Source organism: Maylandia zebra, linkage group LG15, assembly GCF_041146795.1.
Source record: "Maylandia zebra isolate NMK-2024a linkage group LG15, Mzebra_GT3a, whole genome shotgun sequence".
In the NCBI taxonomy this organism is placed as follows: Eukaryota; Metazoa; Chordata; class Actinopteri; order Cichliformes; family Cichlidae; genus Maylandia; species Maylandia zebra.
The window spans coordinates 23054271-23125995 of record NC_135181.1 but is presented as its reverse complement, the minus strand read 5'-3'; the positions used below and the strand labels follow the sequence as shown (position 1 = coordinate 23125995).

The following is a 71725-nucleotide window of genomic DNA, read 5'->3' as shown; positions in this document are numbered from 1 at the left end:
GACCCATTGTTTTTTGTTTAATGACTGTAGATAGTAAATGTGTATATTTTCTCACTGGATTTTTTAACATTTCAGAAGGGGACACAACAAAAGGAATAATTACATCAACAACAACCAAAACTGCAATATCAGCAAATGCCCCTGAATCTAAAAGCGCTACATCAACCACAGAACCAGAGAAACCCTCAAAAACAGGTACAGTGTGAGCATCTAAAAATTAAAACTGTATGTGTTTATTTAATAAAAAAGCTGTTTCTGAGTAAATAATACAGATCAAACCATCACCAAAAACAGGGTTAACATTACTCTGGTAGCACATTGTCTCAATCAGGCAAAATGTTTTTAAAAAAACTAAAAATACATAAATTATTTCCACAATTTACATAGGCTGGAAGTAGCAGTCTTTTTTTTAGCAAGCCCTATCAACACTTATCAAATCTTATGAAATACTGACAGGTAGTGCCACGTGCTGCCATATTGCACAGGTGCAATTAGAGCAATAAGAAAGGGTATCTCTCTCGCTCTCCCATTTAGTGAAAATACACTGGATATAAATCATTTACCATGTTGATAACTGGTTTAATAAATACATAGTATTGTAATTAATAGCTATATTTTGTTAATTTCTGAATAAAATTTTTTTTCCAGTTCAAACCAAACACATGCTGATCATTTTAGCAGGTGGTTTTCTAGTACTCTTCATAATCCTGGCACTCATTGGATGGAAGAGAAATAAAAGTGAGAACACCACATTTATATTTGAGAAACACAAATATTTTTTTTAAATAAAGTTGTTGGACTTAAATTGTTGTTGTTGGAATTCCCTATTTTGTCTCTTTAGGGAACAAAACACAGAAGAGTGATGAAATTGTGAGTTTTAAACTGAATAGTCAAAGATGTTTATACAGCGAGGACTTCTATAGTTAATTTCTCTGTGGCTATAACATCACTTTATTTTAAGTATCAGTGGTTTAAATGAAAAATATCTAACAACCTCTATTTGTTCAGGAACTGAGCATGAATTACTGCGGTATACCACAAACCAGTCAGAAGGGGGTGAGATCACACACCAGTGCAAATTACACCTGTTTCATATTTTACTTATGATATATTTATCCTCTAACACACACACACACACACACACACACACACACACTATACACTGAACCAATTATTAAAAGTAATGGTACTCATTACATTTCCATTTTCCTTAGTGTCAGGGGTAGATGGTTGGGTGTCCAGATACAAAGAATAATAATAATGGACTGGATTTATATAGCGCTTTTCAAGGCACCCAAAGTGCTTTACAATGCCACTATTCATTCACACACTGGTGGAGGCAAGCTACAGCTGTAGCCACAGCAGCACTGGGGCAGATTGACACCAGAGGGGCCGATGGCACCAGCACCAGAGGTGCCTCTGGTGTTGGCCCCAGAGGCACCATTGGCCCCTCTGGCCAACACCAGTAGGCGGTAGGGTAAAGTGTCTTGCTCAAGGACACAACGACCAGGATAGAGAGCCCGGGGATCAAACCAGCGACCTTCCGGTTACAGATGCACTTCCCAACCCCCTGAGCCACGGTCGCCCCTTACAAATTCCTTATAAATGTTTATAAGGAATTTGAAATCTATATAAAACTGACATCAAAAGACATTTTTTTCTCAGATTATATTTGACTGAACTATACTCAAATATATTTAAAAAAAAAAAAAAGTTTCCTGTTGCCTAAATGCAACTTCACAAAAAATGCAAATGATTAAAAAAATGTGTCACCTTTTTTGAATGGTGTTGGAGTAAAAGTACAAAATAGTTTGAAAATGGTAAAAAAGTATATACTATAAATGTACCTCTAGAAATTAAGTAATGAGGTGTATTTGAGTATTTATGTTCATTTTCTATATTTTTCTGACTTTACTGCGTAGGCTGATCCTGCTTACTATCATACCATTGGTAACAGAAACAAGACCTACAAAGCCCCAGTAAGCTGTCTCACTGGTTATACTTAATGTTAGTTTTGTTGCATGAAGACAAATTTCAACAATTAGAATTTGCTGTGTATAATTGTGTTGAATGAAAAAAAACTTACATTATGCGTTAGGATTTGAGTGTGTGTGTGTGTGTGTGTGTGTGTGTGTGTGTGTGTGTGTGTGTGTGTGTGTGTGTGTGTGTGTGTGTGTGTGTGTAAAACCCCTACAGCAGATTAAATCAAAGCATCAAGGGTGCAATGAACAAAAATAACACATCTCACACATGTTTGAAATTCATGAAGAACAAAAAAAGTATAAAAAGCAATGACTTCACCAGTCTGGTCTATTCAACTATTAAACTAGACTAGTTTATTGTCTCAAAAAAAAAATCAAAATTTTTTAAGTATGTCCCTCTAAAATAAATAATAGATAATATCTATCTGCAATCATTACTTTTGAGATTTAAATGTCTGTAAATTCAATCTAGAAATCTTTCTGAATCTGCACACTAGGAAATACTAAAAGAAGGCACAGGTTAATCACAAGAAATTTGATATCAAAAATATTAACATATCACCTCTGGTTATTTTTAATGTCTAGGCTAATCCTGCAGTTGATGTTTCCTATTCCTCCATCAAAAAGTCCAGGAATAAAACCCAGGTAAGTACCAGTATTGATCAAGAACAAATCACAGCAGCAAAAATTTTGTATAGATATTTTTTTTTATTTCTGATGACTGAAAAATTATGCAGTTTTTTTATGTGTGTATTTATTATGTATTTATGTGTGTGTGTGTGTGTGTGTGTGTGTGTGTGTGTGTGTGTGTGTGTGTGTGTGTGTGTGTGTGTGTGTGTGTGCTGCTTTCCTATATTTTACAGGTTCAGAGTAATGACCATAAAGATGATGCACTGACTTTCTCCACCTTTGGCAAAGCCTCCAATAATGATAACAGGATCTACATGAACATGAAAAGCATACAAAAATCCAGGGGCAGTTATTTTTAATGATCAGAATATGCTTTATATTATTTGATATTACTGTGATGATCATTTAGGAACCTACATAAATCCTTTTTTTCCCTAAATGATTCATAAAGACAAATTTCAAAAATCAAAACAAAAAACAACAACTTATAATTGTAACATTTTTTCTTTTTCAGACATCTTATGTTTAATAAAAAAAATGAGATATTTTCTGTCAATTTACTTTGCGTGATCTGAATTCCAAACTTTGCTAACAGCCAAAACATTTTACACTTTTAATTTTTTTGCTATATTTTGAATAAATACTTATATTAATCAGTGGCAGGGCGTGGCCTGCAGTGCCGCTGCAAGAGAGGTGGTCACACCTGAGCGTCATCCACAATCACGCCTCGCTGCCTTAAAGTCTGTGCTGTCTCTGCTGTTGTGTTATGTGTCGGGCTGTGTGCTGGAAAGCTAAACCCAGCTGCATGTGTACAGCAACGTGTGTGAAATTGATCAACAAAGAGAAACTGTAAAACATGTTCATGCAAACATCGTCGGGTCTGCCGTGATATCTTTACAATAGGACTTCTGCTCCTGAACCTCTGCGCACAGCTTCTGCAGACTGGGGCTGTACAATGTCACTTTCATCTTTACGCAGGACTGTAAGCTGTTGTTTGTAAGGCATGAGCGGTTTTTGTTTTTATCATTGTTCATGGTGGGGAATAGCTGCTCAAACACGTATGTGGATCCGAAGATCGACAATCCACAAATTAGGCATACTGTTAGGCAGCTCTCGTCAGAAGTAAATAAATCTGCACAGGCATCATTACATCTTCTATTTTCTTCAGATATTTTCCTTTTCTTTACATTTCTCCATACTTGGCCTACCTGGGGTTGAAAGTCTCAATAAATGCACGGCGGGTTTCGGCTGGTATACCGGCTTCCACGAGTGTGACTCTTACTTTGAGCAACGAAAAATAATAAAATATAATTTTATTTTTATATTTCAAGATCATGATAATCCTTCAATTTAGAACTACAAGTTAAAAAAGAACTAACACAAATAAAATACAATTCAGCTAAATACTTTTACAATTTATTCTCCCTAACCACAGGGCCACAGCATAAAGACTAAAGAGCCGCAGGTTGCCCACCCCTGGGCTAGGCAATGGTACTATCATGGCCTCTGTATGCCACGGCCCAAGCGATATATTCAGAGAACCCTTATTTTTTTGTGAAATACTTCCACCCTATTGAAGCAGGAAGTAAAACGGTGGGGCTCACTAGAAGTGAGAGAGCACATGGTACAGCAGGATGCTTATAATACATGATGGAAGAACAGCAGCACAAACTTCTCAGTCTGAGAGTTGTTTAGTTAACTGGATAAACTGGTTTAGATACAAAGAGGGAGGGCAGCATAGGCTCCCTGTGCCACGACTGAAAGAGCTGAACCCCAAGATGGACCTAGAAAGCAGATAAAGACCGAGATGCAGTTGATGTGCACAGCGTTTATTTACAATACCAAGGTAAACAGTGGAAGATTGCAACATGCGACTATTTACAACAGTGAGAGACTGTGGAGATATTTACAAGAATGTGACAGGAAGTGCAACAGTGAACAAAACTAGAGAATAAACAAATACATGGGAATCAATGGCTGAGAACGATTGAGGCACTATTTACATACACTATTACAAGGAACATGAAGTGCTATATACACACGCTGTGACTATAACCCTGAATAGGAAACAAGACACTAAATCTACATCAGGGCTGGGAATGGAGGCTGTGGGCTAGAGACAGAGTTAGAACCTGAGGGGACAGAGGTAATGAGCTGGTGTACAGGGTCATTGATGGCAGGTAGGGATGGGTATTGTTTAGGTTTTATCCGATACCAGTACCAAACCGGTACTTTTGAAACGGTGCCGGTGCTTAAACGGTGCTCGAACTGGTGTTTTAAAGAATGGAGAACACAAACTTTGTCCAAAAACCTCTCATAGTTAGCTGTTTTTTTTTTGTAAAAAGATAACAATATTAGCCTTGCAGTTATAGGGCATATATTGTATCACTCTTGGCTGGAAGCAGTGCTTAAACACTGGAAAAAACACCAACTTTGTCCAAAAACCTCTCATGTTTAGCTGTTTCCCACTTTTTCTTTGGTCATTTTAGCCTTTTTGGCCAGGGTGAAGGGAGTATCTGCCATCAAACAAGAAGACAGCCGCATGTAACTATGACTGTGTTTGCTAGTTCACCTTACCTTATTAATGTAATAACGTGGTTAGCCTACTCAACGTAAATTACACACGAACAACATTAAGCTACTCACCAGAGAAGAACGGCTGCTGCTGCTGCATCATCATCCGTCATCAATTCTGCTACACTGGCAGGGCTAGGGGCCAGGACTCTCGTCTTCGGGTTCTTGGGGGATGTTGCTAACACCGGGTCGATAACAGGCACCACACCCGCAGTAGATGTGCCGGTGTGAGGTCTCGCAGCAAGCTATCAAATATGGTGCATTTCTCGGCTTTTAAAAAAACGCCATGTGTCGCCAGGTGTTTCACCAGATTCGAGATGTTACCTCCTTTGCACAGTATCACCTTAAAGCACTTGTTGCAGGCTGCTGAGTTTGCATCTTTTGCTGTGAAGTACAGCCAGACTTTTGACCACTTCGCCTTGGGGATTTTTTTATCTGTAGGTCTGCTCTAAAAGAACGTACGTACCTGGGCCCGCCTACTATCCTTGCAAAGGTAAAATGATTGGCTAGAATCCAAAGTGTGTGACAACTCGGTCTGGTTACTACCGTTAATGCCATAATGGCACCGGATACCGGTACCCATCCCTAATGGCAGGTGGAGGTTTGTGAGAGGAGGAAGGCTAAGCTGGGTCTGGGTGAGTGAAGAAAAGGTGCAAGAAAAGGTTTTAACACAGTATTGCTTTCAGGAAATTTCTAGCTGAATATCATTGATATTATGCATGAACCTCTTCTTTTCTTTCTTCCTATTCTTTTAACATGGCAAATTTAGTGTATTTTTCAGACCCGTAACCTATCAAAAACCTATAAAGGTATTACATTTCTCTCTCTCTCTCTCTCTCTCTCTCTCTCTCTCTCTCTCTCTCTCTCTCCTTATTTATTTATTTTTTCTCAGCAGTTCCATCTCAGCCATCCAGTTCCAGCTTCTCTGTTAGAGCTGGAGATGGAGTTACTTTGCCTGAGATAGATAAGAATTCAATTACCAACGTAAATTTGGTACGGTTCAGAAAGAAGCTGGATCTAAATCAGACACACTGAGTGTTACAGCACACTGTTCTCTGGTTATAAAGGTCACATCAGAGGATCATGGTCCTTACACCATGATTCAGATCAGGACAATTAGTTACAGACTCTCAGGTGGATGTTCTTAACATTGAGTTCATGGTCTGTCTGTATCATGGTGTTCCAGTCAAAGAAACATATTTACACAGAGATCAGTAATGTGTTTTGATATTACTGATGGTATTTATCTTTAAATAGGGTGAGTTTAATGCATATTTCAAGCAAACAAAAACTTTCAAATACAAATTTAAAAGACATATATGGCTGAAATTTATTTTCTCAAGCTGTCCTATTATCATTTTACTATCTCTTTAAAATAGCGATTAAAATTTGGTGTGTATATTTGTGATATCTAATGTCTCGTCACTCGTATATTTTTTCTTTATGTGTGTATTTGTTGAGCTTCTATCATCTGACATATTTCAAGTAGACATAACAAATGTGAAGAAGTGACCTGGTCTGTGTGGGTAACTGCACTTGACTGGTTTCGATCCTATTTAACTGATAGAAGTTTTTCGGTCAGGTCCGGTAGCTCTTTATCCACATCCACGCACCTTACATGTGGGGTCCCCCCCAAGGATCTATCTGTGGCCCAGTACTCTTTTCACTTTGCATGCTCCCATTAGGCTTTATTTTCAGGAAACATGAAATCTCATTTCATTGTTATGCCAATGTCTATCAAACCTACTTTCCTCTTAAAAAGAATTCTAAAGACTCTCTAAAAATGTTCTGCTAGACTGCCTTGTTGATATTAAATCGTCGTTTGCATTACATTTTTTGAATGTAAACGATCAAAAAACTGAGATTGTACTATTTGGACCTTCTGACCCTTGTTTTTCTCTTAACGGTGACCTAGGCTCTGGAAAAGTCCAGAACTCCCATTTCAAAAAAATCTGATTGTGTCCTTCATCTTTTTTCATTTAAGACACAAAGAAACTCTGTTGTAAAAGCCAGCTTCTTCCAGTTCAGGGCTCTTGCAAAAACTAAGAACATTTTTATCATTTGCTAACTTCGAGAAAGTGATACGTGCATTTATTTAATCCAGGGTTGAGTACTGTAATAGTCTTCATTTTGGTATCAGCCAGGCTCTGATCTCTCATCTTCAGTTTGTTCAGATGCTGCAGCCCAACTCTTAACAGGCAGTCGTAAGCATGACCATATTTAGAATTTATGGTTCAGGGGTGACAGAAGCGGTCTGCTGGTAATCTAATGATGGCAAATGTACCTACAGAGAGTTCTGCTGCCAGTGGAGGCAGTCTGCCAGGGATACCAATGGTCTGTGGGGTACTCTTGTTTGTGCTGTTGTTGATCCATCACCCTATTGTTGAAGAAGAGTGAAGCTATAACACACAAAGAGCTGAAGTGAAAACCAGTGTTCAAAATAATGAAAAGTGTGCTCTGCCACCACTGTCTGCATTTTTCATGCTCCATGCTTTCTTTTTTGGGCCTTTCTGATTCTTAGCTAATTCTGCTATTGGATTGTGCAAATTCTAAGACATAACAACCACAACTGAATTGACTAATGAAAAAAAAAAGAGTGATAAAAAAAAATTTCATATAGGGCAATGCTTGTGTGACCAAGTGGTCGGCGGAGTTATAAAAGAAATAGTAATAACATGACAACGCCACCAAGAGGAATTTCACCTCCAGGAAATATATATATTTAAGAAAAATAAATAAAAGAGGCCGCACATATTCAAGGATGCACACCGAGGCAGGTTGGCTCCAATATTAATACAGTTTTATTTATAGTTAAAATAAAGAATAAAATTAATACATTAATGTAGCATCGTAGTTGACAGTGTCCTAAAAGTGCAATAAAACAATCATGGAACTTGGACTAACCAGCAGCCGTGGACCCAAAACAAAATCACACAAAAAGAAAATCACTACAGCTGGCACCCAGTGTTGTACAAAAGGAAGTGTGAAAATGACCCACCACCTGAGGTCCCTGGACCACTGGCACGTCCTCTGTTCACTGAAATAAAACACAGAACAACACGTTAAAAGAATAAAAGGACGCTGAGCATCAGGCTCGCTACATATCATCTTTAATAGCTTTAATAAAAGAAATCACACACACACACACACACACACACACACACACACACACACACACACACACACACACACACACACACACGCCTTACATCCCACGAGTCAAACCACAGCTTGGGTTGGTGGTAACTGTCCAGGCCTCCGCTTCCGCCGTTTTTTTCGGCAAGATTATCCACACCACCGCCGCGCTATGAAATCTGGGATATGTTGGGCCATGAAGGCTACACCGACCCATCCTTAAAATTCAGAGAAATTAAGGACGCATTTGGGGGCCACATTTCAAGCAGCCTTTGAATTGGGACAGCCTTCGTCGTGTCGCTGTGACGTAATCGGCCTTAAAATGCGGCCTTCAAGGCCGCAGACCCTGAATTGGGATACAGCCTAAATCCGGTCATTGGTACTTTCTGGCTTGTGTAGTTACTAGGTAACAAAACCTCAACACTGCCCCTAGCGTCCTGGAGCACTTCCGTTGTGTTTTGGAATTTGCAAGTGTTTTGGAGTTTGCATGTGTTTTGGAGTTTAAAAAAAGTTTAAAGTTCCCAACACGACACTTGGGCAGAGGATCGCTCTAGCCCGATCACGGAGGCGTGGGGACAAGCAGCAATCCAGAATAAAATAGAATAAAACCAGGTGGACCAAAGAAAGGTAAGCCCACTTAATAAAAACAGTTCCAGGAAAATAAAAGATGACACCAGACAAGACAAGACAGCAGCTGCACTGAGGAGGAGCCCTCAAACAGCGACTAGGCAGGCGTCTCGATTCTCCAATTAAGGTTGGGCGATTTGCCACGGAGAGGTGAAGGCAGCAATCAAACCCCCTGGACTGGAGGCGCTATACTGCACTGGTGGAGATAACTCTAGCACCTCTCTCCGCAACGCTGGAGTAAAACAGAAGCTGCCGCGCTGTAGCTGTCACATGATCTGCTCAATTATGATGCCAGGTCTCTCTTGGAAATGAGATTTTTAATCTCAATGAGATTTTTTACCTGGATAAATAAAGGATTAATAATTGCTGATCAATCCGTAGCGGTGTGCCAGCATTACTGCTGCTTTTCGCGAAAGGCATGGGAGGAATAAACCAGGAGAAGACCGGCTTCACTTTATACGGACTGATGCCCCCCTGCAATCAATATGCAGGTGGGTTCCCAATTAACCTAGTTGCGAATGCAGGAGAGAGCGAGGGCGGGAGAGCGAGCGAGGGAGAGAGAGAAAAAGAAATGCGAGTAGCCCATCCGGCTACACTTGTGTCTAATGCACATGGGTTTCCATATAGTAAGAAGTGGCATGAATCAAACCCGACATCAGGCAGAAACGTACAAAGTTCTGCTGCTCTTGTCATTACGTTCTTATGAAAGATCGCTTACTCAGTTCTCGGGAAAATTACATCACGTCTCACACAATTAAAATAGCTTATCTATGTTTTTCTCTGATGATGAAGCACATCCTGGAAACATCAAACAAAAATATTGCCCCCAAAAAACATCATCTAAACAACAGAGGACACCCCCCCCCCCCCCCCCCACCACCACCAAGAAGTTGATTTAATACAGTTTTAAACAATAGCCATAGAGACCATGGGTTACATTTCAAAGCAGGAACACAATCTTTATAACGGCATAAAACCGTCGTTTATGTATCTGCAGCTGGTAAGTGAAGATGAGGTAATCAGGATAATATATTATGGCATTAGTACTCAGGATAAGCGTGGGTGGAGACAAAAACACACAACAACATTTAACATGACGGCAAATGTCGGTCAAGATTCGATATTATTCAAATGACGCAGATACTACGCACAAGCCTTATAACGGATGTGAACAGATAATTTGCGCCTTATAAGTTTCACCACAATAGACAAGAGAAAGAGTAGGCAATCAGAATCAGAATCAGAATCAGAATACTTTATTAATCCCGAAGGAAATTAGGGTTACAGGAGGCAGCACACTAATGGCGCATGCGCACTTACAAAGGAACCTTCTGACCAACTTTACACAAACATCACATTGGGGAGACATGTCAGAAAGGTAGGCTGATAGGAAAAAAACAACGAAAATACATAACATGAGGTAAGAGGAGGAGAAAAAAAACTCCACTCAGACTGAGCTCCTAGTGGGAGAACAGTTTGATAACAGAAAAAACACCTCAGCACAAAATGACTATCAATACACCATAGAAACACAAGACAAGCAACAGGGGTGGGTAAAGGGTAAGAGAGAGCCGGTGTAGACAGCGCATCCGGTCCTGCAGCATGTCTGCGCTGGTCCAGTCGACTGCCATCTTCCCCGGTAGGGCACAAGCATGGAAGGCGTTTGGAAAGGGAGGGGGGATCAGTGTGTGCATATCAGTGTATGTGTGTGTGTGTGTGTGTGTGTGTGTGTGTCCAGAGTTCAGCTGAGACAGTGTCCTTCGCTCCGCCAGGCTAAGTAAACAGTCTTCCAGCCAACCCAGGTGGCCTTGCATGGAATGGGGGGAACAGTCTAAACACAGTCGTTTTTAGGGTGTTTTGTTCAGCTCCAGCCTTGAGACCGCAGCTGGTGCCGAAGGGGTCTCCGCATGAAGTGATGATGGTTTTTACTTTAGTGCGAACAACTCTTATGAATTTCAAAGCTGTTCTAACAGTCCAACACTGGTCTCTCAATCTCCTGTTGGAGAGCCGCGAGCTGATGTTATCCAAACTTACGTTCTGTGATGTTTTCATTCTTTTTGCTCAAAGAGCAGGTTCTGAGAACTCACGACCGCAGTGCACTTCCCCAAGATGTGATCGAATTTGCGTTCAAAGGTGTTATTCGAGCTAGCCCCTCCAGATGTAATCCAGTTTTTCACTCAGAGGTCTTGTTCTGAGTATTCACGGCAGCCGTGCGTTCTCCAAGAACTTCTGTGCGACCGCCTTCGTCAAGAGCAAGAGCAGTGTGTGTGTGTGTGTGTGTGTGCAACATTGGCATTTGTTTACTCAGATCCAAGGCAGGCCAAACCTCTGTGTTACAACCTTCAGAAATTCCTGCTGTATCGATACAAAAGACACACATTCACAATATATGGGTACACAAGTCTGTTTTATTTCAAAGTGTTTCAAACTTTACAGCATTGGCAGACCCAGTGTCCATCATCCCTGCATTTGGCACAGGTGAATTTGTGACATGTTGCACAGGTAAACATGCCACTTCTAAGCACTGAAGTCGAGAATATCTCTCGCTTTGCAGTATCTTTTGCAAGTTGAGGAAGTTCACACCGGACTTTATTCACGTGCCCAGTAATGTTGTTTTGCGCTGAAGTAGTCTGTGCGACAGTGACAGTGAAGTAAAGAAATTGTCCGTTGTGACGTTTCTCCCATCATCCAAAAACGGCTCCATCAGTTTCATGACCACGTTCTCTGCCAGCCTCTCTCCCTTCTGACGACTGGCATCCTTTCCCAAGTAAGGATATGCGTTGCAGACATATTTGGTCTCCAAATCCGTGGCCATCCAGAACTTGATTCCAAATCTCTCTGGCTTGGTTGCGATATACTGTGTGAATGGACAAGGAACCTTGGTAGGGAACATCTGTTTATCTATGGTCATATGTTCTCCTGGAGTGAAACTCTTAGCACAGTTCTTGTTGAAGCATGTCCAGATGTCGGAGATCGCCGCAAATTTGTCTGTTTTCAGCTGTTTCAGAACATTTTGCTCTACATATTTGAGTTGTTTGCCATGCTTGGTAAGTCATTTTTTCAAAGATTGTTTCAATTATTATTATTAGCTTTTACTTCTGTGGCTCTTTGGAGTTTAGACAAAGCTATGTGAAAGGCATTAGCCATATTGCTCGCTGATAGCATAATATTCTGTTTTAGCTAGGTGGAAGGTATTGTTTGCGGGCAAATACTACAGTCCTGAAAAAAAGCTTACATGTGAATTTTCAGTCAAATTTTTGGTCAACTTAAATACACCTAAAACAATGTCTAGAATGTGAAATGTTGGTATAATGGTGCTACTTGAAGCCTGAAAACGATCTCCCATAAAAAAAATGAGCAAACAGCAGTAGCAGATGTCCTGACTGGGTTCTACGTTAGCATCTAGATCCCTCCAGAGTTTTGTGCACACGGTTTAGGTAAAAATGAAAAAGGTTGAGGTTTTAAATTTAGTTCAGTATTACCTGTTGTCTGTGTCCTTGTCTTTTGGGAAAATACTTTACACAAGTAATGGCTCAAAAATTATTCCTTTTTTTTTAACTATGATTATTTGTGATTATTTGTGCAATTAATTAGTGTCAACTAATTTTTAATCAATTTTTAATCAATCTCCACCAGTGTTGGTCAAGTTACTTGAAAAAAGTAATCAGTAACTAATTACTGATTACTTCCCCAAAAAAGTAATCCCGTTACTTTACTGATTACTTATTTTCAAAAGTAATTAATTACTTAGTTACTTAGTTACTTTTTAAAAACACGATTTACAACCTGATAGAGGTGATAAAGAGATAGATCTTTCAGCCCAATTCTACTTTTTCTGCATAATCCATCATACAAAATGTAATCAAATGGAAAAGTATCTTTTTTTAACTTGTTTTATCAGTTTTAATCTTTTAACTTTATGCATCAAGTAAAAATTAAACTATAGGCAACATTCTCTGACTTGAATAAATTAGTTTAACATTTAAACCTATTTTCTACACATTCCAGCACATAAAATAAAATATTTTTTGTGTTTACACTCAGTCTTTCAAGTAGATGCAAGTAAAACACAGCAGAAAATAAATAAAGTCAAAGACTCAGCGGTCCTGTTGCTCTATTTTCACCTGTAAAGCAGGACTGCGGTAGGCGGAGGTTTACCCTGGTGCAGGTGTGCCGTGGTCAATGGAAGAATCCGCGAGTTTCTCTGTGAATTTCCCATTACGTCATAGCGCACTCGGTGCTTGCTTGGAAGTTTAGGGGTTTTTTTCGCTGTAAAAAGAAGTTTTCTTCCCACACACGATGGACGCTAATGTTTTTGTCACTTTTTATGGAATCAAACTCAAAGTAAGGTCAGTACTTCCACGCTTTAAACGCTGCACGCTCATACTCTCTCCCGCACTCGATATGTGATCCATTGTTGATCTGCACACAGCTGTTGTCACTAACGGCGCACTCGCTTACGTCACTGTCGTGAGACATTCTCGCAAAAAATCACAGTTTTAGTAACGCAGTAACGCAGCGTTCCTACGGGAAAGTAACGGTAATCTAATTACCGTTTTTGCAATAGTAATCCCTTACTTTACTCGTTACTTGAAAAAAGTAATCAGATTACAGTAACGCGTTACTCTCTGATCTCCACACAGAATATGCTGTGAATATGAAGATGGAATATGGGGGACAGCAGAAGTGCGTTGAAGTTCCACAAAGTGATGAATGAAGGACATGCATATTGTATTGAAGAAATAAGTGATGAGAATGCTGTTATTTGCATTTACCAGCTCATCTATGTCAAACAAAATTCTAATGAAAGTGAGAACATGTACACTGTTACATCTTTCAGAAAATGTTTTGAAATTGTGGTGCACAGTTCAGAATAAATGTTTTTCAAAAACCATTGCATCTCTTTAATAACTGTTTATTTCCAAAGGAATTTCTAGAAGTTCAGAACAGTAAAATTTCCACTTTTTAGAATTAATTAGAAGATAACTCTTATGTAGTTAAACTAAAATACTCTTTGAGAGTTAATATATAAACTCTTACCACCTAGTTAGCATTAGTAAATGTTAAATTATCAACTCCAGATAGATTTGGTGTTTAACACTAAATCAGAGTTAACGTACCAACTCTCCAAAAAGAGTTAAATTAACACTCTCTGATGTGGACCCATATAGACACTTTAATAGTGTTGAAATCTAATCTGACAGTGTTAATTTGGACATGCTGGATTTGCTGTGCAGTGACAAACCTTAGCAGACTCTGTGGGTCCAGCTTGCACAGTGAAGCACGAGCGATTTGCTACTGCACTGGGCATTCCAATGTCCTCCTCATCCACACAGTGCCATCTTTTGCCGTGTGGCTCAAACAGGGCTTTCCAGTACCACGGTGCCTCTTCCGTGGAATCATGTTGGGTTCTTGTTCCGTCTCCTTTTCAGATTCTTCTGAGGAGGTATCAGTGGCCTGCTGGACAAATGAAATGTCAAGAACCGAAGTTCAACACACAAGCTGGACCCAGGAGCAGAACACACACACAGCGGTACGAGAGAAAAAATAAACTTTATTATAACTGAGAGTGTCCCGGGAGAGTAGAAGGGAGAAAACGCACGGAACCAGAGAAACCGAGGGACCGGGAGAAGAATCGCGCAGGAAACGCCGAGAGCGGGACCGTGGGAGGGATGATAGCGGGGCCAAGGGAACCGGAGGGAGGGGTGAGGGTCCGTGGGGAGAAGCTCCAGAAAGGGCGAGGCAGCTGGGGTTGATCGTGATCCAAATTCTGGACAGGCAGGTGGACAGGCTGGTGACTCAAAACACGCCGAGCAGTGATCGCTGAAGGACGATTACGGACTGGCGTGGAGCAGCAGGCTGGGCAGGATTAAATGGTCCACCTGGCGATCGCCTGGGATGGGATGCAGGTGTGGAGTCAGCGGCCACGCCCACGGGAGTGGGCATCCCATCAGCACCTCAGACGCCAGGCCGCGGACCATGACAGTACCCCCCCCTCAAGAGTCGCCCCCAGGCGACAGGCCGGGACCCCGCCTGCGGAGAGAAGCATGGAAAGCAGAGATGAGGCGAGGGTCCAGAACGAAGGAGCGCGGGACCCAGAGGCGGTCCTCGGGGCCGTACCCCTCCCAATCCACGAGATACTGCCAGCCGCGCCCGCGCCGGCGCGCATCCAGGATACGCCGGACCGCATAGGCCGGATGGCCGCCGACGAGCCGGGCGGGAGGAGGGGGCGCGGAAGGAGGGCACAGGGGGCTGAGGCGGACTGGTTTAAGCTGAGACACATGGAACGTGGGGTGCACACGCCGGGAGGCTGGAAGCCGAAGCCTGACCGCCACCGGGTTGATGACTCGGCCCACCTCGTATGGCCCGATGAAACGGGGAGCCAGTTTGCGGGACGTGCCCCGGAGTGGGATGTTCCCAGCAGCCAACCAAACCTTCTGTCCCGGCTGGTAGTCAGGGGCTGGGGCGCGGCGACGATCGGCGTAGTGCGCATGTCGTTCCTTCGCACGCAGGAGGGCGCTGCGAACGCTGCGCCATACACGTTGGCAGCGCCGAAGGTGGTGTGGAGCCGACGGGACGGAGAGAGTCAAGTCCTCTTCAGGGAAGAGCGGAGGCTGATATCCGAGAGACGCCTCGAAAGGTGATAGACCGGTGGAGGACGAGGTTAGAGTGTTGTGGGCGTACTCCACCCAGGGCAGGTAGGTAACCCAAGAGGAGGGGTTTTGACTGGCCACGCACCATAGCATAGTCTCCAGTTCTTGATTGAGACGTTCAGTCTGTCCGTTGGATTGCGGGTGGAAGCCGGAGCTTAGGTTAACCTTGGCGCCGAGAGCGGAACAGAAGGTCTTCCACACCTGTGAGGTGAACTGGGGACCTCGATCGGAGACAATTTCCAAGGGGATTCCGTGGAGCCTGAACACATTAGCAACCAACGACTGGGCAGTCTCAGCGGCTGAGGGCAGCTTGGCTAGCGGGATGAAGTGAGCGGCCTTGGAAAACCGATCTACAACGGTGAGAATGACACGCTTTCCGGACGAGGCAGGGAGACCGGTAACAAAGTCGAGGGAGATGTGAGACCAGGGCCGGTGGGGTGTAGTGAGCGGGTGGAGCTGGCCTGCGGGGCGCTGGGTGGATGACTTATTACGGGCGCAGACGGCACAGGCAGACACATAGTCCCTCACGTCCCTTATTAGCGTTTTCCACCAAAAATGTTTCTTGAGGAGGTGCGTCGTTCTGTTCACGCCTGGGTGGCACGTGAATCGTGCTGTGTGGATCCAGTGGATGACAGCTCCACGGGCGGCAGCAGGAACGAAGCGCCGTCCGGGTGGTCCGGTCCCTGGATCGGGGTCTCCCGGGAGAGCTCGGCGAATGGTCTCCTCTATTTCCCAGGTGAGGGCGCCCACCACGCAGGTGGCGGGTAGGATGGTGGCGGGGGGAGTCGCTTCGCTGTCGGAGGAGTACTGACGGGAGAGCGCATCGGGCTTGGTGTTCCGCGATCCTGGACGATAGGAGAGCGTGAAGTTGAAGCGGGCGAAGAATAGGGACCAGCGAGCTTGGCGTGGATTCAACCTCTTGGCGGTTCTCAGGTACAGGAGGTTCTTATGGTCTGTCCAGATGAGGAAGGGCTGAGCGGCCCCCTCCAGCCAGTGGCGCCATTCCTCTAAAGCGAGTTTAACGGCTAGCAGTTCCCTGTCGCCGATGTCATAATTCTTCTCTGCGGGGGTGAGTCGGCGTGAGAAGAAGGCGCATGGCCGGAGCTTATTCAGAGGCCCAGACCGCTGGGAGAGAACCGCTCCCACTCCCGCATCAGACGCGTCAACTTCTACAACAAACTGCTTAGCAGCGTCTGGGTGGGTTAGGATGGGTGTGGAAGTGAATAACCGTTTTAACTTAGCGAAGGCTGCGTGGGCTTCAGGGGACCAGGTGAAGGGCACTTTGGGTGAGGTGAGCTGGGTGAGCGGTGCTGCCACCTGGCTGTAGTTCCGGATGAAGCGGCGGTAAAAGTTCGCAAACCCCAGGAAGCTCTGAAGCTTCTTCCGTGACTCCGGAACCGGCCATTCCAACACTGCCTTGACTTTCACCGGGTCGGTCTTCACCTGCCCACCTGCTAGAATGTAGCCCAAGAAGATGGATGAAACGTGGAACTCACATTTTTCCGCCTTGACGTACAACCTGTTTTCGAGCAGCCGTTGTAGTACGCTTCTCACATGGATGTGATGTTCTTCGGGTGTTTTGGAAAAGATCAGAATGTCATCTAGGTATACGAAAACAAACACATTTAGGAAGTCCCGTAACACGTCGTTGACTAGAGCTTGAAAAACCGCCGGGGTGTTGGTTAGTCCAAACGGCATCACCAGATATTCGAAATGCCCCAGTGGGGTGTTGAAGGCGGTCTTCCACTCATCACCCTCACGTATTCGAACCAGGTGATAGGCGTTCCGCAGATCCAGCTTGGTGAAGACTGTGGCTTCCTGGAGTGAGTCAAAAATAGAATTAATTAGTGGGAGGGGATATTTATTCTTGATGGTGATGTCATTAAGACCCCGGTAATCGATGCAGGGGCGAAGCGTCCCGTCCTTCTTTCCCACAAAGAAAAAACCCGCAGCGACAGGGGAGGACGACGGCCTGATTCGTCCTGCCGCTAGCGACTCTTGGATGTAATTCTCCATGGTTTCTCTTTCGGGGCGAGACAGGTTATACAGTCTGCTAGAGGGCAGCGAAGCTCCCGGGAGTAAATCAATGGCACAGTCATAAGGACGGTGAGGAGGTAGTGAGAGCGCCTCGTCCTTACTGAACACCTGCCGAAGATCGTGATATTCGGGGGGCACGGAAGAGAGGTCCGGTGCGGGTGGCGGGGTTGAATTTCGTTTCGTTGAGGCGGAGGGAACGGCCGACCCCAAACAGTTCGCCAGACAGAACACACTCCAGCTCGCGATCCTCTTTCCGGCCCAATCGATGCGAGGGTTATGTTTCTGTAGCCAGGGGTAACCTAAGATAAGCGGGGTGTCAGGAGCGGGAAAAGTGAAAAAGGAAAGCTGCTGCTGGTGATTCCCTGATGTGACTAACTGTACGGGTGCAGTTTGGTGGGTGATATAAGCAAACACTTGATTATTCAACGTGGACGCAGGGATGGGCGGCTCGAGTGGCGTGAGGGACACAGCTAATTTCTTAGCCAGTCTCTCATCCATAAGATTCTGTTCCGCCCCGGAGTCTACCAGCGCGGAGCATGTAAAGGTCTGGTTATTAGTTACGAGGGTAACGGACAGTAATAATCGGGGTCTAGTAGTGCTTAACGTGCTGCCCACCCGTATCCCCGGACTTACCGGTGGGCCGGGTCGTTTGGGCGGACCGGGCAGACAGCGATGCGGTGACCGGGCCTCCCACAGTACAGGCATTCTCCAGCCCGAAATCGGCGTTCCCTCTCCTCCGGAGAAAGCCGAGAGCGTCCGATCTGCATGGGTTCGGGCGGGGGAGGCGACGGAGAGCGCGCACACGCAGCCGTGGGCGTGGGCGGAGAAACACTGATCCCGGGGCGCAATATGGAGCCCATAGGTTTAAGCCGCCGCTCGGCATCCCTCTCCCGCAGGCGTCTATCGATCCTACGGGCGAGGGAAGCCAATTCTTCGAAGGATTTAGTCTCTTCGTGAAAAGCTAGTTGGTCCTTCATCTGGTCGGTTAGTGACCGTAAAAAAAACCCACGGAGAGCTGAATCGGGCCAACCCACGGCGACCGCTCTGGTACGAAACTCGACTAGGTACTCCGCGATACTGCGCCGCCCCTGACGGAGCCCCAGCAACTTCTGTGTGGCGTCATCTTCCGAGACCGGAGGGGAGAACGTAGCCCGGAACTCCTCCAGGAAATCATCGTAATCGCAATCACGAATGGAGTGAGATGTTAAATAGGCCTCAGCCCACGTTAAAGCACGTCCCCGTAATAAACCTACAAAATAGGAGATTTTAGCTGCATCCGTGGGGAAGGCGTGTGGCGTGCGGCTGAAGAACAGGGAGCATTGAAAAAGGAACCCCCCACACAGGTCTAACTCCCCGTGGAAGGGCTCCAAAGGCGGAGGCGAAACGCCGTGGGGCACGGGATCGGGCGGCTTGGTTCGCAGCTGTTCCCGAGTGTCACTGAGCTCTTGGTAGCGGTCCTGGAGCGATTGAAGCTGCTGGTCGTGGCGACCGAGAATAGCGCCCTGCTTATTAATGGCGGCACGGAGTGGATCTGCTGGGTCCATACTGGCCAGTCCGTACTGTCAAGAACCGAAGTTCAACACACAAGCTGGACCCAGGAGCAGAACACACACACAGCGGTACGAGAGAAAAAATAAACTTTATTATAACTGAGAGTGTCCCGGGAGAGTAGAAGGGAGAAAACGCACGGAACCAGAGAAACCGAGGGACCGGGAGAAGAATCGCGCAGGAAACGCCGAGAGCGGGACCGTGGGAGGGATGATAGCGGGGCCAAGGGAACCGGAGGGAGGGGTGAGGGTCCGTGGGGAGAAGCTCCAGAAAGGGCGAGGCGGCTGGGGTTGATCGTGATCCAAATTCTGGACAGGCAGGTGGACAGGCTGGTGACTCAAAACACGCCGAGCAGTGATCGCTGAAGGACGATTACGGACTGGCGTGGAGCAGCAGGCTGGGCAGGATTAAATGGTCCACCTGGCGATCGCCTGGGATGGGATGCAGGTGTGGAGTCAGCGGCCACGCCCACGGGAGTGGGCATCCCATCAGCACCTCAGACGCCAGGCCGCGGACCATGACATGAAACCTCTCCTCCATCAAAATCTGCTTTGTCCATTTCCTGAAGCCAGGCCAAAGCCTGTTGCACAGAGAGGTTCTTCCTGCGTGGCAGTGATACGGAGGCCATCCTGATGTGCGTTCTCAGAAATGTGAACAAGAAATGATTCTTCCACCTGGTCGGTCTGCTTTTATGCACAGTACTGTGCTGTAGTCAAGCAATGCCTCTTCCTCACATACACAGTGACAATGGAACAATGGAAGATCTGTGCTGAGAGTCAAGGAAGGTGTGAATGTGTGTCTTTTATATTTGCAGGTCAGTCAATGTGTGGGATATTTTGTATAGATACGGCAGGCATTTCTGAAAGTTGTAACACAGAGGTTTGGCCTGACTTGGATCTGAGCAACTGAGTGAGCAAATGCAAATGTGCCAGGCCTCAAGGATAATGGGTGGTTTGCACAACAAAAGCTGGAGGAGAAACGAGCTGACGACCTGTGAAAATCTCAGCAGGGGTGATTAACACCTCGGGACTTGCACCAGAAAATAAAAAAGCCAGTAATTCTAGGAGGTGTTGGGTTGAGGGAAGTTACGCAAATTTGCACAGGTTTAGTAAATCTAGTGCTAGAGGCCGTTGGGCCTGTCAATCAGATCATGAGAGAGAGTCTGTAGGATAGCATGCGTGTGGTTGGCTGAGAGTGTTTGGGGGGTGGGTGTTAGAGAGTGTGCCTTTGGTCTATGCAGGGAAAAGGATCATGAAAAGGTGAAGAGAGAGTGACTTGTTTGTTTTGTTTTGATTCTGGAGAGAGCGTTTTCCCTGTTGTTTTGGCATTGGCTACGGTCCGCAGTTGACTGTGTTACTGTTCTTAATAAACAGCCAGTAAACGGAATACCTAATACCATCTTCTGTTGGAGGGACACTACAATATTAGTTAAAATAAAGCTGGTAACATCAGTAAAATCCATTAGTGTGAAAAACATATAGGCATAGTATATGTGGGTACAGTATATGCTAAAAATAGCTTTATTCAGCGTGTTGCAAGGTAGTCTGTGGACAACATGATGGCATCACAGTGTATAATTTAGACAGGGATGCTAAGAGGCCTTGGTGTACCTGCAAAGTTTGTCTCTCAGCTCCCAGTTGTGCACCAGAGTTAGTGGACAAAGAAACAAACACACATCACAGATGCTGTGAATTATAGGAAGGTGTATTATACTGACCGACTGGCCTCAAATGTCCATGAATGAGTCATGTGGCTTTTGTTAGAGACTAAAACTACAGGCCTGCTGCTCTTCTACCTACATTCTCACCATCCTCTGAATCGACCTTAGTTAATCTAACCAGTGCACACAAAAACACACCCAAACTTACTCTTGGAACTGATAATATCAGTTTTCAATAATTAGAAATAGTCATTTCTAATTATTGTCTTGACGCAGCTGTTTACTGTTATGCTATTTAAAACAAAACAAAACATACTATTCCAAGTTTCCAAAGAGGGGGATTGTGTTTGTCATGGTCCCTGCCACACAGCCAGTTCATGACAGTGTTTGAGTTTCTCATGCAAGTTAAAACTAACATCAGTGTGTTCACACCTCATGATTATTTTGTCCATTTGTGGGTAACACCTCCAGAGCTCTGCTGTTGTTTTGACCAAATTCATAACGAAAGACCTCCCACGCAAAAATTATTTGAGGATAACCGGTGTCATATGACTAAAAATTGTTCTTTCCCAGCTGCTAAACAAGTAAAATGTTTACAACCTGGACATAAAGATGGGCTCAACTGTTCAATTTCCACCTGTTTATGTCTACTGTTAACATGAATTCTGCTGTCTAATAAACACAGAATAAATAATATACGTTTTATTTAAAAGCACATTTCACACTGCATTATATAACGTACGTGGATTAGTGGGCTTTAGGATAAATTGCACGAGGCTATCATTTAACTGTGTATGTTTCTGCTGCACAAAGAATAACCAAAACATTTCTAATATCATACATCCATTTTTAGGGTCTGGAGATAAGAAAATTATACAAATAATAATCATGACCAGAAGACAAAAATAGCTGGAGTGTTTATGGTAATAATGACCTCATTATTGGTCACAGTTGCTTTTAAAGATGGCTGTGGACAGGAAGTGTACTCTGGCTTCAGTAGAGACAAAACTACAGCATCTGCACATTTACACATTTACACAAATAGAATAACAACACACATTAGTTAGCTCTGATAGTGTCACTTTGGTTAAAAAAAAAAGGGATAAACATCACTCTTTTTTTTCTTTACATATGCCTAATGGTCTAATATGATCCGCCCACACACAAAAAACCCCAGTGAAGTCATGCTTTGGTGGAACATACTTATGTCTACATTTATATCTATGACACTCGAGTATGTGCCATTTCAGAGTCAAGAGTGAGAGAACGGGAGACAAGAAAAGACAGAATAAAGCACAATGGCTGGATTAAAACTGGCTAACATTTATGTGTTTGTGATACTAATGCTGCCATTAGCAGGTAAGGAAACATTTAACATATCTTTAAAAAAAAATATGAGTCTGTATTTTTTTTTAGTTCAAATTTTGCAGTAGTGACAAGATTTCTATGTACCACTATCCTAGTGATGCCACTTTTTTCAAAAAACAGATCTTCAACAGACTTAATCAGACAGACTGTTTTTTAGTCAAAAAGAATCTCACAGCTGAGTGTTTTGGTCTTTGCGCCTCAGTCAATTCAGATCAGAAGAAGCAGTTATGCATCTGTCTGTATTAACAGCGGGTATGTCCTTCGAAACTGTTTGCACATTGAATGGTCTGAAACGTTACAGTAATAAGACAGCATCACGATAAGGAAATTTAAAGCTAAGTCTACAGCAGGGGTGTCAAACATAAGAACTGACCCACCACAGACTGTCCCACTGTATGGCTTTGGAAAATGTAAAGGAAGGCATACAGAAGGCATTTTGGACTTTTAACTGTATTTTCGTAAGTTCTGCGTCTTTTCATACTGATAAAGACCTTTCCCCATTGCCATTTATACTACACTGAATAAATAAGACATAGTTGAACAATGAAATGACAGAAAGTTTCCATTTTTCACAATCTACTATAGAAATTTCTGTGAAGTCTGACGATGAGCTAACAAAACTTTTTCCTTTAATTTTATATTATTTCTTAAACCTTAAGCTCAAAGAGTCATGCTGACAGCCCTCTTTCATTTACAATAGCAGCATTACTTTATCATGTGGAAAAACAGGTGTATTGTTATATATATTAAATATATATCAGTGTTTAAATGTGTTAAACTTCTTTACACTTACACAAAGGCTACAGTGGTCCTTTGTTTATCGTGGGAGTTATGTTCTAAAAATAACCCGCGATAGGGGAAATCCACAAAGTAGCCAACTTTTACTTTTACAGTTATTATAGATGTTTTAAGGCTGTAAAACCCCTAACTACACACTTCATACACTTTTCTCAGACAGGCATGAACATTTTCACGTTTCTCTCTTGTTTAAACACTCTCAAAGTTCAAACCTTCGTAGAAAAATACATCCAGTATTATAGAATGAAACCAAAGATCAAAGCCTGTTTTCAGGTCCAGAACATGGGAATAGAGCAGCTGCGAGAGAATTCAACATTAATGAATCAATGGTACAGAAATAGACGAAGCAAGAAGAACGAGTTGAGTAAAGTTTGACTTATATCACTGCTTATGTCACGCCTTATAACCCGATGTGTCTTATGGTCTGAAAAATACGGTAACTTTTAGCTTCCTTTAGCATGTCCAGAAGTCCAACTTATTGTGTGATGGTTAGCATCTTCCTCTGCCTTTTGGGTGCTACCGCAGGTGTCTTTGACAGTGCAAAACATTTTGTCGACATTGTTGTGTTTGTTGGGGAGGAAACTTACAAACATACAGTACAGCACTTCAGTCTCACTGCCAGCGATCAAAGATTTATGTAAATTTGACAAGCTGAATGCATTCTGTGCTGGACAGGAGACACGGCATGGAGGATGCTCTACAGATAATGGTCTACAGCCGATCAGGACGCAGAACACAATGCGATGTAAAAAAAAAAAAAAAGCATGCAAAATTGCACCAAAAAAATCCACGAAATAGCGAGGCCGCAAAAGGTGAAGTGAGGGACCACTGTAATTTCACTGGTCTGGTCCACTTAAGATCAAAGTGGGCTGTATGTGGTCCACCATTTCAAATGAGTTTGACATCGTTGGTCTCCAGAGTAAAAGTACAGAAACTTTTACAGGTAGTGATGTGAGACAGGAATCGAATACCAGGTTTTATATGCCAGAACTTCTAATCTAATGAAGAATGAAGACAAAAGTTTTACGTTTGTATGTTTTTTATTTGTTTGTTTTGCTTTGCTTTTCTCTTTTCCTCAGCAGCAGGAACTCACCCCTACCTGTCTGTTAGGATTGGAAATGAAATCACGTTGGCTTGTCAAAACAGAGAAGACTTTAATAAAAGCTGTAACAGTACTACCTGGCTATTTGGTGCTTCCCGAAGTTTCATAACAGTGCCACTGTTTGAACATGGGAAGATTCACAATGACGCCAGATCTAAGTCAGGCAGACTGAGTGTCACAGAAAACTGTTCTCTGGTTATAAAGAACATCACATCACTGGATGACGGTCGTTATAACTGCAGACAGTTCATATCAGGAAAACAAGTTTCAAACTTTATGGTTTTTCTGTCTGTTTTTAACAGTGAGTATTTCTATCATAATATTTTTGCCTTAAACTGTTTCAAACATTACAATAATTATAATTAGAGGAAGGTCATTAACTCTAAAGTGACTGATAAAGTCTACTTTTGGCTTCTCTCGTATTCACAAAAGGTCACCGCAGGAGACAATTCGTATTTGATTTGGCAGATTTAAAGCCAGATGATCTCGAACTACCAATCTTTCACTTATTAAGCAGATGTGCAAATCCAACCTTTATTTAATTATGTGTGATTTACACACAAACATATAAAGATTTATAGATTCTAATAGCTTCATAAACAGGAAGCAAAAACTCAGAGGAGAATCTAATTCATTGTTCTAAATTATGCTTTACCTATAGTGCTGTATGTTTTTGTCATGATAACTTTCTTCTTCTGTCTTCTTCAAACTTATTAAATAATCATTTTAATTAAAGTACCCAGAATGAACTTTGTTTTTCTTTCTTTTTTATCAGCAGCAGGAATCCCACCATCCATTTTCACCAACAACGTGAGACATGAAGGTGAAGTGCCTTTGTTTTGTGCAAGTAGTGCAGCATTACTATTGCTTATCTATGAGCAGAAATTCAGAGCTGTAGGAAGGGCCTTGAAATTGAGGGTGATAAAGTGAGTGTGTGTGTGTATGTGTGTGTCAGTCACAAACACAGGTGAGCAAATTATGAAACCATAAAAGAAGAAAAAACATTTAAAAGTATACCAGTCTTCCAACTACAAGGTTTCTCAAGACACAACAGTGAAAATATAGAATAAATCTATTTGTGCATAGCTGACAAGAAAACTTTAAAGTTTATATAGTTAAGTTTAAATAAGTTTATATAGTTCACTAAATTGAAAATTAAAAAACTGAAACTAAATGTAAAAAACATTAAAGGGAACTAACTAAAAATGTTTTAAAAAGTGTGCAAAATGTCTTGCAGGACATTTAGCTGGGAATATGTATTGGCTGATAGGTCATTTTGAAAAAAACAAAAAACAACCCCCCCCCCCCCCCCCAAATCAAAACAGCTAAATCACATATTTTAGAGAAAAAATAAGAATAGTAGTTTTATGTAAAGAGTTTAAATACCTTTATAAATTTTGCATTTGGCAGGGGGTCCTTGATGTCTGCCTTTTGCATTTCCCATTTCCTATAAATATCACTTGCACTGTCAAAATGCAGCAGACTTTAATGCTAAATGTAACAGTAAAACCTGGACCTTTGTTGGTTGAGTAAGTAATACATCAGCGACACTGTCACTGGATCAAATCACTGGATGACAGTGATTACCGCTGCAGGGAGTTTTTATCAGGAAAACAAGTTTCAGACTCTGGGGCTCTCCTGTCTGTTTCTAACAGTTAGTGTTTCTATAGTGATGTGTGAACCTTCAAACATTACAGTAATTATGATTAGAGTGAGGAAGTTAAGTGTAAAGCCACTGATAAAGGTTACTTTTGACACTCCTTGTGTCACTACAGGGGTCACCACAGCTGGTAGCTCAACATATTTGATTTGGCAGATTTTAATACCAGATTCCACCCTGATGCAACCCCCTCTGATCTCCAACCAAAGATCTTTCCCTTTTTATGCAAATGTCTAAACCACACTGATACAATTATGTTGTTATTACTCACAAGAATAGACTTTTTTTTTTTAAATAAAGAGCCTTAAAACAGGAGACAGAAAATGAGATTGAAGAATATTTGTTTAAATTTTCAGTTTTGGACCCTGATGCTTGACCTATGATACTGTATGTGTTTATCGTTATGCATACAATGTCTTTTTTTTTCAAGCATGAACATTTCCAAATTTGAATCTAAACTTCTGCTCACTTTTGTGAGCAAAATGTGAACAGTTGATACATACATAAATATTAGGGGTGCAACGATATTCGTATCGATATTGAACCGTTCGATACAGTGCTTTCGGTTCGGTACGCATATGTATCGAACAATACAACATTTGTAATTTATTTTATCAATTTTCCTTCTGACGATGCTGTCTGTGTTGAGCGCTCAGTGAATCTGCGTTCGACTACTCCGCCTAGGCTGCACTGTCCAGCGCAGATCCACTGAGCGCTCAACACAGACAGCATCGTCAGAAGGAAGAGGGCAGGGCACCTCCCCCACCCTCATTCAGATCTGGCGTTTGGAATTATTTTGGTTTTCATGTGACGTATGACCCTGAAGGTAAGCAAGTCATGGACTAAAGTAAAACAGTATGTTGGATGTGCCACGCAATGCTCAATTACATGGGTGGGAGCTAGTGTGTTAGCGCAGTTAGCTCGTTAACGTGTTGGCCGTCTAGCCCCATGCACGGAGCTATCGGCGGTAGCTCGTTAACGGAGATTTGCCGTGTTGTGGCGTTAAGGTCATTTCAACGAGATTAACCTGAAAGCACTAGTGGGAACACAACGAATATGACTGCACATTTACGCCGACATCATCCTAGTGCAAAGACAAGTGGAAGCAGACAAAAAAAAGCAAGCATGCTACTAACTTTAGCCGAGTCATTTAGACAGCTGTTAGCACATGATTCTCCTTATGCTGCTGAGAATATAGCCCAGAAGAAGCGGATAGTATAGCTTTTATTTTGGAAAGAGCCATTTCTCTGTAATAAACTCTCTTTTCCAAAGATGAGTGATTCCTCAATCAGATACAGGGCTTGCAATATCGCTAGCCCGACGTCCCGGAGCTAGCGATTTTTTCAGTCGGGCTACCAAAATCTATCTCTTCCCTGCCCGTCGGGCTATTGTAGGAAAAATATATGTCAATGCTTTTGCATTCTTTCAGAAATGTAGCTGGGTAATTATGTCATTGGCATCGGTGAGCCACTGTCAATATGTGACATATTGAAGTCGCGTTTGAATTTGCGCTTGTTTTTTTGCTTTCACTTTGCAATCGTGCGAACTGTGTATAGAGAGCGACAGCACTGATCTGTGAGTGATGATAATTTGTGCACCAATTCCTCTGACATCGTCTTATTAATCGTTAGCTTACTATGCAAACATGACGCAGCAAGCTTAAACATGTGAGAGGTTGATCGCGCAGAGAATCGCTGAACTTATGTGAGTGCGTGTGTAAAAGCATTTCAGTTCTGCTGAGCCAAATAAGACAGGTCAGGGTGAAGAAGTGATAGCCAAAGAAAAGCTTACCACAAAACGGAGAAGTTATGACAAATCAGACTATAAGGCAAAAAGAAAGTGCAGCTTTATGGTTTCATGGACAAAAGAATTTCTGTGGCTGCAATATGATGAGCTAAATAACCAGGGCTGCACATAAGTGGTCCGCAGGTGCGCATTCGCTGTCAAAATAAAAAACACGCACAAGGGTTAGGGTTAAATTTAAAAACTGTACTTTTGAGTTAAAATATATATTTATAATTTTAATAAATGACAAATTAGAAATGCATGAACATTTTTTGTATCGAAAAAAATATCGAACCGTGACACCAAAGTATCGAACCGAACCGAACCGTGAATTTTGTGTATCGTTGCACCCCTAATAAATATGTATGTATCAAATATATTTATACATAAATATGTATAAAGTTATGGTGCAGAGATATATGTGTGAGTACACACACACACACACACACACACACACACACAAACAGTTTTGTCTGGTTTAATCATATCTGCATATTCCTAGATTGTAAAACTAAATATCAGATATTTTATTTTTCTGGTATTCTTGACATCTTTAGAAAAGGACTCAGCAAGCACAAGAACAACAGCATCATCAACAACTACAGCAAAACCCAAATCAGAAGGATCTATATCAAGCGCAACAACTACTCAAGCACCCACAACAGCAGTTGTAACAACATCACCCTCAACAACAGTCATCAACAGTAAAACAACTATAACAACAACCAAAACTAAATCACCCATGACAACAACCTTTACTAAATCAGTTACAACAACAACCACAGTTGTTGAATCCCTGATGACAAAAAATACAACTACATCGATTGTAATAAGAACCAAAGCTATATCCCTGGGGACAATAAGAATAACTACATCAAATACAACAGTGACCACAATTAAATCACCTACGAAAACAACCACATTTAATTCAACTACAACAATAACCTCAACTAAATCACACACGACAAGAAACACGACAGAATCAACTACAGCAACAACTACAATTAAATCGGCTCGAGCAGCTCAAGAATGCCCAAATGCAGGTCAGTACAGTTTTTCAAATCCTGCCAACATACTGAGCTCTGGTTCATAATAATGTCATGTTTCATTGTTTCACTTATGAACTTTACAGTTCAGTCCAACATCATTCTGATCGTTGTAGCCGGTGGGTTTGCAGTACTGTTTATAATGATTGCTATCGTCATATGGAAAATAAGTAAACGTAAGAATGGTATATTTACAATTTATAAACAAAAATGTTTTTACAAGTCAGTCAGTATTGAACTGAAATGTGTCCTTTTCTATGTTTTTAGTGAAAAAATCACCGACAAGTGGCAACATTGTGAGTTTTCAAATTAAATAATCAGGGTTTTAAAGAATAATGACAACTTTTGTGAATTCTTTTATTTTCTCTATCCATCATTTTCAGTAATAAACTTAAACTAAACTATGTTTGTCCAGGAAATGAGCACAGACAACTGCCATGTACCAGGAACCAGTCAAGAAAGGGTGAGATTATGCACCAGTGCAAATTCACGCTTGTTTCATATTTACAAGTACAAGACTGAGTACAAGTATTTTTTACTCGGGTGACAGAGCACATGTATTTTTTTCTCTAAGTGTGTTTAAGTGTTTATTTGTTACGTTTCTTACTCTTATCTCACAGGCTCACAGTAAACGTCAGGAAGGTGATGTGGCGACCAACAGGAGAGTCAGAGTTTCCTACGCCTCTTCTGCAGCTTCCAGTGATAGCAGCAGCATCTACGCCACCATGAAAAGAATCTAATGGTCCAGAATTCGAATGAGAAAACTAGCAAATGAAACTTTTCATTTGTTTAACTACATTAAGAGAGATTTTCTGCATATCTGCTATGTTTTTTACATCAGCAGTCTCCAACCTTTTTTGCGCCATGGACCGGTTTATGCCCGACAATATTTTCACGGACCAGCCTTTAAGGTGTCGCGGATAAATACAACAAAATAAAACTAGTACCGGTACCGAAAAAAAGAAAATGTATTCATAAACTATACATTTCACACCTGAGCCTCAACTCTCGCGGCTCGGTACCAAACGACTCACGGACCGGTACCGGTCCGAGGCCCGTGGGTTGGGGACTGCTGTTTTACATAACAGTTATATATTCCAGATATTTTAACCCCTGTTTTTTCAGTGTTTTTTTCCTATCTTACATTACATAAATACCATACATACATATCGTTTGATAATCAGTCTTTAGCTTTTCATATTCACATCTTAACATTTGCACTGACCTTTTTCATATTTAAGCATTCATAATTATTTGTTATAGTTACAAGTATTAGTAGTATTACTTAGTAAAATTTAATTTTCAGTAGTATATATTATTCAATATTTAGTAATATTCAATATCATGCCTGAAATTCATTATATAACCTTCATAATTTATTTTTGTCTAGTTTTATCTAATTAACAATCTAAAAGTACATTTTCATTTACATTAAAATGTGCTTAATTCTTTTTTTAAACATCAACCAAAATGTTTTTTTAATTTATTTTATATTTTTCAGATTTACGAATAGATTAAATACAGTAATAGTAATAGCTGTAATACTGTGACATCAAGAGTTATGACCAGCATAATCTTAATGAAGTATACATTTGTAAAATTTCTTTCTTATATTGCAGTATATTGTATTTTTTAATAGTAGTAGTATGCAGTTATATACAATCAATATGCAAATGCTTTCAGGTGCATCTTTTTATTTTTAAGATTAATTCACATAGTTGCCATTTAATCTCACTTTGTCGCAGGTTTATGCTGTGACTTTCGTACATGAAGTCACAATCTCTCATGTATCAGAAATATTAATCAATAATGTTTTGTGTTGTTGGTTATGATGTTCTTTCTGAGTTTAATAAAGCATTTTAATGTTCAGCATTTTTTTTTCAAATAAACACAGATATTGAAAACAATGATTTTCACATACAAGGTCTTGAATAATCAGGCCCAATCTAAACACCTCATCTTATAACCCAGTAGACCGCTTCACTCTAAAACTGCAGGCTTCTTGTGGGTCTTAGAGTATTTAAAATTAGAATGGGTGGCAAAGCCTTCATCTTTCAGGCTCCTCTTCTGTGGAACTAGCTTTCAATTTGATTTTGGAGGCAAACACTATCTCTGCTTTTAAGATTAGGCTTACAACTTTCCTTTTTGACAAAGCATGTAGTTAGGGCTGGATCTGTTAGGTGTGGCTGTGTGCAGGCAGGAATAGGACCCAAGGTGCAGACTCCGGAGACAGACGTGAACTCAAAAAAGGCTTTAATTTAATACTCAAAATATAACAAAACTAAAAAAACTCAAAACAAACTTAAACTAGAGAAATGACAGAACACACAGCTAAGAAAACGGTAGATCACGACACGGACACAGAGAAACACAGGGCTTAAATACACAGAGGGAGCAATCAGGGAATGGGTAACAGGAGGGAAACACAGCTGGGGCAAATCAGAACTGACGAGACCAAAGAAGCATAAACTGAACACACTGAGAAAAGACAGAGACCTTCAAAGTAAAACAGGAAACACATAACACAGACTGAACAAAGACACAGACTCACATGCAGGCACTACAAAGGGAACAGAGACGTGGGAACAGGGCAGACAAACACTGACTGAACACGGGGATATAGGAACTTAAGATACACATAGACGCGAACTAGACAAGGGGATGCAGGTGATAGGGGAGACAGAGCAACTAAAGACGACAGAGACATAAGCCATAAGACGGAACTCAAAGAAACCAAAAACTAGGAAGTATAAATAATATCAAAAACTCAAAAACCCTGGGTCGACGACCCAGGCATCCTAACAGGATCAGGTGACCCTGAATCCTCCCTTTGTTATGTTGGAATAGGTGTAGGCTGCTGCACTGAATATTTCTTCTTCAGTCACCTTTTCCACTCATTATGTGTTGATACACCTCTCTGTATTTAATTATTGGTTATTATTAATCTCTGGCTCTCTTCTTCCCGTGAGCCCAACCAGTCACAGCAGAGCCTGGTTCTTCTGGAGGCTTCTTCCTGTGTCTACAGAGAATACATGTCATATTTTTTGTAATAATGTGGAAGAGGGAATAACAAGCATATATATTTCATTATAAAATCTTTAACAGTATATGCTCCGCTAGATTTAATCAGTACATTTTATAAAGAGACCGTATAGATCTGACTGATCTGATGCTGAAATAGTAATCATTACAATATGCAAAATAAGTTCAGAACCAAACTGTAAACACAAAATCAAGATAGAACACACGTTGTTCTGGGTGAACAATGTTAACAATTCAATACTCAATTCAGTTTCACACAGCTGCATTTATATGTTGCCAACTCCTTTTATATATTATGTAACAAAGTTTGGATATAACACAGTTTAGATTTGCAGAAGTGTAAATCTATGCTGACACATAGTAAAGCATGCACATATGAAGTAAAACCTCAGCAATCAAACGATGAACTATAGGCAGCAGTTGGCAGAGGTAGGAAGAAAAAAAAGAAGTTCTTTTAACAAGAAGTAATCTTCAGCAGAACCAGGCTCAGGGAGGGGCCGCTATGTGCCATGAAGGGAAAATGTAAGGAGAGCCAGGAGAAATACACAATCACCATTGGAAGAGAAAATAGGAAAACTCAGTGTGAAGTGTGAATTAATGTTTATACTGCATCAATGCAAAGGACAGAATTTGAATGAGATGAATGGAATAAACTGTGAAAGAGATCAGTTTAGTTTGTATTAGTAGTGAAAATCCCATCTTATCTTTTCATAAACACTTTTTCTGAACCTCAGTGGAAAATGTCAAGGAAAGGTGTGACTCTGACAAAAGTTAGAATGGATTGGTTCAGTGTAACTGAAGATGTTGGTGTGTCAGTTGACTGTCTACACTTGGGTTAAGCCTAAATGCATAGTATTGTATTTACAACAAACGGAGGTTTCTATCTTCTGAATCATCTGTAGATTGTGGGTATGCTGAATGCACTAGTCAGATGCATGTCTGAATTACCCTGATTAAATGAATACAACACTGGAGATTAAAAATATCCTTACAAAGCTCCTCGTGGTGCCGCAGGTTTCTTTCGGAGTCTCAAACTGATTTTTCTTGCTTAAAGAAGAATCAAGGAAACACCACCCCTTCTACCTATTTCATTAGCAGCTTCTTTTATATAAATGATTTCTTGTTTAGAATTAATTACATCAGCCCACTGTGTCTCACAAGGGGACAGCACACAGTTTAACATTTGAAGGGTTAGGGATCAGGCTATCAGATGGTGATAGAAGCAGTTCATCATCTGAAACCCCAGATGGCAGAGCAATTCGGAAGTGCTGCAGAAGGAAGGTGAAGAAGATGAAGACTTCCATCCTGGCCAGCCTTGCTCCGGGACAAACCCTGCGACCTGAAATACAAAACAAAAAAATATACTAGATTATATCTGTGAGTAGACTGGGTCTTGACAAGAAGTTGATTACAAACCTGCAGAAAAAAACCATAAAGGCATCACGCTGGATAAACTTTTCATCTTTGTCCAGGAAGTGTTCCGGATAAAAAGTGTACGGTTTCTCCCATTTACTCTCATCAGACAGAACAGAAAACAGGAAAGGATACACAGCTGTCCCCTGTTGAATACACAAACCTTTATTTCTTGCATTTTTTAATATATATTCACAGAATATTACACAAAACTCATATATTGTTTTTACATGCGACTTAAAAGTAAAATTGCATCTGGGACAAACAAGTTTTGGATGAAAACATTTTTAGAACTTAAAAATGCAAATAACTGATTGATGAAGACTGAAGAGTGTATAAAACGTTGATTTTCATAATAATTTGGATAATCACATACTAACTGATCAGAGGAAGAATCCTTCACTCTGCTTTGTTCCACATCTGTGACGATGTTTTAGTAATCAAATCTCTGATCATTTGTTAAGCTGTAATATACAATAAACACATCATTTGTGTTCTGATATATTTTACCTTCTTAATGAAGTGACCCCTAAAGAGGTCCTGAACTGATGGAACTTCTTTAAGATTCTTCAAGACATTTAAAACCTTTAAAATTCAGAAAAAGGTGTTAAAAATCACTTCTTTGAGAAATTTTATTTTTTGACTAAATTTCTCGAAATTTAAAGGAGTGAAGTTGTTTTCTCTCCACAGCCATTAATCAGCTTTTACCTTTGAAGGGTTTAAAAGCTTCCAAAAGGTAATGACACTCCTCGATGATTTTGTCCTTCAGCTTCATCATCGTAAACTGCCTCATCTTTTTTCCATGATTCACCATTAGCCCATACAATACCTGATTTGATCAAAACAAATTTCAATGACATACACATGGCAATATATATTTTCAAATTATGATGCACAACAGGAAATGTATTTGCCATAATCTTGTCTTTTTAATTACTCACCCTGTCCTCGAAATAGCTCATCCATAATTGGTATTGGATCCCTTTCTCCAAATGCTTCAGCATAGTCAACAAGTGCCTCCTTTACTGTGTTGTATCCTAACAGGAACACTACTTTTTTGGTTCCCAGATAGATGGTGAAAATTGATCCATATTTTTTGGATAACTACAAACAAAAAAACACCTTAACCCATCCATGCTTATCATACATTACAGTATGACCCTGTAACATTCACTAACGTCACATATATTCTCTTCAGGTCCAGCTGCAGCAGGTTCCCAATTAAAGGAAGTGGTGTGGGTCCAGGAGGCTCTTTTCCATCCTTTTGGGTGTGAAAAATGTTGGAGGAATGTAAATAGAACAGTAGAAAGACTGTCAGAGCTGCAAGTAAAACAACTGAATAAATGGACTCGAGGAAAACATGTAATATCTCCATGGCTTAAACACAGATGAGTTTGAACTGAAAGACACGATGACTGGGGGTTATGATGAACACAATAGGAATGAGACACGGTTCAGAAAACCTAACTCATATTACTGTACTTTGGTCTGTGCTAACTGATTAGGAAACAGGGGATGATTGACACATTCACTTAGTGTTCTACATCTTAGACTGTTGTTTATTGTCATTGTATCAGTTTAGCCCAAGATGTCCATTAATGTGTCACTGTCTTTTAGTTAATTTGTATCTGTTAGTTCTTTAAACACAAACGGGCATGTCTTTAAAAAAATAACTAGTTGTTCTTTAAGAGGGACAGATGGTTCAAATGTCAGCGTGACATTTCAGGCAGGTGACATTGACACCTAAGTTTGTGAATGTGTTTACTTGAAAACAAGGCAACATAGGAGCTTCAAGTTGATACGATAGGTGTAGCTACTAAAGATTTCAGGTGAGTGTAAATGTCAGTGACTTTGACATAAAGTTCAGAGGTCAAGTTTTCTGAAAAAATCATGAAAGCCATAACTCAAGAAGATTTTGAACTCAATACCGTAGCCGTATGTACAATAAATCTTGGATGAGTTTTCTGAAAATTTTGTAGATGTCAAAAAATTACTTTTCAACAAAATGCAATAGGATTTTGAAATTTAGATCATAGGATCAGCTCCTAAGATTCGTGGACGAGTTTGAATCTCAGTGACCTCGACTTCAAGGTTGAAAAGAAAAGTCAGAGTTTTTCTTAAAATCTTTTGAATGCAACAACTCAAGAATGAGGTGACGTAGGATTATAAAATTGATACCAGAGGTGTGCCTACTAAGAGGTTGAGGGGTAACATTGGTGGCTGCCAGTAGTTTTCAGATCATCGTTGTTGAAAAATTTTCACTGAAAATTATTTTACTGCATTTGAGTCTTGTTTCATCTCATCGCAAACCAGGCATAAAATGAAAAATTTCTAAAACTCTGAAAACATTTAAGTACATTTTTAAAAGTAGCAATTTAGTAGCTTTGTAAATGCACTAGAGTAGATTTCACAGGTATTTTCTTCATGCTACATGTCTATCCGCACGTTATTCTCAGCAGCTCTGTGTTTTATTGACTTTATTGGCAGCTCTCTGTCCATCTGAGGTGCATGAACTGTAACAACCCTTACTGTGTTACAGCACCACTAGGAGGGGTTGCCCTACTATTGTAATCGTTGGGAGAGTCCTCCTAGTGTGTGTGAGTATAGTGTGGCAACCATTACATGCTGCTAGTGTGTCTGTTCTGAGAGAGACCTTGCCATTGTAACAGGCTGGTGCCAGCGACTACCTATCCCCTCACATGTATGTACGGACGGAGTAGAGCCGTGGAGACCTGGCTTGTATGGTCTTATGTTGCTAATGTCAAATAAAGGTCTGTTGATCAACTTAACTGACTGGCTTCGAGTTATCCAGCTAACCGCCACACCACATTCCCACTGGACCAGTTAGCTGCTCTTTCCTCGCCAGATTGCTGTTACAGAACAGTCTGGAGAGCAAGATGAGCAATATCTTTTTAGTCATCTCAAAGGGCACAAAATCGGATCTTATAGCTTTTAGAAGTTTTTCACACTCATGTTATCTGTGTAACCCCAGTCACGAGTCTAGACAGCTTGGCACAGTGTGTAATGATTTTTATTAGCAACAAGAGCATTTTTTGACTTGCATTGTTGTCACGACCACAGCTGCCGAACTTCCTAGCTGACATCAGTACCTCACTCCGGGTCCCAGCGTCACTGTAAAAGGGGTGAGATGTGATTACACAATAACATACAGTTGTCCACCAGCCTCTCTGGCACTGCCCCTTGAGCCTGCTGCACCACCCCTCCCCTGCAGCGAAGTCAAAGACCACACCTCTGCCACAGTCTGATTTACAGTTTTTTCTGATTGCTTAAGCACATTTTTTGTAACTATTGGCTAATTTTGCAAAACTCTTCACACAAATAAGAAAACCTGTCACCCAATCATCAAAACATTGTAGTTCTCTTGCAAAAGCGAACACAGCTAGACTAACTCTTCACACCTTCGTAAAAGTGATGTTTCCGTATCAAACAGTACACACAAGCCATCATCTACTAAGCACACAATGCGCCAACTGCACACTGATGGTATGAATACAAAACACATCTGGCTTTTGCTTTCTCTGTGCACAAGGTAGGCTATGTCAGTTTGAGCTCATACTTCTGTCATAGATCCATAAGCATAGAGGGATCCAAACTTCAAGTACTGGTGTTTATTCAAACACATCAAAACAAACACAAGTGGTTATTTCCAAGTATAGGATTATTTGCAATCGCCATAATGACTATATGGGTTACTTGGTCTGCAGTGAACATGCTTCCTCTGCCCCAGCATCTGGTCATCTAGCAATTCTGTAAAGTAACAATTTCCGTATTTTTACATCAATGGTATTGGTGTGTTTCTCATTGGCATATGGCAGTGCTACAAATCTTTGTGCGAAGTGACTGTACTAACCGATTCTCATTTCAAGATGTCCCTATGGTACTTGCTACAGTGTAGCGGCTCGAGTTAGGCTGGACCCGTTGGCCAGCTACCCTCAGGGTCACTCCACGGTTGATTACATGGTCCACTATTGTAGCTCTGATGTCATCAGTAATTCTATTTCTTACTCTTCCTACCCTTCCTCTCCCCCCTCCTCATTTTCCTCTCCCCCCTCCTCATCTTCCTCTTGCTCCTCCTTGTCCTTGTCGTCCTCTTCATCCTACTTCTTCACCTCCACGTCCTCTTCCTCGGCCTCCTCTTCTTCTCACTCTTTCTGCTCCCTCCATTGTACTCCGCACACACAGCTTACCTGTATTACAGTTTTTTTCAGTCGCTAACAAGCGTTTGTCCAAACAGTTGTCACATTTGCAAAACTCTAAACACAATTAGCACAGCATCGGTCTGTTGTGGCCATACCATTCACACATTTCATGTCGTGTTCACCCAATATGCAGTCAGTGAACACATTTCCACAATGCTTACATTTTCTTAACAGACAAGCTATACCTCCCAACAAAATTATGGACTGTTTTTGTAGTATGTACGAATGTTAACACACAACATCCCACAATAGCAAAAACAATATTCTAAACCTTAGATACAGTATAAAAACCTCTGCTTCTGCAATGATATCAGTACAAAAACAATATCAATATCAAAAATATATCTCAGCTGATAATAAACAAACAATTGAATAATTGACACACAGCTGATTTATGTTGGGTAAATTGGGCCAACCACAGCTTCTTCCATTCTGGCTTAGACTCAGTGGGGTTTATAAGGCAAGACCTTGAGGAGTGATGTTTTTGGAAACAAAAAAAAGACAAACACTGTAATGTCTGGTCGAGGAAGAGTAAGAGCAAGGGGCCCAGGGAGAAGAGAAGGCCCAAGGAGAGGGCAAGGTAGAGGTGTGAGAATGCGTGGTGGTGGCATTCCAAGGGCTGCAAGAACAGTAGTCAGTGATGAAATTCGTGCCACTATCATTGACCATGTAATCAACCATGGTCTTTCACTAAGAGAGGCTGGTGAAAGAGTGCAGCCCAATTTGAGGCGGTCAACAGTTGCCTCCATTATACGCATCTTTCAACAAACCAACAGGTAAGTATTGCATTTTACATGGATTGTTTCTATTCTCACTTGACATGTCAATATGGTCATACAGTAATGCATATGTTGAATTTTTTGTCTTTCTAAAGAATGCAACGTCTTCCACCCTCTGGGGGAAGAGGAAAGCTCCTCAGTAATGATCAGGAGCTTGCCATTGTAGAAATGGTTACTGCAAATAATGCAATAAAACTGCGTGAAATTCAAACTAGAATTGTGGCGGACCATGAGATATTTGACAATATCGATAGAATCAGCCTCACAACCATTACGCGGACATTGTCCAAACACAGAGTGCGGATGAAGCAGCTCTACACTGTTCCCTTTGAGAGGAACAGTGAGAGGGTCAAGGAGCTACGACGACAATATGTCCAGGTATAGTGTATATTCAATCCAATGTCCAGTTCTATAAGCTTTGCACTTTGCAAGTAGGTAACCTACACAATACTAGGTTACAGTACAGTATGGTATACAGTACTAACATGACTTACATAAACTTTGTTTCAGAGAGTTATGGAATTGGAGGCCAACCAGGCCCCTCATGAATTCATATACATCGATGAGGCAGGATTCAATCTGGCCAAAAGGCGTCGACGTGGACGAAATGTAATTGGAAAAAGGGCCACAGTTGATGTGCCAGGACAGAGAGGGGCAAACATTACCATGTGTGCAGCAATTGCAAATGCAGGATTACTCCTTCACAGATGTCAGGTTGGACCCTATAATACAGAGCGCTTGCTTGCCTTTCTCAATGATCTCCACCAGTGCCTGGTTCCAGAGCAAGGTCAGGAGGGTGAAAACACGAGGACCTTTGTAATTACCTGGGACAATGTGGCTTTCCATCACTCGCAAGCAATAACAACATGGTTTGAAGTCCACCCAAGACTGGTAAGTCTCTTCCTTCCACCCTATTCACCTTTCCTCAACTCCATAGAGGAGTTTTTTTCTGCATGGAGGTGGAAGGTTTATGACCATCAGCCACATGACCAGATGTCCCTCCTTGAAGCCATGGATGCTGGCTCCAGGGACATCACAGTTGACGATTGCCAAGGGTGGATCCGACATACCAGGCAGTTTTATCCCAGGTGCATCGACTTGGATAACATCAGATGTGATGTTGATGAAAACATGTGGCCTAACCCTGAAGATCGCAGAGATTAGATGCAAAGTTTTTGCCTTTTTTTTTTAGCCCCCCTCCCCCCCTTTTTATCTTGGCTTTTTGCTGTTGTTTTTTTGTTCAGAATGCTCTTGTGTGTTTCATGGATATTTTGTTCACTGTAAGCAATACTGTAAAACTTTCTCTGTCCTATCATACCGTGTTTCTACTGTACCTCCTGTAGTAAACAGTAAAGAAACAAAAACTTGTTTGCTTTTTACTGGAATGCTTTTTAATGTGAACATTACTGTACATGTGGACATACAGTTACCAACCAAGACATTTCTGGTGTCAAAATGGTGGATTGCATGTTTCGCATGCAAATACCTGTAAAACTGAAACATAAAAGTCTATGCAGTTTTTGTAATGTCAATAATAGCCAGTATTTTGAAACAAGGTGTACTTTGATTGACTGCATGTACCTTGTGAGGTGAAAACAAGTGTTATTCTTTGACAGACTAATTTCATTTTGAGTCAGATTTATAGTGTTTTTGTACAGTTAGTGTGTGCAGAGAAAGATGTGTTCTATTTTGAAATGAAGAGTTAGTATATATTTAACAAAATGTATTTTTGAGAAGAAAATTATCCATTTGGCCAATTGTGTTTTGTAGGTGTGAGCCTGTGTTAAGAGTTTAGAAAAAGTATCTGAAGTATGGGTAGGCGCTTGTTAGCGATTGAAAAAAACTGTATAGTGCTTAGGCAGATTGCAAAGTGAACGAATTATCTAAAAAAGTTTTCACATGTGAAAGTGTGCCAGACAGTTGGCAAATTAGTGTTAATGATAGCCATACATGTGTATACTTTTGCTAGGAGTGTGTTGGAAATTTGGTAATTGAGTGTTGTGCAGTGAATTGTGCCTACAGTTTTGCAAAGTGTGTGTTACAAAATTGCAAACTGAGTGCAAAGCAGTTTTTGTGCTTTTAGTTTTGCAAACTCAGTGAGTGGTTTTGCTATAAGTCTGAATAGTTTTAGAGATTGTGCTACAGGAATCACAGTTAGGGTTTAAGCATTCAGAAAAAACTGTAAAGCTGTCTGATGCAGAAGACAACCACTCCCATTTAAAATTAAGATTTCATTAGAATCTACACTAAAATAGACAATTTATCACTAAATTAAAGCCTCATTATTTGCCGAGATGGATCTATAAGAATCTACAATACTAATTAAATGGCCCTTGAAAAGTTGGAGCTTGAGGGCAAGAAATTCAAATTCCTCTCAAACAGACACTGATGATTGAAAAGTACTGTGGAATCTGTTTTTAACATAAATTGCAACACCACCACCTTACTTTGGGCATTCACAACGATAAAGGTTGTAATGCTTTGCTGCAATATCTTCGTCAGTAATTGATTTATTAGCCCAGGTGTCAGATAACAAAAGAATATCAGTATCCAATGCTTTCTCCCAATTTTTTAAAATTATTTTTAGGAAGAAGACTTCTAACATTTAAATGAATAATATCTAGCTTTAAAATCAAAGGGAGTACTCAAACATTTGCAATCTGGATCAGGGTTAGGTTGTACATTTCCAGATAAAATAAGCACAAGAACAATGAAGCATTTTGTCTTAACAGAATTTTGAAGCATTACAGATTGATTTTTTTCTAGCCCCCGAGCTCTTTGGGAGGTGAGAGTACAGGGAAATAAACCAGTCATACAGAACAAATAAATCAATTACAGTTTTTTCTGAATGCTTAAACCCTAACTGTGATTCCTGTAGCACAATCTCTAAAACTATTCAGACTTATAGCAAAACCACTCACTGAGTTTGCAAAACTAAAAGCACAAAAACTGCTTTGCACTCAGTTTGCAATTTTGTAACACACACTTTGCAAAACTGTAGGCACAATTCACTGCACAACACTCAATTACCAAATTTCCAACACACTCCTAGCAAAAGTATACACATGTATGGCTATCATTAACACTAATTTGCCAACTGTCTGGCACACTTTCACATGGGAAAACTTTTTTAGATAATTAGTTCACTTTGCAATCAGCCTAAGCACTATAATACAGGTAAGCTGTGTGTGCGGAGTACAATGGAGGGAGCAGAAAGAGTGAGAAGTAGAGGAGGCCGAGGAAGAGGACGTGGAGGTGAAGAAGTAGGATGAAGAGGACAACAAGGACAAGGAGGAGCAAGAGGAAGACGAGGAGGGGGGAGAGGAAGATGAGGAGGGGGGAGAGGAAGGGTAGGAAGAGTAAGAAATAGAATTGCTGATGACATCAGAGCTACAATAGTGGACCATGTAATCAACCGTGGAATGACCCTGAGGGTAGCTGGCCAACGGGTCCAGCCTAACTCGAGCCGCTACACTGTAGCAAGTACCATAGGGACATCTTGAAATGAGAATCGGTTAGTACAGTCACTTTGCACAAAGATTTGTAGCACTGCCATATGCCAATGAGAAACACACCAATACCATTGATGTAAAAATACTGAAATTGTTACTTTACAGAATTGCTAGATGACCAGATGCTGGGGGCAGAGGAAGCATGTTCACTGCAGACCAAGTAACCCATATAGTCATTATGGCGACTGCAAATAATCCTATACTTGGAAATAAACACTTGTGTTTGTTTTGATGTGTGTGAATAAACACCAGTACTTGAAGTTTGGATTCCTCTATGCTTATGGATCTATGACAGAAGTAGCTCAAACTGACATAGCCTACCTTGTGCACAGAGGAAGCAAAAGCCAGATGTGTTTTGTATTCATACCATCAGTGTGCAGTTGGCGCATTGTGTGCTTAGTAGATGATGGCTTGTGTGTACTGTTTGATACGGAAACACCATTTTTACGAAGGTGTGAAGAGTTAATCTAGCTGTGTTTGCTTTTGCAAGAGAACTACAATGTTTTGATGATTGGGTGACAGGTTTTCTTATTTGTGTGAAGAGTTTTGCAAAATTAGCCAATAGTTACAAAAAATGTGCTTAAGCAATCAGAAAAAACTGTAATAACTATAGCGCCATATCTAAATTAGCTTAGTTTAGTAGTGAACAACTACAATATTTTTTTACAATCCTTTTTTTTTCTTTTCCAACATTAGTCAAGATTCAGAAAACAACACAACACAATAACTGCTGCTATTAAAGTGGTGAATGATATTATGCTGTCCTCGCCCTGAGTCTCTTAGTTTCACCAGCTAGACAGCGAGATAATGATGCTCCAATAACCAGACTTATTTTCCTTTTTGCGCTGACTTATTGAAGAATGGCCTCTGACCATTGCCTTCTCTATGACCATCGTAAAACTGAAAGTACAAAATACTGTATTAGCTAACTAACATTGTAAACTAGCTTGTTACACTCTTACTGCAAGCTAACAAGATAAAACTTTCAAATGTACAAATTATCGTACCATTTTTACACAAAACAAAAGATAATAATTATTTTATCGACTGTATAGGAATTTCTTTCACTTATCTATTACAGTTTTTGCCCGTTGCTTGAACATTATAAACCCATGCTTAGACTAAAGTAACACAACGTGAAGCTGTTGTTACCATACCTCAAACACATGTACCCCTACCTTAAACAAAAGCGCTGCTTTGCACCCCAGTACCAATTATGCAACACACCTACTCCCTCATGCAACACACATGGTCCTGCATGCTACACTCTATTTCATACATAAGACACTTCGCTCACAAAATGAAATCTCAGGGTGCCATTCGGAAAACACATGTATCCAAAATACAAAACACATCGGGTAATTGCAACCACTCAAATACACACCTGAAGGCACCTACTTGCAAAACCGAACACCAATTAGCCAACTACAAAAAGCCCTCAGCGTAGCCATTCCAAGAACTTTGCAAGCATGGATGGAGGGAGAGCAAGAGGATATTTACCCCGGTGCCTAGCGGGAGAGGACATTGCTTGCGATGTTGATGAGGTCCTGTGGCCAGACCCCAACAGACGGCGGGATCCATGAGCCCACTTATGCACAATTGTCATGGTTTTTTGTGTTTACAGTATAGTGTTTTTTCTATTGCAGTACTATTGTGTTGTTGTTGTTTTATTTGCTGTACCTGTATTCATGGTACTGCAATGTACAGTATTGAGTAGGTCTATTTGCGTTTATGGTTGTTTGGAAATGTGTCTCCTGTAAATGTGCCTTCTGAATACAGTTTTTGCTCGTTGCTTGAACACTATAAACCCATGCTTATACTAAAGTAACACAACTTGAAGCTTTTGTTACCATACCTCAAACACATGTACCCCTACCTTAAACAAAAGTGCTGCTTTGCACTCTGGTTGCAATTATGCAACACACTTACTCCTTTATGCAACACACATGGTCCTGCATGCTACACTCTATTTCATACATAAGACACTTCGTTCAAAAATGAAATTTCAGGGTGCCATTTGGAAAACACATGTATCCAAAATACAAAACACATCGGGTAATTGCAACCACTCAAATATACACCTGAAGGCACTTACTTGCAAAACTGAACACCAATTAGCCAACCACAAAAAGCCCTCAGTTTAGCCATTTCAAGAACTTTGCAAGCATGGATGGAGGGAGAGCAAGAGGAAGAGGAGGAGGAGGTCAAAGAGGCCATGCACGGACCCATATTTCTGATGATATAAGAGCAACTTTGGTGGACCATGTCATCAACCACGGCCTGACTATGAGGGAAGCTGGGCAGAGAGTCCACCCACATCTAAGCCGTTTCACAGTGGCATCTGTAATAAGAAAATTCCAACTAGAAAACAGGTCTGTCTTCATCTCACTGCCTTCTACTCTACTCAGATGGTTTTTATAGTACTGTTCTACAGTTACCATATCAAGTGTACAGGGTATTGCAGGGTGCTAAGGCTCCTTTTGCAGCCAAAGTGGTAGTTTCTGTGAAACATACCATGATTACTTATATTGAAGTACAGTGTTGTACAGTGGATGACACAGTACATACAGTAAAGTACTGTAAGAAAAATAAGCAAACCAATGACAATATGTGGTTGTATTTCTCTAGAATGACTCGAAGACCTTCTGGGGGAGGACGCCAACGCCTGTTCACACAACGGCAGGAACTTGCCGTTGTGGACCTAGTGAGGGCAGACAATGCTATCCGTCTCCACCAGCTACGAAAGCAAATACTTGCAGACAGGCAAGTGTTCAACAACATAAACCATGTGAGCATCACCACCATCAGACGCATCTTGGGAAAACACAGCATCACCATGAAGCAACTCTACAGAGTACCATTTGAGAGGAACAGTGACAGGGTCAAAGGACTTCGAGCTGAATATGTACCATATCAGTACCACATGAATACATTCTGAGAGCTACACAGGTACCCGTGTGATGGGGTGAGGGTTCTGTATGTGTAGCACTGTAGTGCAGTAATATGTTCTCTCTCTTTTTTTTTTTTTTTTTTTTTTTTACAGAGAATCTTGGCCATGGATGGAGTTGCACAGCCTCATGAATTCATTTTCATTGATGAAGCTGGATTCGACCTGAGCAAAACAAGACGACGGGGTCGTAATGTAATTGGCCAAAGGGCAATTGTGCACGTTCCAGGGCAGCGCGGGGGAAATATCACATTGTGTGCCGCCATAAGCCTTCGACGGCTTCTGCATCATCATGCAAAACTAGGTCCATACAATAGCCAACATATACTCACATTTCTAGATCTCCATGATATAGTTGTACAGAATAGACCAGATCAGCCCAGGTTTGTGGTGATATGGGATCATGTCAGTTTCCATCGGGCTGCTCTGGTCCAGGCCTGGTTCTCCAACCACAGTCAACTTGAAGTGGTATGCTTGCCCCCTTACTCACCATTTTTAAACCCTATAGAGGAATTTTTTTCGGCTTGGAGATGGCGTGTATATGACCGCCAACTACATGCCCGCATGCCTCTTCTGCAGGCAATGGAACAGGCCTGCGGCGACATTCAGGTGACAGCAATCCATGGATGGTTTTGACATGGAAGAGGATATTTTCCCCGGTGCCTAGCGGGAGAAGACATTGCTTGCGATGTCGATGAGGTCCTGTGGCCAGACCCCAACAGACGGCGGGATCCATGAGCCCACGTATGCACAATTGTCATGATTTTTTGTTTACAGTATAGTGTTTTTTCTATTACTGTATTATGGGTTGTTTTTTTTGTTTGTTTTTTTTGCTTTATCTGAATTCATGGTACTGCAATGTACAATACTGAGTAGGCCTATTTGCTTTTTTGGTTGTTTGCAAATGTGTCTCCTGAAAATATGCCTTCTGAATGAACAATGGAAATCAAAGACTGCAGTGCTTTATATAAAGTAGACTAGTGTGTTCCCCCTGCTCTGTAGGTGTTTGCATATGATGCAAGTATGTGTCATTTTGTCAACAGAGTTACATTTTGACAAAGGAATGTTAGGTTTTGATAGCAGAGTTTAGGTTTTGAGAGTAGAGTTTCAATTTGGTGCAGATGTGAATGGTATATTTCCCAGTGTTGTGTCATGTTTACTTGTGTTTAGGGTTTTGGCACAATGAGCAAAGTTTTGCAAAATGTGTTCAGGCAACGGGCAAAAACTGTAAACAATGGGAATCAAGGACTGCAGTGTTTTATGTACAGCAGACTAGTGTGTTCCCCCTGATCTGTGAGTGTTTGCATATGATGCAAGTATGTGTCATTTTGTCAACAGAGTTACATTTTGACAAAGGAATGTTAGGTTTTGACAGCAGAGTTTAGGTTTTGGGAGTAGAGTTCCAATTTGGCACAGATGTGAATGGTATATTTCCCAGTGTTGTGTCATGTGTACTTGTGTGTACAGTTTTGGCACAGCGAGCGGGGTTTTGCAAAATGTGTTCAAGCAGTGGGCAAAAACTGTAATAGAAAATTAAAGCTGGGCTGAAAATTTGTTCAGCTTCACCCTTTATGAATATTGGAAGATGTGTCAAGGTAAATGATTCTGATTCTTTCCAATATTCATCTTCATCTGGAAGCAGTTTTCTGTCATAAGAAGCATGTCCATTTTCTTTGATTTCCATATGAGTTATATACAATATAGAAAGCATTTTCAGTTTGTGTTTTGTAATTTCATCAGGGAACCACGTTTTTTTCTCTCTTGACATCTGTCCTGCATGATCCAGAGGAGTGGGAGAAACCACACAGCTTTTACCCTGCTCACTTCCTGGACAAAGAGAATTAATTTGTCAAGTGAGATGCATTCATTCCCTTTTCTGCAGGTTTGTGAGCTCAACTATCACTGTTTAGGTTACATTGATGAAAGTAGTTCTCTCTTGCAGGTCGCAGGATTTGTCTTGGAGAGAGTCTGGCCAGGATGGAGCTCTTCCTCTTCTTCACCACCCTCCATTTCCATTTCACTCCTGCACCTGGAGTTTCAGAGAATGAATTAGATCTGACTCCAGCTGTGGGTTTTACTCTCAGCCCTTCACCTCACAAACTGTGTGCTGTTTCCAGAATGTGAGGAACAGATATTCTCTAAAAACATATCTTGCTCTGGTTAAAAGATTCACCTCAGTTGTGTCATGATCCTGGGCCATGTTGGCCCAGCAGTCTTAGTATTCATGTCTTTTTGTATTTTGTTCCTTAATTGATTTCCCCTTGTGACTTTTATCCCCTGTGTGCCCCTCTATGTATCTGTGAGCCCTCGTCTCCCCTCATGTTTTATTCCATGTTTTCCCCAGCCTGTTATGTCTGTGTTCTCCCCGTGCTCTCTCTCCTCCTGTCTGAACCTCTGTGTACTTCCTGTTTTACTTTGACAGTCTCCTGTCAGTGTTGCATTTACTCCTGCCGTGTCTTGTTATGATTATCAGTGTCACCGGTGTTCCCCGTGTGTTCCCACTTCCCTCGTTAACCCTCTGTGTATTTATGTCTGCGTCTCCCTCAGTTTGGTGTCGTGTTCTCCCTCATGCTGTGTGCGATTCTCCCCGTGGCTCCTGGTATGCATTATAATTAGCTTTTCCCAGTTTAGTTTTGTATTGCTTGTGTTCTATTTTCCAGCAATAAAGCTGTGCTTTTGAGTTCAAGTTCTGTCCCCGTGAGTTTGCGTTTGGGTCCAATCCCCGCCTGCCACACAGCCGAAACATGACAAGTTGTTTCCAAAATGATCTGACTCCAGTTGTGGGCATTACTCTCAGCCCTTCTATTCACAAATTATTTGCTGTTTCCCAAATGTGAGGAAGAGATGCTCTTTAAAAGCTGTTGTTGCCCTGTGAAAATAAATCAGCCCAGTTTTTTTTCAGAATATTGCCTTCTGTCATTTTGTGTCCTTTATTTCAGAGTCACTGATTTACAAAATGTTTAGTTAATTTGCTCCTTTTTGTTTCAAGGTAATTTTATTAGCCCAGTCTCATGTAGGTAAAGATGTCACATTTGCCTGTTTGCTTTAGAACAGTCTCTGAATAGCTGTCTGTAAAGTTTTGACTGACAATAAAGGCAGAATGTTTTGATCACTTAAAAATGCTACATCAGCACATGTATCATTTTCTCACTTGCTCTTAAAGATAATAATAATAATAATAATAATAAATGTTATTTATAAAGCACCTTTCAAGACACCAGAGGACACTATACAATAGATAAAAACACATAATAGAACAATGGCAAAAGCACAAGATAAAATTAACAAACAGTGGGTTGACAGTGAATATGCAGATTTGAACAGATGGGTTTTGAGTTTTTAACTGGGGGAGAAAACCAATGTTTCTTATATCTGGGGGTAGAGAGTTCCACAGCCTGGGAGAAATGTTCCCTCTAATTTTTCATGTGTCTGAAGCGAACACACAAACTCCCTGAGCGGTCCCTTGGACCACTGTGAGCAACAGCAGACATGTGCACTGTGGTCACACCAGCATCGAATCCATCCAAGTTACATGGTTTATTAATCAAATTACAGCATTTACGTTTATGTTAGACTACTTTTAATTAAGTGCTTTAGTCTATTTACAATGAAAATTTTAAAAAAATCTTCATATATATATATATATATATATATATATATATATATATATATTTAAATATATAACATCTTACGGTTGCAGCTGAGCTTGTGGTTGTACATAGAAATGTCCTTCTAGTTGCTTCAGATCCAAGTACAATTTTAATATTTGCATATTTGCACAGTCCAAAGTACCAGTTTGTTCACAGTAATGGTTTACTAGGTCGTTCATTTGGAACCTTTCTACTAAATCATCCCACCCCCTAGTACTTATTGTCTAGATTGGGCACCAAAGAAAAAATCTAGTTTAGTACCAAATGCAGAGTCAGAGAGTGTCCCTGTAAAAAGAACTCTCAGTGGATATTTGGTTTGAAAACCATGGGGATATTAGATGTTTTTCTCCATTGCTTCAGTTACACATTCTTGTTGGGGGCTTTCACAGTTTTCCTGTTCATGTATTTATTCTCCCCTTCCAGTTTCAGTACCAAAAAACATGGTAAGGAGCCTCCAGGACCCAGACCACTCCCCTTGCTTGGGAACCTGCTGCAGCTGGATCTGAAAAAACCCTACAACACATTACTGGAGGTGAGGTAGTTTTTGTATTATTTTTCTTTCAGGGTGTTTTGTAGATTCAGCTCACCAGGTAACACATTTGCCTTTGTTTTTCTGTCCCTAGTTATCTAAGAAATATGGATCAGTCTTTACTCTCTATCTGGGACCCAAAAAAGTGGTGGTCCTGGCAGGATACAAGACAGTGAAGGAGGCACTTGTCGACTATGATGACGTGTTTGGAGACAGAAATCCACTGGAGATCATGCGTGAACTCACTCAATCACATGGTATGGAAAATGACTATTATGTAGGGTTGCTATTTTTTTTAACTATGAAATAAGAGACACTCTGTTATGTCAGAAACACAATGCACAACCCTCTGGACATAGTGTAAATATGCAGTGTATGTGACATTACAAGTAATGGTCAATATATGTGACATTTAAGGTAGACTAAAAGGACGAATCAGTTGGCAACCCTAATATTATGCTACAATAAATGTATTTTTTCACACAGTTACACTTTGAGGTTAATCTATCTTAGGTAAACTATTTTGTAAAAATTTCATTTCAGGGGTTTTGTGGTCCAACGGCGATTCATGGAAAGAAATGAGGCGCTTTGCACTGACTAACCTGAGAGACTTTGGGATGGGCAAGAGAGCATGTGAGGACAAAATAATTGAAGAATGTCAATACCTCATCGAAGTTTTTAAGAAATTTCAAGGTAAAACTAATCACATTGTGTTGAGTTTAGTAAATAGTAAATAAACTGACATTTTTTCTAAAGTTCATGTGCTATTTTATTTCTGTTGTAACAGGAGAAGCTTTTGATACAACCCAACCAGTTAACTGTGCAGTCTCTAATATTATCTGCTCCATCGTCTATGGCAGCAGATTTGAATATAATGATCCAGAGTTTATACTTCTGGTAAAGAGAACATCCAGAATTGTTAGACTTGGTGGAAGTCCCTCAATACAGGTATTAATTGCTACTTTTTGAAGTATATTCACTGACAGTATTATTTATTTTGCTTTGCATAAAGCATTACTTTGTCAACTTTGACAGATCTTTGACATGTTTCCATCGCTCTTCAAGTGGACTGGGGACAGAAATGAAATACACAAAATATATTCTGCTAATAAGAAACAAAACCGAGCCATCTTCAGTCGCTTAAAAGAGAGTCTGAATCCCCAGATGTGCAGAGGCTTTGTGGATGCCTTTCTCGTCCGCAAACAAAATCTGGAGGTTGGACTGTCTATCATCTTTCAAGTTGGTGTTCTCGGATGTTTAACTGAAGCTCAGGGTGAAATTGTGCATGTTCCTGCCCAAAACTGTAGCTGTGTGTTCATAGAACTTTGAAATGTATCTGAAACCTCTGTTGATTTGCAACTCAACTAAACTTTAGGATTAGAATGATTTGAGTGACTTTTCTGTTAAATGTCTATGTGCAGGAATCTGGGATTACCAACAGTCACTTCCATAATGAAAACCTTATGATAACAGTCATGAATCTGTTTGCTGCCGGCACTGAGACAACATCAACTACACTGAGATGGGGACTTCTGCTTATGGCCAAATATCCAGAGATACAGGGTGAGAAGCCTAAGTAAAAAAAGACAAGATCAAGTGAACCACAAAGCTTTTATGTATTTATTTAGTATAAGTGAAGTGTTTTAGTCAGGTAATGGGGATGTGTCCACTGCACTCTTTTATGCTTCAGATGAGGTCCAGGAAGAGCTGAGGAGGGTCATAGGAGATCGACAGGTGCAGGTTGCCGATAGGAAAAACCTTCCCTTCACTGACGCCGTCATCCATGAGACACAGAGACTGAGCAGCATCATCCCCACTGCACTTCCTCACAAAACCACCCGAGACATCACTTTTCAGGGTCACTTTATTGAGAAGGTAACACTAACACACTTACTATGGAAAACCGAAGATATACCAAAGAAATATCTTGATGGAAAAAATAAATGCAATATGAACAATGTCCTTTCAAGTTGGGGCCATGATACATGACGACAGGCAGGTCAGCCTAAATGCAGACAAAGGCATAGGCATTGCTTCTACTGATTTACCTGTCAGCAGGAAACTGAAGCTTACAGGGAGGTTGGCAGGAAAACTGCTGCCAGCAAAAGAAAGCTTTAAAATCATACAGGCAAGAATTACACAAGTTATCGTAAAAAAACAACTAAAAAACAACAAAAGCACCTTGCAAAACTTTGTAAAATGTGAAACTGGAGAATAGATTATGTGCCTTTTAGTGTGCTGTTCTGTTTTTCGTGATAATATTGTACAGATTCACAATGCTCTTTTTCTTTTAGATATTTTTTTCTGGCAATTTTGCCTTTATTGGATTATGTAGCAGTTAACGTAGACAGGAAACTGGGAAGAAAGAGGGGAAAGACACACAGCAAAGGGCTGCAGGTCAGACTCACACCTGAGCCTTCTTTCTCCAGCCGTGTAGCTGCCTGCTCACCCACTGAGCTAAAGTGGCACGCCAACAATCCTCCTTTTAAAACAGCATGTAAAAAAGAAGCTAAAGTGAGTGCAGAACCAATTAATAATTATAAAGAGCAGAAAAAAGCAAAATGCATATGATGGATTCTAGTTTGAACACTCTGGAGACAAAGTAAGAGAGGCAAAGTTGAGATTGTTTGGACATATGCAGAGTGGGGGAATTAAGGATTTTGGACAATGGTGAAGACAGAGCAGCCAGGCAGGAGGAAAAGATGAAGACCACAGAGAAGATGTATTTAAATAGTGAAGAAGGAGGACATGCAGAAGGTTAATGTGAAAGAACAGGGCGCTAAAGGGAATAGCTGAAAGGGAAAAAAAAGAGGAAGTTGCCTGCTGTTCACAATAATATTAGAAAAAAAGTGCAAGAACGACATGCAGGCCATCAAACGCATTAAGTAAATAAATGCTGATTAATTTGACAAAAGACACCATTATAAAGGATTACATCAGAGGGAAGGCTCAGGCTGAGCAGTTTAGAGACAAATTCAAAGAGCCAAGATTGAGATTATTTATACATTTGTTTGAGGAGGGATATTAAGCATGTTGGACAATGGTGAAAAGAGAGCAGGCAGGAGGAAACATGAAGATAGCAGTGCAGGAAGACATGCAGGAAGACAGTGTGACAGAAGAGGGCGCTAAAGGCAGCAGATGAATAATAAAAAAAAAAAGAAGAATTACAAAACTGTTATAGAAGAATGCAAGTATTTTCACCAATATGCTGCTGATCACAGCCTATATGCAAAGGGAAAAAAATGCTGATCAATTAATCTGTGTTGCAGCTAATCTGGATTTGTATTTCCCTCTTGTCTGGATACCCAGCTGATTCAAATACTCCACCTTGAGTAATAAACTGTGATTTTCTGGGGCGACCGAAAAACAAATTTAAAGTTAAATAACAAAATGTCCTTTTACTACCATAAAAATATAGAATATAGAATTTTTTAGTAATTACACAATGGAAAATGTATCGAATTTTATGGTAGAATAAATTAAAATAAATGGGAAATTATGTAATGAAATATCACCCATAAAAAAGTTTAAAAAAATATATATATATACTGTTGTTAAACTAGTAACTGGATTTGTATTCTACAGTGTTTTTGATTGTACTGTAAAAGGGGTTGTCATGTCTATCTTTACTTAAGTAGAATGTATATTTAATATTTCTTCACTGTTAAAAAGGTATTTAACATAAAACTATTGAATTTACCCTTTAAAGATATTCTGAAAATGGCTTGTAACATACTGTTAATATCAAGTATTAACATGTCTGATCATGCTGATCAGACAGCCATTGACCATAACCCCCCTCATTACCTTTGCTAGAAGAAGTTTGACATTAGTAACATAAGTAACTTCTGTAAGCTATTAAAATGTATCATATAAAAAGCATTTTCAGTTTGTGTATTGTAATTTTTGCAGGGAACCACAGTGTTTCCTCTCTTGACATCTGCCCTGCATGATCCCAACGAGTGGGAAAGACCGCACAGCTTTTATCCTGCTCACTTCCTGGACAAAGAGAAAAAGTTTGTCAAGCGAGATGCCTTCATTCCATTTTCTGCAGGTTTGTGAGCTCAGCCATCACTGTTTAGTTTACTTTGACTCACAAGAGAGCCAGAAATGTTTCATGAATTCTCTCTTGCAGGTCGCAGGATTTGCCTCGGAGAGAGTCTGGCCAGGATGGAGCTCTTCCTCTTCTTCACCACCCTCCTTCAACATTTTCGTTTCACTCCTGCACCTGGAGTTTCAGAAGAAGAGTTAGATCTGACTGCAGTTGTGGGCATTACTCTCAGCCCTTCACCTCACAAACTATGTGCTGTTCCCTGTATGTAAGAAGGAGGCAGTCTAAACAAAGTTGTCCTATCTTCTCAATCCTTTTATAAAAATGAGTTCTTTTGGGTAGTTTCTTGTTTGGTTGGGGTTTTTTTTATCAGCCCTTTATTTCATTTCTACAACATTTCAATCCTCCGATTTTTATGAAAATATGAGCATATGGTTCTGTTTTTAGTTATCATAGTTATCATAGGCATATGGATCGGCCTTTACAAACTAATGAAGCCCAAATCATTGTAACCATTTGGGCTTCATTGATACGTGTATGCTTTTGCATGAGCTGGAGATGGGCACCCTTCTTTGCCAAGGTTGTTAATCTTGTCAAACTGCATGACACACTGACAGACAGAGAAGACTGAAAATGACCATTCTGCAGATCCAACATCTAGAACATGGAGAGTGGAATATGAAAACAAATCTAACCAGTTAACCGGCATTTTACGTCCCAGGGCCTAGCTAATAAGAAACAATGTAAATAGGCTGAACATTCACGTTTTCGCACAGGCTTGGATTTTTTTTCCCCTTAATAATAAAACACAGAAACTTTAGAAAATGCACTTTGTATTTACTTGTGTAAACAGCACTGCCATTTCACTCCTGCACCTAGCATTTCAAAGGATGAACTCCAACTAGTACCCTCATTCCTTCACCTCACAAACTTGATGCTATTTCCTGCGTGTGATGAAGTTGCATTTTTTTCCAAAGTTGTCCTACCCTGACGCCTGTCAAGGAATTCAGCCTTTAGTGCTTTCTGTTTTTTTCTATTCTTTGTTATTTCAGAGAAGCTCACATGAAGTGCGAAATGAAATAAACTGATTTTGAAGAACAAGACTGCCTTTTCTTCTTACCTGTAAATCTCCACCTTGTTCTTTGGTGAGAGGTCCAAATGGTCCTGTTTTATGTAGTTTAGCATCACACAAATGGATCATATACTAGTATAGAGACATATGAGAGGAATGAAGTGATTTATTTTGAAAGTGTTTTAATGCAGATATGCTCATCCTCCATCAGGGAAGTAACAACAAGACAAGAGACAAGTTTTTTTTGTTTTTTTTTTTGTCATAGTGTACCTGTCCATGGTTAACGTTTTTATTTAAAGAATATTCATTTCAAAAACAATTCAATTCAAAGCAATGTTCAACTTTGAGATATGAGATCTTTTATAAATATTCATGACATATTTTTATGCAGTATCTATAATTTGAAGAAAGTATCTGTCGTTATTGTAGTGTTAGAAATTCTGTTAAAACAGTAAGACATAATTTGATGTACCAAATGCCATTTGAAATGTGATGTCTGTTGACTGAAAAAGAGCGAAACCTAGGTTGCTTGGGTTTAGTTACTTTCTTGCAATCATTGGGGTGACCACACAGGTGTACAAGTACACAGGAAAATACACCTGAGATTTAAAAAGAAAGCTATGTCCTAAACTGTAACAGCTTAACTCTATATTGTATTTATTTCTTATAATTTAATACAAACTTGGGTTTTGTGATTTAAATAAAAATAAAAAGTATTTTTATATATATATATATATATATATATAGAGAGAGAGAGAGAGAGTTCTCATAAATCACATTTAGTGAGAAGCAGGATAAGTAATGCCTTAGCTGGCATCTTTCAAGCCGGTGAAGCTTCTCTAAAGAAAGAGATGACATCTGGGAGACTACTAGGGCCTTACAAACAGCCAGAGGTTGGATTGTGTCAGTATTTCTGTTTTTAGTCATTATCATTTCACTCAAATACATTCATTGCTTGATAATATTTGAGCAGTATGCTGTTTTATATGTAAGTGGAATTCATACAGAATCTTTCTACTGTATTTTTCCACCCTCGTCTGCTGGCTGTCTACAGAAAAAAAAAACTTTAAACCAAATGCTGCTCATCTATTTTATCTCCTCTTCCAAGAGTCCACCTATAGCTGCCCCAGAGGTGAATTCACTTTTTCCTGTCTATGCATTATACATTTATCTAGACAAGACTAAGTGCTTTAAGAAAAGCAACCAGCTTTTAATTTCCTGGACTTGTGGTCATAGAAGAAAACCTGTGTCTTCTTAGCAGTTCTCACACTAAGAAGTGACTATTGTGACAGCATATGAGTCCCAGGGACTGTATGTGGTGAAGAGGTGTGCCATAGAAACTTCTGTCGGTCTGTTAAGAATTCAACAATTTCAATAGAAATTTATAATTGAAGAGAAAAAATATTGCTGTGTTGCTGCTTTTGTTCCAAAGTCGATGTACTCCCGAATGTCATGCACTAAAAGAGGCCATATTTTTTGTATTATTTGAATTAGTTCTTTCTGTTTTTATCATTATTACTATTACTATTTGTTATTTCAAAGCCAATCATGTGATTCGGAAAAAGAAATAAACCCCTTTTGAATTGCCTTTGACACAGAACAAAATGGCAATGACCTCTTACTGAGTTTCCTTTGGCCTAAATGCAAACACTGAGAAAAAGAACGGTTTCACAACAAGCCAAAGTTCAAAAAGTACATCATGTACTTCAGTGGATCACTACTAGACCATAAAATCATGGGAATGATGTGTGAATGATTTACAAAGTAGTTTAACTGACAAAAAGTAAGAGTGAGTAATCACCTATCATCAACAAGAGCCCCTGTCTCTCTTCTACCACCACTTTTCAGTCCCGGACAGACAGTCTGTCTTGGTCTGTCTGTTGGAGCCTATCCCAGCTGTCATAGGGCGAGATGCAGGGCATGCCATGGACAGGTCGCCAGTCTGACGCAGGGCTAACACACAGAGACAGACAACCATTCACACTCACATTCACTCCTGCATTCACACCTATGGACAATTTAGATTGATCAATTAACCTATCCTCTTCTTGTATCATCGGTTATGAATGTGTGTGAATGTTAGATACAAGGTACTTATGCATGTATAAATGGGGCAATGAGGCAAATTGCATGAAGTGCTTTAAGTGTTCAGGTAGAGTAAGTGCTGTATGAGAACTAGCATTTATTAAAAATCTTAGATGAGTTTAAATCTCAGTAACGTTGACTTCAAAGTCAAGGTCAGAGGTCAAGCTTTCTGAAATTCTTGTGAATGTAATTACTCGGAAACAAGGTGATACAGGATTTTGAAATTGATACCAAAGGTGTATATGAGGAGGCTGGGAAGGTAGCACTGGTAATTGCCAGTATTTTTAGGATCATTGTTTCATATTTCTCACTGTGTATCATTGTTATTCAAAGTGTCTTGCTCCGCCTCCTGACATACTACAAATTCTACAATGTCAGAAACCTTTAAATACATTTATAACAGTAGCACAAGTGAAACTCACATTGCTTGGAACAAGTCACTTCTCTGACCACAATGGAGTCACCATGTTCAATTAACACATGTATGCAATGTACAAGAAAATCCACCTGAGAACTTGGTTGAAGTTAAAGATATATTTGGTTGTTGGTTGATACAGAAATACTTTAACAGTGGCAAACCACACCTTTTATGTACTGACCTGCACACTTTGTTAGTTACATTTTGCTTTATTTCAGCTGCATTCTACATTTATCTCTGCTTTAACCAGCTCCTAAAGATGAAGATTATAATTGATTATCATTAGTTCACAGATCAATTTGTCTTTCCACTCACTCATCGATTCGTTTTCTTGTGTTTAAGTGTACATTTTTATTCAAGCTAATTGACATGAATCAAAAATATCCTTACAAAGCTCCTCGTGGTGCTGCAGGTTTCTTTCGGAGTCTCAAACTGATTTTGCTTGCTTAAAGAAGAATCAAAGAAACACCACCCCTTCTACCTATTTCATTAGAAGCTTGTTTTATATAAAATATTTCTTGTTTAGAATTAATTACATCAGCCCACTGTGTCTCACAAGGGGACAGCACACAGTTTAACATTTGAAGGGTTAAGGATGAGACTATCAGATGGTGATAGAAGCAGTTCATCCTCTGAAACTCCAGGTGGAAAAGTAATTCGGAAGTGCTGCAGAAGGGTGGTGAAGAAGATGAAGACTTCCGTTCTGGCCAGATTTGCTCCGGGACAAACCCTGCGACCTGAAATAGAAAACAAAAAAATACACTACATTTTATCTGATAGTAATCTGGGTCATGACAAGAAGTTGATTACAAACCTGCAGAAAAAACCATGAAGGCATCACGCTGGATAAACTTTCCATCTTTGTCCAGGAAGTGTTCCGGATAAAAAGTGTACGGTTTCTCCCATTTACTCTCATCAGACAGAACAGAAAACAGGAAAGGATACACAGCTGTCCCCTGTTGAATACACAAACCAAACTTTTTTCCTCCCTTTTTTAATATGTATTCACAGGATATTACACAAAAATCAAATATTATTTTTTAGCTGTGACTTCAAAACAAAATTTCATCTGGGACAAAATGAGTTTTTGAAAACCTACTTGATTCATTTAATCTAGCTTAAAAAAAATCAAGCTGATGAACATTTTTCACACTGTTGTATTCTATAAATATTGATCACAGAATATTTCCTCCTTGATGCTGGAACATGCTGCCTACTGCAAATTCCATGAAATGTTGATCTTCAATTTGATAATCAAACACTGAGAGAAAGAATCATTCAACTCTCTTTTTCCACATCTGTGACGATGTTTTAGTAATCAAAATATGATTATTTTTTAAGCTTCAATATATAATAAACACATCATTTGTTTTCTGATATATTTTACCTTCTTAATGAAGTGACCTCTAAAGGTAATGTCCTGTGAAGTTCTGTGAGGAAGCCCCAGGGCAGCAACAGCTGTTAGCCTCTGTGTCTCATGGATGACAGCATTGGTGAAAGGCAGCTCTGTCCTGTCTTTAAACTGAACCTGACGATTTCCCACTACACTACTTAGCTCCTCCCGGACCTTCTCTGGAAGATGAAAGGGCTCGAAGGATGTAATAAATCTGACTTCAGTGTAACATAAATTTTTGTTGTTTGCAAGCACTTTGAACATTTACAGGTTCTTACCCTGTATCTTTGGATACTTGGCCATAAGAAAAAGTCCCCATGTGACTGTGCGTGCTGATGTTTCAGTGCCAGCAACAAATAAATTCATTATTGTTATCAAGAGGTTTTCATTGTGGAAATGACTGGTGGTAATTCCAGATTTCTGCGTATAAAACCAGAAGTTATTCAACAGCTGAAGCTTTTGATTATGACACAGATTCACATTGCTGTGTTAAACAGATTTCTATTCACCAGTTGGGCAGAAGCACCACCAGGTTAGGATAACGTGTTCACATTATTGCCATTGCTCTTTAAAAAACAATATCAGCATTGTATAAATTTTTGTTCCTCACCTCCAAATTGTCTTGGTGAATCAGAAAGGCATCCACAAATCCTCTGCACATCTTTGGATCGAGAGTTTCTTTCAAATGACTCACCAATTTCCTCTGTTGTTCCCTATTGGCTGCAAATGCTTTTTTGAATTCATTTGGGTAAGAGAACCATTTGCCAATCCACGGGACCATGTTATAAAGCTGTAAAAACCCAAATGCATCTGTGTTAGTATTTAAAAGGGCAAGCAAATGTTTGTTCATTTCATAAGAAGAAAAACTAATGTGTCTGAAAGTAGTTTAAAGGATTATGGTTTGTTATGATTTTATTTTTAAAATCAGAAATGTCAAGTAAGGGGGGGACCGTGCCACCCTCCAGTGTAATTTAAGTTTACTGGTTAGTTCTGAGGTTATTCTTATTACATCATGAGGTATTCTTATGAACACTTTAGTTTCTTGTCTATTGGGTTTCTGTTGTGTCAAAGGCTACGTTCACACTGCGGGTCTTAATGCTCAATTTCAATTCTTTGATCAAATACAATTTTTTTTTGTCTGGTTGTTCATACTACAAATAAAATGTGAAAGCAAACGCGCTCTAGTGTGAACGGTTCACTGCCCTCAAAGTGCCCGCATGCGCAAAAGAGACGTCACACACAACGTGCTCTGTCAGAGCGTTCTCACTCCCGAGGCGTAACATGTCGACGTTTTGTCACGTCCCGCGGCGTTCCTGAGGAACGCGAAAGGAGACCTTCAGCGTTCTTATGGTACGCGGTGGGTTATGGCTGGAATCCAGTGCAATGACGCTCCCGCGGTAATAGACGTTCCAGCCCTGTATTCCAGCCCTAAACCTAACCTTATCCCTAGCCCTAACCATAACCTTATTCCAGACCGTAACCAGGACTTTAATGATGTTAAATAGCGTGTTTCTAAGCGATTTGAAGAAAAAGAGCGAACATGTGTAGGTTCAGTCCAGACGGTTCTCATATTTCCTCTTTTTCCGAGGTCGTCATTTAGGAACGTGGTGGGTAGCCGAAAACGTAATATGGTGACGATTTGTCACCTAGCGTAAAATGTTACGCTTTGGGAGTGAGAACGGGTTGGCTCTGTTTATGGCAGTAAAATGGCGGCTACAAAGCTAGTAGGTGTTGTTCCAGTAGTCTATCAATTTCTGCACAGTCGCAACCAACAGAATTTTGACAAATAATTAGAGAAAGAAGGACACTGAGGAAAAAAAGAGTGCCCGTGCTTTAACATTGGCCTCGTTTGGAGCAGTGGCTGCTACCTCCACTCAGAGGTTTATCTTCTCCGGCGCTGATAATTGGCGTCTTGTGTCAGTGACATAAAAGACGGATTAAATGTGACATGACCATTCAAAGAGCAGTCACTTTCTAAAACATCAGATATGTATCGGATTCAGTACCACATACGAAAGTGACCTAGGTTGCATTTGAAAATACTGAATTTCTGCTGTTCAAACTGTCATACCATGATCGGATATGGGTCGCATAGGGTCAAAAAAGTCGGATTTGATGTGCTTTCGTCTGCAGTGTGAACGTAGCCTTAGTCCTCTGTGTGTTGGTGATATGTGTGTTGCTGTGTGTCCTTGTGTCTCCCCTTTTTGTTTACATTGTCATTGGTCTCCACAGTGTTTGGAAGGTTACTTTTAAAATGTATTCCACTACAGATTACAGAATACATGCCCGAAAATGTATTTTGTAACATATTCTGTTACATTAGTCAATGAGAGTAACATATTCTGAATACTTTGGATTACTTAATATATTATCATGCTGTTTACAACTACCGTACATGAATGTACTATTGCTGTGTGATTTATTACTATTACTGAAGGCTACTCGCCGTACCAATACCAACTAGATTTTTAAATCTTAATATAAAATGACTAACAGTAGGGTGGACATTAGGTAAGGCTGCACTTTTTGCAGCGATCTCATATATAAGAATATTCCTCACGTATATAAAACAGGTCTATGGCTCCGAACCGTAGTAAAGGGACCTCTGGCTAATACGTCGGGTTCCGTGTTGGGCTCGTAGCCGAAAACTAGCTTTACTTTGTTGTCTGGGTCAACTTTGCTAGCAAGAGACAGAGAGAAGCATTGAAAGGCTGCTCCAAAAGGAACTTATTGTTTCGGAAAAAAACACGAACACAGTCGAGTCTAAATAGCTTACTTACAACTGGGCTCGTCAGGCATTCTTGTTAGCTGCAGTGGTTATTATTATATTTACATGCTTCCAGCTCCCGTTTCTGGTCGGCGACAACTCGTATTTTCGACTCTCCAAGAAACGATTTTTGGAATATCAACAAATTAAATCCATAGTAAAAAAGAAATTTAATCCCAGTGAAGCTGAATTACAAACACCACCAAGTGTTGTGGAATTTTTTAACCTAAAAGCCCCCAAATTATTGTTTTAAATATACAGAACACTTTCTAAAATAGATGAATCAATATCCCTTCCTATTGCAAAATGGGAAGCAGATTTATCGATCAACTTAGACCAAAACCTTTGGTCTCAGATATGCTTAAAAACCTTTCAATGGATCAGAAATCCCAGTTTGCAATTAATACAATACAAAATAATACATAGAGTGCACTATACTGGTCATAGGATGTTCAAGATGGCCTATACACCTTCCAACAACTGCTCACACTGTCTAGCAAATACACCGGACAATTACATCCACGCTCTTTGGTTCTGTCCACCAGTTCAGAAGTTTTGGCGTGAGAAATGTGAAGACTTATCAAAGTGTCTGAAATGTAACATTCCAGCCTCCCCTTTAGTATGCTTGCTGGGCAACTTGGATGAGGTCACTGCAGAAATAAACACAGCCCACGTTGTTTTTACGGCCCTATGCATTGCCAAGAAAATGGTCCTCATTAACTGGAAAAATAAAAATAATCTTAATTCTAACCAATATAGAAACCATCTAATAGATCACATTAGTCTTGATACAGCCTCTGCGATCACATTTGATCAATCCCTTTGGGCTCCTTTGATCAGCTTCATCACCTAGTGGGGGTGGGGGGTCATGGTTTGGTCCTGCCTTCACTATTGTGGTTGATATGGGGGTAGGGACGGCCTTAGGGCGTCTGGGGAGTCCCTAGGGACGTTTTCCCTGGAGGGCCTAACCCGGGGGACGTGGCCATGAACTGGTTAGGGGCTCTGGTGGCTCTTAGATGGTGTTTTCCTTGTGGCTGCGTACAGCGGAGATGGGGGAGGGTGTGTGCTGGCCGACGTTGGTTACTGGCCTGGTAGCCTGGCTGCCCCTGGGTGGGTCCGGGACGGGCGTGGAGGCTTGGGGGTCTGGGGGTGCTCCGCCCCCGGTCTGGGGTGCTGGCTGGGCCTTGGGGGCTTGGGTCCTGGCTGTTGTGTCGCCGGAGCTGTGGGCAGGTGGGTGCAGGGGGGCTCAGCCCCAGTGCAGGGGATCTCTGATGCATCGGCCCAACTAGGGGGCTCTCTAACTGGTGGGGAGGCTGTTATATCTTTGCAGGTGGTCTCCTCACTACAGGAGCTCACTCTGCAGGTGGGGGAGAGATATAGGAGAGGTAGAGAAGGAACTCAACCTGGGTGTCTATTGTCTTGTGTAGTTTGGGAGATGATTGGATGATGGGGTGGGTGCAGTTTTCTCTGGGGTGGAGTCGGGTGGGCTACCCCGGACTCTGTGCTGCTGCTGCGGGCCCCGGTCCGGATGGGTCTGGGCCCCCTTGCCCTGGTGGGTTCCAGAGTGTGGGGGTGCCTACTGGGGTCAGCGGGGGAGCTGGCCCCAGGGAGGGGCCGCTTGCCCCTCCCTTTCTTCCCTCCCCATCCTCAGCTGCCTCCCTATTCCCACTCTACCACACACACCCACACACGCAGGGCTTGGGGTGTAGGGGAGGCACTCCCCCTCTGTCCCCTTCTGGCCGCCTGTGCCTCAATTTTATTCTGCAACCTAGACATCCACATTACTCACACTCTCACATAACACATACATATAGGGCCTTGGGGGTGGGCACCTTTTACAGCATCCATGGTCGGTGTATTCCAACCCACCTCTGGCGCTGGTGCCCTACCCACAATTTTAAATGCATATAGACACTGAGGGTTTTCGGAAGGAGCTCTCTGATAGGAAGCAGGAACATGCTCTCCTGTGTTTTAAATGCACTTTAGAACAGCACACAGCAACACTACATATGAGCGGGTGTAGGGAGGTTTGAGGTCTTCACTCACCCCGGTTCTGTTAGCCGTCAGGGCTGAGGGGCTGGGAGGAGGTGCTGGCCGTCAGATTGGGGTCTGGGATGCAGGGCCTCCCTGCTACTGCAGATAAGGAGGTGGTCCGCTTGCCTCCACCCCAGAGAAGTGTTACATCTCCTGGGTCTAGGTGCGGCTTGCCCCTCTGGGGGCGGGGGTACCTGGACCTGGGATATAGAGTATGTTTGGGGAGTGTGACTGTCTGTGCAGTGTCTATTTGTGTCTGTCTACACGTTGGGTGAGTGCCGAGTATTTGGTTGTGTATATGGGGGTGGGAAGGCACGTTTGTGTCCGCGTGCGCCTGTTCGTCTGTGTCTATATGTCAGGTTGGGTCTTAGACTCAACCTCTCTGGGTACATCTATGGCCCTCGAAAGTATGGAGGCCTATCTCCCCTCACCACACTCCCTGCCGGTGGCTGATGCCCTCAGACGTTGGTGTTTTGGTGGTTCTTGTCGACTGGGGCTGGGCGCTCATGTATGTACCGGCTCACTCCTGGTGGCCGATTGGCGGGGCCTGGCACCTGTGGGCCCCTTCCGGGGGGTGGGGTACCCTCAGGCCTCAGGCCTCTGGGCCTGAAGCTCGGTCCTCTCTGGCACAGCTGGCTGCCGGCAGAGCCCGCGGGCACGCCACTGCAACCCCCTCTGGCTTCTGCTCCATAGCTCCTGGGTGACCTCTCGTTTGGGGCTCTACTCAGCTCTTCCTAGGAGGGTGGCACGGTTCAAGGTTCAAGGTTCTTTATTTGTCACATGCATAGTTGTACAAGTATAACACACAGTGAAATGTAGCCTGACACGCTCCTCGACATGTGCAAAAATTGGGGGGGGGGGGGGGGGGGGGGGGGGTAGAGGAAGAACATTATATATATATATACATACATATAGTATATACACTGGGTGAATGTGCAGTAGTATCAGCAAGCAGGTGAATTCTGTACATTAATATGAATAGACATCTGACTATTTTACAGGATAGACAATATAAACATATTTAAAATTAAAGGAATTGAAATGTACATTGTGCCTTGGTTTAGAGTGTCTGGAAGAGAGTCCTGTCTCAGTCAATTATAGATGATGTGAGAGGGCGGGTGTGTGTGTTTAGGGCACGGATGGCTTGGGGATAGAAGCTCCTCTTGAGTCTCTCTGTCCTTGCCCGGAAGATGCGGAACCTTCTACCAGATTGCACAAGTTGGAACAGTTTGTTGCCAGGATGGGATGGGTCCTTCAGTATCTGCGCTGCTCTAGTCCAGCATCTCCTGGTGTAGGTGTCCTGAAGCGGGGGGAGAACAATCCTGCAGCAGCGTTTTGCTGTACGGATCACTCTCTGGAGAGCTTTTTGGTCCTTCACACAGCTGTTCCCAAACCACGATGTCATGTTCTGTGTGAGGATGCTCTCCACAGCGCCTGTATAGAAAATCCTGAGGATCTTTGGAGAGACCCTGAACTTCCACAGTTGTCGTAGGTGATACAGGCGCTGCCTAGCCTTTTTGGTCTGGACCTGAATGTGGGCAGCCCATGTCAGGTCTGAGGAGATGTGGACACCAAGATACTTGAAGGACTGCAACCTCTCCACTGGAGCTCCATTGATGATGATGGGCTTGTAGTCTCTGTGCTGACCCCTTCTGAAGTCCACCACCAGCTCCTTGGTCTTGCTGACGTTCAGCTGGAGGTGGTTGTCCTGGCACCACGATGCCAGATTCTTCACTTCATCCATGTAGGCCGCCTCATCGTTGTTGGAGATGGCACCCAACACCACTGTGTCGTCAGCAAATTTCACAATGGTGTTGGAGCCATGGGTGGCCACACAGTCTGAAGTGTAGAGGGAGTAGAGCAGTGGCGAGAGGACACATCCCTGAGGTGCTCCTGTGTTGATGGTGATGCTGTTGGAGAAGCACCTGCCCACCCTCACCACCTGAGTTCTGCCAGTGAGGAAGTCCAACACCCATGCACACAGATGGCTGTTAAGTCCCAGATCCCTCAGCTTTGTGAACAGTCTGCAGGGCACTATTGTGTTCCCCCCCTTTGGTGGTCCTCTTCGGGTCCTCATACTCTGGGGCCTCTGGATGTCTGGGGCCTGGATCTCCTCCATACCTGCTTCATGCCCTGGGGGACGGGGCTATGGCTCCCCACACTCCCTAGCAGATCATTACATGGAGAAACCTTTGGAATGCAAGCATGCTGATCCACACAGGTATGCACACAGGTGTACACACGGGTATTCACAGACGCGGACTACACCTTTCTTGGCTGCTGCCTCAAAGCACATTGTGCGCTGTCTATCTTGTGTGCTGCACAATAGCGTTTAATATTTAGTATCTACTGTTATCTACTGCTAGCTAGTTTATTGTGATGGTGTTGTATTTATTATGTTGCTAATTTTTTGTTTGTTTTCTCTTCTGTTTTTTTTCTCCATACAGGTGATCCAGGTGTTTTGTTTGTTTTTCTTTCTTTCTTCCCCCCTTTCTCACCGTGTCTTCTCCCCTCTGTTTTTCTTTCTCTCCCTCTCTTTCTTTCATTCTTTCTCCCTGTCCTATCCCCCAGTCATGTCTATCCCGTTTGTAGCAACCGAAAATCAAATCAAATAAATACATAATTATAATAAAGGTCAATCAAATGGACCAATATGGCAAGGCCATGATGATCCACTTGGTAAAATAAATCCGCTTGGCATCTTTCTTGGTCTTACGACAACAATTCTGATGGCTAAAGATCCAAACGGGACAAAAAATAAATAAATAAATAGAAAATAATAATGTGTTAGTCTGTTGCTAAAAGTTGTTTCTTCTGTTCATACCGATTTGCGAGTGGTAATTTGCTGTTTGTGGTAGAATTTGTTTAGCATACTTGAAGGATGATTGAAAAAATCTATTATCTTGTTGTTTATATCTATTAATCACAAATTCATGGTTGAAAACAGAACGAGAAATTCATTTGTTGTTTTACGTGTGGTTAAAATAATTTCATGCACAATGAGAGATATATTCAAAGCATGCTTGTAATGTATTACTGTGGTAATGTGAAAGAGATGTGAAAAGAGATAAAGAACTAAAGCTATAGCTGTGATACAAGAGTAGAAACGGAGCTGGCTGTGTGCAATAATGTTAATATTGTTGTGCAGGCTAGGTTTTTTTCTTGTTCGTGTGGAAGAAACTAAGATTTTGGATCACAATGGATTCTCTCCGGAGGGAGATGGCGAGCCTGAGCCCGGACTGAACTTTACAGAGGAATTTACTCTTCTTCCTCGACGGAGACTCCCAAGTGGTAACACACAAACCACAAACAAAAGAGAAAAAGAACTAGACTAAGAATTTTTGACATGACGAATGACCGAAGACAAAAAGACAATTGAACATTGAGCTCAAAGGGACTATTTTTTTTTTTTTCTTGTTTTGCCGGCTTATTCTTATTATTGTTATTATTACCATTACTACTGTCAATGTGGAATTTGTGTCTTGTTTATTTCATTTTGTGTAAAATAATAACCGTTGCTGCTCAGATTCCTGTCTCCAGCCATTTCATTCCATATTTGCCTCGCTTTCTATTGTAGCCCTGCCGAACCTAGCAACTGGTCCGTAGTTTGGCTGTCCTAAACTATTTAAAATGAGTCAGTGGTTGCACTTGGAAAAGGTAAAGCCCCTGGAGGAAGTGATCATTAAAAAGAAAGCAAAGTTAAATGAACAGTAGCAAATATTTGAAAGCATATCACTACACAGACATAAGCAAAGCACTGCCCCTTAGTTATAAAAGTCAGTTAGAATTTACAAACAAAATCTTTAAAAACTTTAAAATATACCTGGACAGATGGGGCACTCAAAAGTGTGGTGTTTCTACATGTACGATGTACCAAAGATGTAAACTCCAGGTCATTGTAATCAAATCTGTTGCCATAGATCAAGGAGCAGGAAATATTGGCAGTTGCATTGTTTAATGATTGCTTGACATCAAATTCTCCTGCAAAGAAAATTACAAAAAGTTCATTTGTATCAAAAAGTTGCAGTTTCTGTCAGTTCACTGTTTACCTTTGAACTGTTTAAAAGCTTCCATAAGGTAATGACACTCCTCAATGATTTTGTCCTCAAATTCTTTCTTTCCCATTCCAAAGTCCTTCAGGTTGATCATTGAAAAGCGCCTCATCTCTTTCCATGTGTCATCATTAGCCCACACAATACCTGATTTGACAGAAACAACTTTCAGTAATATAGATAAAGGTTATACATAGTTGCTAATTATGACTCACACTCAAATGTGTTTGCAAAAGTCTTGTCTTAATTACGCACCATGTCCTTGAAAATGCTCATCAATAATTGGTGTCAGATCCCTTTCTCCAAACACTTCAGCATAGTCAACAAGTGCCTCCTTTACTGCGTTGTATCCTACCAGGACCACCACTTTTTTGGTCCCCAGATAGATGGTGAAAATAGATCCAAATTGTTTGGATAGCTAAAAACAACAAAAAATGTTCATATATCTTTGTTTAAAATACATTAAAATGATCAGATACATTGAAAGAAAATTCCTCCAATGACTTCCTCACCTCCAGTAACGTGACATGTGTTTTCTTCAGGTACAGCTGCGGGAAGTTCCCAAAAATGGGATATGGTGTGGGTCCTGGAGGCTCCTTTCCATCCTTTTGGGTTATGTTAGAGAAAAGGCAGTGGATCAATAGAAGGACTGTCAGACACAAAACAATTGAATAAATCCCCTGGAGAAAAACATATAGTATATCCATGGCTTAAGCTCAGTGACTTCTGTTGGTTATTCCAAATGACAGACAGGATGACTGTGTCATGGTCAAGGTTCAAGGTTCAAGGTTCTTTATTTGTCACATGCATAGTTATACAAGTATAACACACAGTGAAATGTAGCCTGACACGCTCCTCGACATGTGCAAAAATTGGGGGGGGTGTAGAGGAAGAACATTATATATATCTACATATAGTATATACACTGGGTGAATGTGCAGTAGTAGCAGCAAGCAGGTGAATTCTGTACATTAATATGAATAGACATCTGACTATTTTATGGTCCGGGTGAGTGCTGGGCCTTCCCACAGGGCCGGCATTTCCACCCCTAGGCAGAGCCGCCACAGCATGCTGACAGGCTGCACCTGAGCATAATTGGAATTGCCGGCTTCTTAAGACCAGCACTCAGACTCACACCTCGCCAGATCGTAGGCAAACCTTTGTCAGTCAGGGCTTTCACAGTTTCTCCACTCTCAGAGGACCTCTGGACGTTGTCAAGCCGCTGCCGTCACCTGTTAGGATTTCAGCGCTGGTCTGTTTACAGTTTCTCCGTGCCTGCCTGCCTCCCTGCCCAGCGCTCAGAATAATCATCTCCCCTCACCCAGATTTCCCAGTGTCGGGTTCTCCATTCAATCCACAACAGCCCCGTGGCTTCACCACGGACACTTCCAGTGCTCCTTCTAGTTTTGTTTCATAGAAATGCCAAGTCGGCCATGTGTGTTTCAAAGTAAAGGATTGTGAATTTCTGAGTTAGAACTGTGTGACTCCAAGCGGAGTATTATGAATCATAGTGTGCCTCTAAGCTAAAGTTATATCTAAATTCATGCTCCAGAGTAGAGTTTCTAGCGTGTGTTAAGTTTATTTAGGTTGCCGCTAGCACTCAGTTTCTCATGAGTGTTTTTAAGTTATTCCTTGTTTACGTTGAGCAATTCTAAGTTATGGTGAGCACTTTGAGCACCTCTCACCGTCGTTCGCTGTTTACATTAATTGCACCACTGTAAATAAAGCTTTGTCACCCTCAGTCCCAGCACCTCCGAGTGTTGTCTGCTTTAGAGTCCGTTTTCCTACTGGCCTCAGGCCGTGACAGACTGAGTGTTTTAGTGAAGTCCAGATAACCTCGTACATATTTGTTTTGTACTTTGGTCTGTAACAACAGATAAGTAATCAGGAAAGGACCAAAACATGGGATGCAATAGCCAAGTTAACTTTTGTTTAGTGTGAGTAAAAATTACCCAATTTAAAGTTAAATATTCTTAAAAGAATTCTCAAGTATTTTTTGAATATGAGTCAAGATGGCACTGGTGTTTGTGGCCTGCCATTTACCTGTCTTTCCTGTCCTGTTTGTTGTTATTTTGATAACGTTGACTTTCTTTCAAGATGCATTTTCGTTGATGGTTTATGATTGCCAAACATATATATCTGTCCATCCATAATACAGTGTATATGCTGTATGTAATCAGTTATGGCCAAAAACTTAGCTTTAATTACCAATTCATTCATCTGCATTCATTTCACCGATCAATCCGAGTGAACATTTGTCCTAAATTAAAACTGTAGAGTCTTAACCTTACAATATGAAGTGGTTTGAGGCTAGATTAGTTGATGGTAAGTGGTGCTATATCAATAAAACTGAACAGAGCTATTAAAACAAAACACATGGATGACCAGAGCCCCCCCAGCACAAGGCTGACAGGACTTTTCCCCCATATGATAAAGAAACAGAATAAAACATAAATAGATTAAGACGGATTACAATACCAAACTTAAAGATAAAAGTGCATTTACTGGACTTGTTTTGTCAGCGCTTGCTTTACAGACAAGAGAGGACAATGAAGTACAATTAGAAGTGCTTGTCCTGATAAAGACTTTTGAAATGTAAACAGCAGCTACAGTGGGGCAAAAAAGTATTTAGTCAGCCACCGATTGTGCAAGTTCCCCCACCTAAAATGATGACAGAGGTCAGTAATTTGCACCAGAGGTACACTTCAACTGTGAGAGACAGAATGTGAAAAAAAAAAAATCCATGAATCCACATGGTAGGATTTGTAAAGAATTTATTCGTAAATCAGGGTGGAAAATAAGTATTTGGTCAATAACAAAAATACAACTCAATACTTTGTAACATAACCTTTGTTGGCAATAACAGAGGTCAAACGTTTACTATAGGTCTTTACCAGGTTTGCACACACAGTAGCTGGTATTTTGGCCCATTCCTCCATGCAGATCTTCTCGAGAGCAGTGATGTTTTGGGGCTGTCGCCGAGCAACACGGACTTTCAACTCCCACCACAGATTTTCTATGGGGTTGAGGTCTGGAGACTGGCTAGGCCACTCCAGGACTTTCAAATGCTTCTTACGGAGCCACTCCTTTGTTGCCCAGGCGGTGTGTTTTGGATCATTGTCATGTTGGAAGACCCAGCCTCGTTTCATCTTCAAAGTTCTCACTGATGGAAGGAGGTTTTGGCTCAAAATCTCACGATACATGGCCCCATTCATTCTGTCCTTAACACGGATCAGTCGTCCTGTCCCCTTGGCAGAAAAACAGCCCCATAGCATGATGTTTCCACCCCCATGCTTCACAGTAGGTATGGTGTTCTTGGGATGCAACTCAGTATTCTTCTTCCTCCAAACACGACGAGTTGAGTTTATACCAAAAAGTTCTACTTTGGTTTCATCTGACCACATGACATTCTCCCAATCCTCTGCTGTATCATCCATGTGCTCTCTGGCAAACTTCAGACGGGCCTGGACATGCACTGGCTTCAGCAGCGGAATACGTCTGGCACTGCGGGATTTGATTCCCTGCCGTTGTAGTGTGTTACTGATGGTGACCTTTGTTACTTTGGTCCCAGCTCTCTGCAGGTCATTCACCAGGTCCCCCCGTGTGGTTCTGGGATCTTTGCTCACCGTTCTCATGATCATTTTGACCCCACGGGATGAGATCTTGCATGGAGCCCCAGATCGAGGGAGATTATCAGTGGTCTTGTATGTCTTCCATTTTCTGATGATTGCTCCCACAGTTGATTTTTTCACACCAAGCTGCTTGCCTATTGTAGATTCACTCTTCCCAGTCTGGTGCAGGTCTACAATACTTTTCCTGGTGTCCTTCGAAAGCTCTTTGGTCTTGGCCATGGCGGAGTTTGGAGTCTGACTGTTTGAGGCTGTGGACAGGTGTCTTTTATACAGATGATGAGTTCAAACACGTGCCATTCATACAGGTAACGAGTGGGGGACAGAAAAGCTTCTTACAGAAGACGTTACAGGTCTGTGAGAGCCAGAGATTTTCCTTGTTTGAGGTGACCAAATACTTATTTTCCACCCTGATTTACGAATAAATTCTTTACAAATCCTACCATGTGAATTCATGGATTTTTTTTCACATTCTGTCTCTCACAGTTGAAGTGTACCTCTGGTGCAAATTACTGACCTCTGTCATCATTTTAAGTGGGGGAACTTGCACAATTGGTGGCTGACTAAATACTTTTTTGCCCCACTGTAACCTTTGTTGGCAATAACAGAGGTCAAACGTTTACTATAGGTCTTTACCAGGTTTGCACACACAGTAGCTGGTATTTTGGCCCATTCCTCCATGCAGATCTTCTCGAGAGCAGTGATGTTTTGGGGCTGTCGCCGAGCAACACGGACTTTCAACTCCCGCCACAGATTTTCTATGGGGTTGAGGTCTGGAGACTGGCTAGGCCACTCCAGGACTTTCAAATGCTTCTTACGGAGCCACTCCTTTGTTGCCCGGGCGGTGTGTTTTGGATCATTGTCATGTTGGAAGACCCAGCCTCGTTTCATCTTCAAAGTTCTCACTGATGGAAGGAGGTTTTGGCTCAAAATCTCACGATACATGGCCCCATTCATTCTGTCCTTAACACGGATCAGTCGTCCTGTCCCCTTGGCAGAAAAACAGCCCCATAGCATGATGTTTCCACCCCCATGCTTCACAGTAGGTATGGTGTTCTTGGGATGCAACTCAGTATTCTTCTTCCTCCAAACACGACGAGTTGAGTTTATACCAAAAAGTTCTACTTTGGTTTCATCTGACCACATGACATTCTCCCAATCCTCTGCTGTATCATCCATGTGCTCTCTGGCAAACTTCAGACGGGCCTGGACATGCACTGGCTTCAGCAGCGGAACACGTCTGGCACTGCGGGATTTGATTCCCTGCCGTTGTAGTGTGTTACTGATGGTGACCTTTGTTACTTTGGTCCCAGCTCTCTGCAGGTCATTCACCAGGTCCCCCCGTGTGGTTCTGGGATCTTTGCTCACCGTTCTCATGATCATTTTGACCCCACGGGATGAGATCTTGCGTGGAGCCCCAGATCGTGGGAGATTATCAGTGGTCTTGTATGTCTTCCATTTTCTGATGATTGCTCCCACAGTTGATTTTTTCACACCAAGCTGCTTGCCTATTGTAGATTCACTCTT

The 71725-nt window shown here is 41.3% G+C and overlaps 3 protein-coding genes and 2 long non-coding RNA genes across 6 annotated transcripts; 3 read left to right on the top strand and 2 right to left on the bottom strand.

Annotated features, from left to right (window-relative positions):
* Positions 1-97: 97 nt before the first annotated feature.
* On the top strand, positions 98-3091 carry LOC143412679 (uncharacterized). Its single transcript, XM_076874154.1, has 7 exons — positions 98-195; positions 649-738; positions 842-870; positions 1009-1056; positions 1923-1979; positions 2568-2627; positions 2846-3091. The coding sequence occupies exons 2-7, from the start codon at positions 663-665 to the stop codon at positions 2969-2971; spliced, it is 396 nt and encodes a 131-aa protein (XP_076730269.1). The 5' UTR covers positions 98-195; positions 649-662; the 3' UTR covers positions 2972-3091.
* A 27160-nt stretch (positions 3092-30251) lies between these two features.
* On the bottom strand, positions 30252-34528 carry LOC101476959 (uncharacterized). The gene is made up of 5 exons (XR_013093205.1): positions 34002-34528; positions 33769-33889; positions 33571-33645; positions 33064-33206; positions 30252-32986 (listed from the first exon to the last, which is right to left on the bottom strand). It is a non-coding gene; the product is annotated as an uncharacterized LOC101476959 (long non-coding RNA).
* A 3367-nt stretch (positions 34529-37895) lies between these two features.
* On the top strand, positions 37896-38818 carry LOC112435343 (uncharacterized). Its single transcript, XR_013093206.1, has 3 exons — positions 37896-38056; positions 38155-38437; positions 38570-38818. It is a non-coding gene; the product is annotated as an uncharacterized LOC112435343 (long non-coding RNA).
* Positions 38819-48406: 9588 nt separating this feature from the next.
* LOC101476301 (cytochrome P450 2K1) lies at positions 48407-53849 on the top strand. Of its 2 annotated transcripts, none has more exons than XM_004568424.6 (9): positions 48407-48700; positions 48792-48954; positions 49241-49390; positions 49485-49645; positions 49733-49912; positions 50119-50260; positions 50388-50572; positions 52610-52751; positions 52833-53849. In XM_004568424.6, exons 1-9 carry the CDS (start codon positions 48494-48496, stop codon positions 53018-53020), a joined length of 1518 nt encoding a protein of 505 aa, XP_004568481.3. In that variant the 5' UTR covers positions 48407-48493; the 3' UTR covers positions 53021-53849. The 2 variants fall into 2 exon arrangements, with proteins under 2 accessions (XP_004568481.3, XP_076730262.1); XM_076874147.1 differs by having other exon boundaries at positions 49733-49936.
* Positions 53850-56424: 2575 nt separating this feature from the next.
* Positions 56425-67338, bottom strand: LOC101476010 (cytochrome P450 2K4). The gene is made up of 9 exons (XM_004568423.5): positions 67082-67338; positions 66825-66987; positions 66567-66716; positions 66341-66498; positions 58327-58506; positions 57995-58136; positions 57711-57895; positions 57138-57279; positions 56425-57060 (listed from the first exon to the last, which is right to left on the bottom strand). Exons 1-9 carry the CDS (start codon positions 67274-67276, stop codon positions 56876-56878), a joined length of 1500 nt encoding a protein of 499 aa, XP_004568480.2. The 5' UTR covers positions 67277-67338; the 3' UTR covers positions 56425-56875.
* Positions 67339-71725: the final 4387 nt, after the last annotated feature.

Bases quoted from the DNA above. Each gene is read 5' to 3' on its own strand.
- LOC101476010 (XM_004568423.5), bottom strand. From the start codon at position 67,276: ATGGATATACTATATGTTTTTCTCCAGGGGATTTATTCAATTGTTTTG. The intron at 58,507-66,340 runs GTATATTTTAAA...GGGTTTTTACAG, and splicing joins TGAGTGCCCCATCTGTCCAG to CTTTATAACATGGTCCCGTG. The intron at 57,280-57,710 runs GTAAAATATATC...TGTATTCAACAG, and splicing joins GAGGTCACTTCATTAAGAAG to GGGACAGCTGTGTATCCTTT.
- LOC143412679 (XM_076874154.1), top strand. From the start codon at position 663: ATGCTGATCATTTTAGCAGGTGGTTTTCTAGTACTCTTCATAATCCTG. The intron at 739-841 runs GTGAGAACACCA...TTGTCTCTTTAG, and splicing joins TGGATGGAAGAGAAATAAAA to GGAACAAAACACAGAAGAGT. The intron at 2,628-2,845 runs GTAAGTACCAGT...TATATTTTACAG, and splicing joins AGTCCAGGAATAAAACCCAG to GTTCAGAGTAATGACCATAA.
- LOC101476301 (XM_076874147.1), top strand. From the start codon at position 48,494: ATGGGGATATTAGATGTTTTTCTCCATTGCTTCAGTTACACATTCTTG. The intron at 49,937-50,118 runs GTTGGTGTTCTC...GTCTATGTGCAG, and splicing joins GACTGTCTATCATCTTTCAA to GAATCTGGGATTACCAACAG. The intron at 52,752-52,832 runs GTTTGTGAGCTC...TCTCTCTTGCAG, and splicing joins CTTCATTCCATTTTCTGCAG to GTCGCAGGATTTGCCTCGGA.